General features: G+C 34.2%; 3 protein-coding genes and 1 long non-coding RNA gene across 6 annotated transcripts in view; 2 read left to right on the top strand and 2 right to left on the bottom strand.

Moving 5' to 3' along the window:
- The first annotated feature begins 34,391 nt into the window (after positions 1–34,391).
- Positions 34,392–38,824, top strand: LOC149933329 (uncharacterized). Its single transcript, XM_090157271.1, has 14 exons — positions 34,392–34,504; positions 34,569–34,774; positions 34,843–34,920; positions 34,996–35,076; positions 35,143–35,205; positions 35,268–35,510; positions 35,586–35,690; positions 36,140–36,211; positions 36,271–36,389; positions 36,457–36,589; positions 36,656–36,775; positions 36,870–37,964; positions 38,030–38,712; positions 38,783–38,824. Exons 1-14 carry the CDS (start codon positions 34,392–34,394, stop codon positions 38,822–38,824), a joined length of 3,153 nt encoding a protein of 1,050 aa, XP_090013397.1.
- Positions 38,825–39,563: 739 nt separating this feature from the next.
- Positions 39,564–40,109, top strand: LOC149933328 (mediator of RNA polymerase II transcription subunit 14-like). Its single transcript, XM_090157270.1, has 2 exons — positions 39,564–39,775; positions 39,841–40,109. The coding sequence occupies exons 1-2, from the start codon at positions 39,688–39,690 to the stop codon at positions 40,107–40,109; spliced, it is 357 nt and encodes a 118-aa protein (XP_090013396.1). The 5' UTR covers positions 39,564–39,687.
- A 4,597-nt stretch (positions 40,110–44,706) lies between these two features.
- Positions 44,707–52,453, bottom strand: LOC149933327 (uncharacterized). 3 transcript variants are annotated; one of them, XM_090155347.1, is made up of 3 exons: positions 51,364–52,453; positions 44,896–45,125; positions 44,710–44,832 (listed from the first exon to the last, which is right to left on the bottom strand). In XM_090155347.1, exons 1-3 carry the CDS (start codon positions 51,387–51,389, stop codon positions 44,762–44,764), a joined length of 327 nt encoding a protein of 108 aa, XP_090011473.1. In that variant the 5' UTR covers positions 51,390–52,453; the 3' UTR covers positions 44,710–44,761. The 3 variants fall into 3 exon arrangements, 2 of the variants coding, with proteins under 2 accessions (XP_090011472.1, XP_090011473.1); XR_016472780.1 differs by lacking the exon at positions 51,364–52,453 and adding an exon at positions 46,312–49,526 and having other exon boundaries at positions 44,707–45,125; XM_090155346.1 differs by having other exon boundaries at positions 44,708–45,125.
- Positions 52,454–71,588: 19,135 nt separating this feature from the next.
- LOC149933326 (uncharacterized) overlaps positions 71,589–72,089 on the bottom strand; it is a 4,795-nt gene continuing 4,294 nt past the window's right edge. The window contains exon 3 of the long non-coding RNA XR_016472820.1: positions 71,589–71,719. This is a non-coding gene — a long non-coding RNA (uncharacterized LOC149933326). The remainder of the gene's footprint in view (positions 71,720–72,089) is intronic.

The following is a 72,089-nucleotide window of genomic DNA, read 5'->3' as shown; positions in this document are numbered from 1 at the left end:
TTCTGTCTGAGAGAATTAAATGTTCCAATAAACTTTTTTGCCATGGTCTAAGTTCTATATCTTTGTTTATTCGTTTAGGGGTTTTCATTTGTTCCACCCAAGCACTTGTCAAATTTCCAAAGAGATGCGATGGTAGTCCAGATCGAGCAACGGCTTCTGCGCGGACTCGTTGTTTATCAATTTCCGCTTCTACTTTGCCTAAGTTTACTTTGTGTGGGCTTATACTGCAACGTCTAATATGTCGACTCAGTTGTGATTTAAACGATTTATTGCACGTTGTACACGATGTACGTTTACATTTATGGGTTCTTAATCTATAGCTACGTATTCGTTTCTCGCAACTTGGACACTGAATATATTTGTTTCGACCCATTTTGAATATATTCAAAGGAGACAAACACGTACGTTTTACTCGAACCGAGTTTATTCATAAACTGTTATCGATTTTTGTGGGATCTCCGTATATAAAGTATAAAATGTGGGTTCTGAGGGTAGAAATAATATCAGCCCTATTTTGATTTTCTTCCAAATTAAGTGTTTCAGATAACGTTTACTTATTCAACACCTTCATTCCATTTTTTTTTACATTAATTTGATTTAACCTTGTATCTTCCAACAATTCAGTTTTATGCTATGTACAATTCCCTTATTCATTACATCATTCCAAATTTAGCCTAATTCATACACTGGCGTTGATCTTCTGAAATGGATATTCCAATAAAAACCTTTTCTTATATCATCGCTTCTAATTAATCTGAATGTTGTCAATATAAAAAACATCATATGCTTTATTTAAATATAAAGAATAAACACTGGTTAGGTTAAGGTTAGAGTGAAATGGAATAATTAAGTAAATAAGCATAAATTTTAGATCGCCTTTCCTCCAAAATATCTAATAGCTCTAGTACATTCTCGATAAATATACAAGTTCTTGTGAATAAGAGACGTTTTTTATCAAATCATCATAGACTAAAAACTTTGCTCAACGAAAAACTAAATAACGATAAATAATGTACAATTAATTTATTAAATAACGAGAAAATGTCTTATGGTAATAAAAAAAATAAAACAAGCGATTAATTAAAAGTAAATTATTATCAATTTGATGATTGTTTAAGGATATCGATTATGATCAATGTTTGTACTACAGTGTTCATATCCGAAATGAAGTTAAATGAAATAATTTCGTAAACAAGCATAAATGTTAGATCGCCCTTCCTCCAAAATGTCCAATAGAGCTAGTACATTCTCGATAAATATACATGTTCTTGGAGGAATAAGAGACGTTTTTTTTCAAAGTAAGCCAAGTTTAAAGCTTATTGTCATTGGTTCCATAACAAAAACCACATTATAACGTAATAATGGTTACCTCTATCTGTAAACTTATCAAGATAAGAAATGGCATATAACTAGATAATTATGTATTAATTTTTTAATTAGTTAAGAATCATTAATTTTAGTTGGTCTATATTTATTATGCAATAATAAAATATATTTATTTATTTTTCAAATTATTAAGGATATATTTAATCATAGACTAATGTTGACTTATAACCCTAACTTAATAATTTAAGCAATTCTTTCTCTCTCTCTCTCTCTCTCTTAAAGAAATCTTATTGTAATAAGCTTAAAAATTTAGGAATAAACTTATATTATAGGATGAAGAAAAGTCAATAGACATTTATTTGTAAATTATTCGCAATTTTATTTATTTATTTATTTATTTATAAAACGAACTACAGTTTGGTCTCTGGGAGGCTTAGGGTAATGACAGCATCCCATGAAATCGAACTCCACGCACTCCTCCTGTCGTCGGCTGCTCTTTAACCCTCTTCTTCCACAGTACGTACAACGAAGATGGGGCGGGAAATCCGTTATCAGATGCACGGGGATGTGTTTGGAATAGACATTACCATGACGAAAAATTACACTCCTTTGATAATGCTAGCACTCTCTGCCCCAGCAAAGGAAGAGTCCTCCGCCTCTTACAGTCAATTCTTCTGTACATTCGTCACAATGAAAGCAAATCATAGATTCAGTTGTCGTACCGACGTACTCTTCTCCGGATGCCAATTTTATGGAAATATGGTCCATTTACTATACAAATAGAAAAAATAAAATATAGAAAAAAGGCAAATTTTACATATATGGAAATATGGTCCATTTACTATACAAATAGAAAAAAGGCAAATTTTACATAAATTAATTCAAATTTAAATTCATGGTATTAATTTTTAATTCTACCATAAATTATACTGCCAAGAAAAAAGAGAGAGAGAAAAGTATATTTACCAAGTTTTGGGAAGCTTGGTGTACTTGATATGGAAGGATTTCCTAAGTTGTTAAATATGGAGTGGAGATGTTTTTGTGAATGTTTTTATTTATAAAATTGGTATTGAGATGATTGGAAACTTTTTTTAAATATATTTCTCAAGTTATGAAATGTGTTTATGAATTAGTATAAAAACCGATACTGCTCTCCAAATTTATTCATTCTTCTAGTCTCTCTAGAAACGTAGAAACAAAACTTGGTAAATATACTTTTCTCTCTCTCTTTTTTCTTGGCAGTATAATTTATGGTAGAATTAAAAATTAATACCATGAATTTAAATTTGAATTAATTTATGTAAAATTTGCCTTTTTTCTATTTGTATAGTAAATGGACCATATTTCCATATATGTAAAATTTGCCTTTTTTCTATATTTTATTTTTTCTATTTGTATAGTAAATGGACCATATTTCCATAAAATTGGCATCCGGAGAAGAGTACGTCGGTACGACAACTGAATCTATGATTTGCTTTCATTGTGACGAATGTACAGAAGAATTGACTGTAAGAGGCGGAGGACTCTTCCTTTGCTGGGGCAGAGAGTGCTAGCATTATCAAAGGAGTGTAATTTTTCGTCATGGTAATGTCTATTCCAAACACATCCCCGGGCATCTGATAACGGATTTCCCGCCCCATCTTCGTTGTACGTACTGTGGAAGAAGAGGGTTAAAGAGCAGCCGACGACAGGAGGAGTGCGTGGAGTTCGATTTCATGGGATGCTGTCATTACCCTAAGCCTCCCAGAGACCAAACTGTAGTTCGTTTTATAAATAAATAAATAAATAAATAAATAAAATTGCGAATAATTTACAAATAAATGTCTATTGACTTTTCTTCATCCTATAATATAAGTTTATTCCTAAATTTTTAAGCTTATTACAATAAGATTTCTTTAAGAGAGAGAGAGAGAGAGAGAAAGAATTGCTTAAATTATTAAGTTAGGGTTATAAGTCAACATTAGTCTATGATTAAATATATCCTTAATAATTTGAAAAATAAATAAATATATTTTATTATTGCATAATAAATATAGACCAACTAAAATTAATGATTCTTAACTAATTAAAAAATTAATACATAATTATCTAGTTATATGCCATTTCTTATCTTGATAAGTTTACAGATAGAGGTAACCATTATTACGTTATAATGTGGTTTTTGTTATGGAACCAATGACAATAAGCTTTAAACTTGGCTTACTTTGAAAAAAAACGTCTCTTATTCCTCCAAGAACATGTATATTTATCGAGAATGTACTAGCTCTATTGGACATTTTGGAGGAAGGGCGATCTAACATTTATGCTTGTTTACGAAATTATTTCATTTAACTTCATTTCGGATATGAACACTGTAGTACAAACATTGATCATAATCGATATCCTTAAACAATCATCAAATTGATAATAATTTACTTTTAATTAATCGCTTGTTTTATTTTTTTTATTACCATAAGACATTTTCTCGTTATTTAATAAATTAATTGTACATTATTTATCGTTATTTAGTTTTTCGTTGAGCAAAGTTTTTAGTCTATGATGATTTGATAAAAAACGTCTCTTATTCACAAGAACTTGTATATTTATCGAGAATGTACTAGAGCTATTAGATATTTTGGAGGAAAGGCGATCTAAAATTTATGCTTATTTACTTAATTATTCCATTTCACTCTAACCTTAACCTAACCAGTGTTTATTCTTTATATTTAAATAAAGCATATGATGTTTTTTATATTGACAACATTCAGATTAATTAGAAGCGATGATATAAGAAAAGGTTTTTATTGGAATATCCATTTCAGAAGATCAACGCCAGTGTATGAATTAGGCTAAATTTGGAATGATGTAATGAATAAGGGAATTGTACATAGCATAAAACTGAATTGTTGGAAGATACAAGGTTAAATCAAATTAATGTAAAAAAAAATGGAATGAAGGTGTTGAATAAGTAAACGTTATCTGAAACACTTAATTTGGAAGAAAATCAAAATAGGGCTGATATTATTTCTACCCTCAGAACCCACATTTTATACTTTATATACGGAGATCCCACAAAAATCGATAACAGTTTATGAATAAACTCGGTTCGAGTAAAACGTACGTGTTTGTCTCCTTTGAATATATTCAAAATGGGTCGAAACAAATATATTCAGTGTCCAAGTTGCGAGAAACGAATACGTAGCTATAGATTAAGAACCCATAAATGTAAACGTACATCGTGTACAACGTGCAATAAATCGTTTAAATCACAACTGAGTCGACATATTAGACGTTGCAGTATAAGCCCACACAAAGTAAACTTAGGCAAAGTAGAAGCGGAAATTGATAAACAACGAGTCCGCGCAGAAGCCGTTGCTCGATCTGGACTACCATCGCATCTCTTTGGAAATTTGACAAGTGCTTGGGTGGAACAAATGAAAACCCCTAAACGAATAAACAAAGATATAGAACTTAGACCATGGCAAAAAAGTTTATTGGAACATTTAATTCTCTCAGACAGAAAAATAATATTTGTAATAGGAAAAGATGGAAATGAATGAAAATCGTGGATGTTAAATTACTTGAAATCCCGTAAGCCCAATTTTGTACATTGTCAGCAAGTGACAGTTTCGGGGAGTGAAATGCTTTTTCAATTGAAAAAAGTTTGCTCTGGTGTGAACCACTTTTTCTTTAACACCTTGAGAAGTACAAAAATATGCGACGAACACTTGGCAGTATTTGAAAGTTTAAAAGATGGTGAAATTGTTAGTACGAAATATAATTGTGTGAGTATAAATATTAGTACTCCAAATGTAGTTTGTGTTTTTGGAAATTATATGCCTGAATCTTCCGGTTTAAGTTCTGATAGAATTGTACGATTTTATATAAAAAATAATTATTTATGTAAATATTAATTATGAAATATGTATAGTAGAAATGTTTATATAAAATTTGCATAATTGAGGACGTGTGAATATATAAAAATAGTAAACTTAAGGTTGTTTTTGTTTAATTCCCGATTTTTTTTTAGGTATATGTTCATATTATAGCCGTCCTCAGGTTATCTATATAAAAACAAATGGTTGTATAAAAAAATGATAAGAAAGAATAATAAAATTGTTGATTTAAAACAGAATGTTTGAGTTTTCTTAAATTTATAACATATACATTTCTACATGGTTTTATTTCATTGTAATAAAGTCTCTAACACTTATGAATAGATAATTGTATAATTGATTTACACATTATTAGAGTTAGAAATTTAGTCTTAGCAATTTACACTTTGCCTGTTTCTTAGGCCCGAGGTTTGCTTTTAAAACATCAATGCAATTAAGTTAAAAATATAAACACAATACAACTAATTTAATTATTTTTAACTGAATTGAAAACCTTGATATATTTTTTTTTAAAACTGTGTTTTTATGTTATACAATTTCAAATGCAGGTATTGTGTACAGTACAGTACAAATGCATAATTTAATGAAGCAATTCTAATTTTAATACTTATATTTAATGAAATAGGAAAAATCTATTTCTAAAACCCTATTTTGTAACTCAAAAGGAACTTAAAGAAACTGGAAGAGTTTCACATGGAATTGGGATTAGTGAGCAGCCATTATCACGTTACAATGTGGTTTTTGTTATGGAACCAATGACAATAAGCTTTAAACTTGGCTTACTTTGATAAAAAACGTCTCTTATTCCCCAAGAACATGTATATTTATCGAGAATGTACTAGCTCTATTGGACATTTTGGAGGAAGGGCTAACTAAAATCTATGCTTGTTTTACGAAATTAATTAGCGTATTTTTTTTTTAAAAAAAAAACCATGTATTCTTAACAAATGCATTCATGTTAGGATATGATTTATGGAAAATGTACTTTCATGGGTTAGGGTTAGAAATTTAGCCTTAACTATTCACACTTTACAGGTTTTTAGGTCTAGCTTTAATTTTTTACGCATTGGAAAATGTATTTCAGCGTATTCTTATAAAAAAAAACAGTAAGCATCGAATATATTTCCGAATTAATTAATATTTTCATACAATAAACTATAAATTGGCTTATCTTTGATAAAAAAAACCGTCTCTTATTCCCAAGAAGTGGTTTATTTTTCGAGAATGTGCTAGTGCGATTAGATCTAATGGTAGTAAGACGCCCTAACATTTATGCATAGGGGCTCGTGACGTACCGATTCTCACGTGACTCGTTCATTTTTCCGAGCGAGCGCGCGCGTACCATTGATAAGATAGCTGAACTTTGTTTTATTTGACGATACAATCGGAAAGGTTTGGGTAGAAATTCTGTCTTGTCCCATGTTACATTTTCAGCCTTTTGGAGCGTTCATTGTACATACAAAGTAAGAATTTTTCATGAATATTTATTGTATTAGACAGTATTTGAACTTTAAGGCATATTATACTTAGTATATCAAATTTAGGCTTACCAGGTAGGAATCTGAATTAGAGTTAAAAATTAAATTTAGTATTTTGCTTTTTTTTTAGGCCAAGATTAGCGTAGAAAGTAATTTACTATTTTGTTTTTGTTGTAGAGTATATATTTTAGACAATTAAGTTATTGAAAAAGCGTTTAAAATGAGAATGGTATTTTGAAAACGTTTCTACCGTAAAATTGTAACTTTTTTCACTGTAGTTCGCAAAATGGTATTAATAGTATACTAAAAGTTTTCGTTATCTCAATAAAGAGTCTTAGCATTGGGAATAGTCATTGAAGGTCACGCTGAAAAGTAAGTTATAATAATAATAATAATAATAATCAGCTAGGCTATTTTATTATATTTAAAATGAAATTTTTAGGCATTCTTTTATATATATATATTGGAAATGTATTAGACAGAAATTAGGCCTAGTAGGGGTAAGATTAGCGTAGAAATTAAGTTACTATCACGTGACTCGTTCATTTTTCTGTGCACGCGCACGTTTAATAAGATAACTGAACTTTGAGCAATGGATTTTTTTCCACCGGCACTTAAGATATGCCGTCAGTGTAGTCATAGGATTTTTCACTCTTAATAAATACTTTAAAATGTAAAAAAATAAGACTCATTATTGAAAAAAAACATAACACTTAGCCATTTTTTAGCAATCTTCTACGTAACTCAATTTTCCAAGAGGATTGTTTTCCGTAAACATTTTGAAGTGAGAGCTCGATTTTGATATCGTCAACGTGGTATTTCCAAAACTCTCCTTCGAGTAGCAAAGGGTTTTTTCCAAATACTCAAGTGGGTTAATATGTGCCGTCAATCATTAGAGGCAGTTTAAACTGTCAGAGAGAGACAGCCAATAGAAGTTGAGGGTTATTTGAAGTTTAGATCACGTGATGAATTATTCTCAACAAGATAGGAATAAATTAATCTTCCGTGCGTCATTTCTCTACGGCGCATTGACGAGTAAAGACCTGCTGACGGATCGCTCAGTCTTTTCTACAGCTCGACAAAGGATTTCTACCCGTAAAGTAAGTAAGTAACTATTTTTTCTTGGTAATAGACTATATTTTTTAGACATATTTAAAACAATTTGCATATTGAAAAAAGCGTTTATATTGATAATTTTAGCGTAGAAATTTAACCATATTGATAAAATTAGGTTTAGTAGACTTAGGGGTAAATGTAGGCTTAGAGAATGTATCATTTGAAACTATAGAACGTATTTGGTCTAGATCAGCTATGGACATTGAAGTGTATCGACTTGAAACGTTTCGTCACTGGAAAAATCCGCACGTCACTAAGGAGCAACTAGCGAAGGCTGGATTCTACTATATTCAGCAGGGCGATGAAGTACGATGTTACAAATGCCATGGCGTATTAGAAGGATGGAAATCAGGAGACGTACCAGAACTTGAACATGCTAGATTCTTTCCAAACTGTCCGGCTAGGGATAATTCACCATCGGAAAAAAAGTACCTTTCGCTAGAATGGGACATTCCCCCGACGCCAAAAGCAACTACGGTCTCTGACAAAAGCTTCTCACCTGTACCAGAAGAAGACGTTTGTGACTGTCCCTTGGATGTCAGACGATACTGTTGCTAAACACTACAAATACGTGAGTTAGAACTTTTAATTAAATTAAGTTGCAGGAGATCGTTTCACCCCATTTAAATGCCTGTAAACTTAACTACTTTAATTTGTTTTAATGGTGTAATGTACAAGATAACCATCTAATGGAATATCTGATAGTACCTACTAACATGTAAAACAAAGTTCTAAAATAAAAAATTAAATGTAAATAACTTGTTTTTATTGCCTAGAGATTAGAAATTAAGGGGTTCGAAAGCGATAAGCAAACGGGTAAAAATCTAATCTCCAGATATCTGCGCGAGGAAAACTAATTTTGGAGAATGGGGATGGGGGAAAGCAGGGATGTACCCAAAAATGGACCAAAATGGACCAAATGTACCCCAAAAACGACCAAAGTCACCATTTTCGGCCCTATGTACCCCATTTCGGACCAAATGTACCCCAAACTAGACCTTTTAGCTTTATTGTAATGTTAAACTCCCGTAGAGATTCCCCTAAAAAGAATAATAAACTGGCGGTCCAATTTTGGGTACATTAATTATTTCGGAGAGATAAAACTAATTCTGGCAAACTGCTGCGATTTATAGCGAATGGGGAAAAAGCCAATTTCTAGCGATTGGGATCGATAGTATGAGAGATAACAATTATGGTTGTTTTTATTGCCTAGAGATGGGGGAAAGCAACTGGTGATTAGAAGGGGTGAAAGCAATGGGGGGAAAGGAGCTGGTGAACGAGAGATAAAGTATCCAGTGAATGGGGGGTTGGGGGAAAGCAACCCGTGAACGGGAGAATCTGGTGATTAGAAATTCTGGTGATTGAGATGGGGGAAAGCAACCCGTGAACGAGAATCTGGTGATTAGAAATTCTGGTGATTGGAAATTCTGGTGATTAGAAATTCTGGTGATTGGAAATTCTGGTGATTGAGATGGGGGCGCGGGTGGGGGAGGAACGGGAGAGGCGCGGGTGAACGGCGGGAGCCAAGCTCTTTGTGTCCTTCCGGTGATTGAGAATGAAATTCTCAATCACCGGCGGGACACCCTTCTCTCTTTTTAAACGTAACTTAGTACACTAATTAAGTATTTTTAATTTACCGTAATTAAAATATAGGTAAGTGGTTTTTATCTTATTTTATACCTACGGAAGCGATAAATAAATTAAAGCAATAAATTTTTGGAGTTTGGAGATGGGTGGAAAAAAAATAAGGCTCTTCGTTTTTCCAACTGCTTTTCTGATGTACCCAAAAATGGACCAAAATAGACCAAAAGTACCCTTAAAACGACCAAAGTCACCATTTTCGGCCCTATGTACCCCATTTCGAACCAAAAGTACCCCAAACTGGACCTATTAGCTTTATTGTAATGTTAAACTCCCATAGAGATTCCCCTAAAAGAAAAAAACTTGCGGTCCAATTTTGGGTACATGAATTATTTCGGAGAGGGAATCCATGTTTTAAATTCAAATTAACCGCGCGCCCGGGCAATTCGCGCCTCCCAGGTAATCCACGCACGCGCGCGCTATCTTCCTGTCTAGGTTATTAATCATACAACTTACATAATTTCCACTTATTTCGTACGATAAAACGCGATCGAGATATTCGTTTTAAGAAATACTCGTGAGATTGGTTCAAGTGTCAAGCATATTTAAGTACTACAATGATATTAAAATGAAGTTTAAAAATATTTCCATTCTACTTTAACAACGAATATTCCATGACGTCAAAACAATCTTAAATTCAAATTAACCGCGTCCCCCGGGGTAATCTGCGCACGCGTCGCCTAGGTTATCAATTTTTACATCATTTCAACTTATTCCGTACGATAAAACTTGATAAGATATACGTTCAAGTGTCTTTCGAGATAAGCGTAGATAAATGAACAAGTTGGCCTGGACATAATATGTTGATATACGGGAAAACAAATCGTCGCGAGAAATACCATAAATACATTGACTTTTTGACGATTTTACCCTCATTTCACCCCTTAAATCCCGGACCCCGATCCCGAACCTGACCCCGACCCCGGGATCGGAGTCTCGCCATCACTTTCCTTCTACTCGACTATATAAAATATAAGCCTTACCTAGTACAGTTGTCAAAGGCTAATAAGCCCTTCTATTTTCTATGGCTTAACTATCAGGTAACATTGATTTGACTTCAAATAGTCGACCTTGTGAGCAGTCGATCTTATGAACATCAACAGTCGATCTTATGGTTAGGGTAGGAGAGTCGACCTTATGGACTGCCCATAGTGTCCATAAGGTTGACAGTCGACCTTATGAGCAAGTTCAGTCGACCTTATGAACAACATGGTGGTTTATTAGATCGACAGTCGATCTTATGGCATGTTCATAAGATCGACTATGTGAAATATAAGCCTTACCTAGTACAGTTGTCAAAGGCTAATTAGCCCTTCTACTTTCTATGGCTTAACTATCAGGTGACATTGATTTGACTTCAAAAAGTCGACCATGTGAGCAGTCGATCTTTTGAGACTTTCCCCTCTATACTATACACTCTCTGATTGAAGTGTCAACTCTTTTTACCTCTCCGAGGGGACTATGTCCTCTAGGAGGGGTTATACAATCACCGTATCTGTGTGTGTGTCTGTCCTGCGAACGCGTTCGCAATTTTGTAAAATACCCAGGTATTTAAAACGCAGGGTAAATACCTTAGGTACTTACCCGGGTAAATACCCAAAATACATAAATACCCAGGTGTTTATAAACACCATTAATTTCTTTGTTATTTTTTTAATTTATTCAATTAAGAGTACGGTAATTGAAAAACCCACAAACACATCAAGTTATTATCATATTAAATTTTAATTATTGTTTCTTACTTTTTTTTGCAAGTTTTACATAGTAACAATAACATATGAGATAACTATTAAATATCATTTATTCCTTTTCTGGACGATCACTTGAAAGTTCAGTCTCTGCTGCCCCTGGCTCTCCTCCGACTCCTCATCATGACTATTTTATTAGGAGGCCTAACACTAACATTAACGTGAGCAAATAAGGATTTTATTCATTTCATTTGGGCCATTAAAACATTTCCTGATATGTTTTGTCATTTTGTTGACATTAAAATGTTTGTACTCCTAACAGTAATATTTGAATACAACACCTTAATTTTATCTTTGAATAACTCCCAGGCTAGAAATAAAATAGACTAAAATAAAACTGCATTTAAAAATGTAGTTTGCCCAAATTGCCCTACCTAATAAGCCCAAACAAAGCAAAAGATGTAGACAAGGAGGATAGCAGATAGTACCACTCGACCCTATACTAACTGACGCCCCAATCATAAAAACCCTAGTTTTGGGTATTAACCCGGGCATGGGGTAAATACCCGGGTAAATACCTATTTAACAAGTTGGCAAAGCCAAAATATACCTCTCCTCGGAAGTATGGTCCCTAGCGGTATTAATTTCTCGACACGACCCCCAAAGATATCTCCGCAATTCAGAGTTATTTACGAAAAACGTATTCTCGGTTCAAACCCTGCCCGGTATAAAATTTTAATTTTAATTTAAATAATTGAGACGAAACAATCGAGTTTAATTTATTCAGAATATTATAAATTAAGTAGTTACAACAGCGAGTTAGACTCACTAAAACAATGCACAATTGAATTTAACCCTTTTTACAGTACATGTTTATCAGTTGAATATAATACTAAGCAAATTTTAATGAAAGAAACATCTACAGATGGTATTTGTATTTTTCTCGCTTACGAAATACTTGCCGCATCTTTAACGCTCATTTTATTTCAACACTCGTAGACTTCCAGTTGACGTTGTGACACATACCGCATGAAAAAGACCAATGCCGTCCAATTTCCAATATCATATAATGACTCGCACACCCAGGAAATCATTGACTGCGTTAGAAATCGTAGATATCCAAATATCCACACCAAATATATTTACAAGAAGCAAAAACCTTACCATCAACAAAGCACAGAGAGCCACTTGACTAACCGCCAGCTCTTAAAGCAATAAACGGTAAATTATCGCCTTTGAATTAACACAACTATATATAGGTCGTTAAGAATACCCGTAAATAAATAACAAAAAAACTAACAAAGTGGACCACCCACAGGGTCTACCCTTTAACCCTCTTATCTCGGCGCCTGCGCTAAAACAAGATTTAACCTTTAAAATTCCATTCGTAAAAAAACCAGATTAGGCCTTCATAAATTCAATTATAAAAAAAGACTTTATTACCTATTATGCTTACGATGCGAGTCTTAATTTCAGTGAACCTAAGCAGCTATCGGTGGTTCTGTGGTGGAGCGCTCGACTGCCAAGCCGAATGGTCTGGGTTCGAAACCTGGGTGGCGCATTTGTTTTTAATCAATAGAGAAACGCTAAATTAGAATGTTTTCGATGCAATAATTTCAATTTCAATTCTATTTCAATTAAACCAAAATTTCGTACTCTATTAAATACGCTTCCGATAAAGCTGAAGGTCTAATTTTCAATAAGGCATAACAAGTGTCGGTGGTTCTGTGGTAGAACGTCCGCCTGTCAAGCAGTAGGTCTCGGGTTCAAATCCCGCCCGATGCGACCGCAAATTGATACTAAGACGAATACCGTGTACAACTGGTGGAATCCCTGGCATTGTACGTTGAGAGGTAGCATTACACTCAGCACTCGGTCCGTCCCAAAGTCATTAAGAAGAAATTGGAGAGAAAACGCCCATCTAAACACAACAGACTCAACATGCACAACCATCAGAACACAAACACAACAAATTCAACACTCACAACCTACGCATAAACATTACAAAAACGTAATACACCAAACCGTCACGACGGTGAGCGAAAAAACACCATCCAAACCAAACCGCAAATGAATCCGTTAACGCTCACCGTCACACGGTGGTTTTGCCAACCCTTCGAGAAACTGCGTACGCAGTGATTACACTTTGCACCGAAAATGCGAACGCGTTCGCAGGCCTGACAGACAGACCCACAGACCCACAGGGTGGTTGTATAACCCCTCCTAGGGGACTTTGTCCCCTCGGAGAGGTAAAAACAACGTTTAGAATCTAAACATTTTCCTAAACGCTCTAAAATGCTCGAGGCGACCGAGAAATAATATCTTATTGTTGAGGGAAAAACAACTTTCGTCGTTTCATTGCGGGTAACACAATAAGTATATATATATTGATTTAACGAGTTGTTGGAACGGTGTTGTTATATTCCGGATTAATAATATTGATTAATTAGGCATTTTAGAATTTTTCGAATGAGACCCGAATGTTCGATAGGCCATATCTTAGCAGCCGTTCGACGTAGCCGGATAACAATGACACTTTCTAAATATGAATCGACCCTTGTGAATCCAAAAATGCAGGTTTCAGGGGCGTAACATCATTATTAAAAAAGTTGTCAAAAACGATATTTGGCGTTTCCGGCGGATATGGAAATGCTACACGTGAATCAAGAATAGGTATAAAAGATATTAGTAAAATATTAAAAATAAAATTGGTTTCAACTTGCTATCTTTCATAGTTTTTGAGATAATCGCAAATAAGTGCCAAAATCCCAACGGCCGAAGACTTATTTAACAGAGTGTACATGTTGAATCTATTGAAGCTTGAAACCCAGTCTTGTCAATTCGAATTGTAATAAATCTTTCCAAACGTTCTTTGACATTTGTCATGTGAGCTAGTAGTTTAAAGCTAGTATCAAATACCTCATTTGATCCTGTAATAAACCTTAAAAAATTGTCAGTAGGTACTATAAGGCTACCAATAGAAGAGTTCTTTGTTGTTTTGAAAGACTTGAAGAAGGAGAGCATGTTTATAGGATCAATAATTTGATCGTTCTTTTTGAGTTGGCTGATGCAAGAGGAGCATTGGTGGTTTGAAAAACAGCGATGGATTAAATATCCTGATATATAGCTAAGGACATTTTGTTTAAGTAGATTTGGACTCTCAATTGAATTGCATATTTCCCAGTCCTCATCAGTCCGTCAGTATATCATCATCTGGCCCAGGGGCTGGTAATTTAAAGGAATCAATATTCAAAATGAACTCGTCTAATAGCGTTTTCCATTTGATTGCTCAAGATTAGCTCTGAATCTGTCTCTGACGTCATAGATCTCACCCCAATCGACTAGAGTAAAACCGCAAATGGAACATTCCATGAACATATTCCCGGACTTTGTTGTTTTTCGTCTGCTAGTAGTTTGAATATTCGCGTCTTGGTCTGCCATTTTGCCAAAAAATCTAAAAGGAACACGCGAAAATTTGCTCCGATCTCGATCTCGATCCGTTGATCTATCAAAATCGGCAGATTGGTTTTGGGCGATCTTGGAGTACCCGAGAGTGCGAAGTGGAACACGCGAAACTTGATCGGAGCAGATCCGAGCACGCTAATGGAACATAAAATGTTGATCAGAGCGTTCTAGAGTGCTCGAGAGCAGACAAATGGAAAACGCTATTAGTCATCAATGCAATTAGAATCAGATGGTTTTAAAAGGTGGCTTACAGATGCAACTCTGTATGCAGCCGAAATTGTTGAGGGTTTGGGTGATCCCTGTTACCTCCTTTCTGTCTTATGGAACCAGAGTAATTTTCAACAAAATCTTGGCTTATTCTTCCAGTTAATAAAAACGTAAAACCATAATTTTCTTTTAAATCTTTCCAAAGTGTTATATATTTATGTAAACCTAGTAATAAGTTTGGTTGTCAAAAGGTGGCGCCATGTATCAAACATAAACGATGTATAAAATTATACTAGGGAAATACCTGGAAGAAAACCGGTAGACCGACGAACACGAGAAAATAGATATGTATTACCAATGTAGACCATAATAAACTATATTAAATATAATTATATTATATAATAATTATTATTCAACAACAAAACATAATAATTGGCGACGGAGATGGGATTTATGATTAGTCAATAAGTTAGTAAAGATCTTAGACAAAGAAGAACTTATCAGCGAAAATACAGTGTAAATCAATGTGAGTTATTAATTAAGCTGTTCGAACGAAACGGGTAGTGATGGGAACCAGGGCTAGAGGCAAGATATTTTTAAACTTAAAAGTACGAAAAATTGACTTATATTATCTAAAATTATTAAACGATGATAGTTATAAGACTCCCACATCGGAATCTCTCGGTCAGTATGGTCGCTCTAGTAAAAAAAAAGGGGTTTACAACCAACTCTCTGCAACATAAATTACTTTTGGAATTTCAGGTATAATTTTTTTTTGGAATTTTAGGTATTCATGTTTTAGAAGCGTAACTTTCGGCATATTTGTATTAGGGTAAAAAACATTTTCCACCATTTGTTGTTTCGTGGGTGTGGGGGTAAGGGTTTTCAACGATTTTGGCGCACCTAATCATTAGAATGACTTCGAATTTTGCACTAATCAAGAACGACAGTACTAGTTACCAGTATGAACCGTATTTATTTGAATTATATACTTTAAAACATTTAAATTTTTTTCAGATCGCACAGTTTAACGAACAATTTTGGAATATAGTTTGCTCAGAATTAAGTATTGATGTACCACTTTACTTGAAAAATCTACTACAAATAAATGGATTCGACAAGCCACTGTCTTTGAAAGATTTGGAACAGCAAGATATATTAGAAATGGAGGCATTCGCTAGAGAAGATATGAAAGCATTTTTGAAAAAAGGGGTGAATCTGAAATATTTTTATGGTCTTTATACTGATAAAGTTGATAGATTTAAAATTGTACCCGGCCACAAAAAACTTTTGTATGGTATTAAAGAATATATCAAAAGCAAACCAGATAACTATTTTTCAAAGTTTGAACAGTTTAGTGTGTCATAAACGCTTTTCAGTAAGAAGATTGAGCAATGTCAGCGACTGTCTACCACGTCTTCAATCGCGGGAAAAGAAATAAAGGAAAAAGTAACACGTATAGTCAAAGTGGCAATCAAATCATTTGCCATGGATTCTGAAGTACAAAAGCAGTGCTCGGATTTTCAAGTAACGATAAGCGAAATATCGGTAAATAACTTGGTAGCTCTCGTTCGATGTCCGATCTGCGAGTCAAAAGTGCAATTAGGCATTGCAAAATCAAACGCCGGAAATTCCCGATTTTTAGCATCTAACTACACTAGACACTCAGGATTTCATTTTAAGCCTCGAAAATTAGAACCAAAGAATCAACAGATCAAGGGTCAATCAACTATACAACAAAATACTCTACGAAAACATTTTGGTACAATTAACTGGAACAACCTCGATGGCGCTATCGACAGTGACCTCCGCGAAATCTTCAATGTCAAGTATTACGGAAGCAACGCTACAGGAAGTGTCGGGGGAAGAGGACAATGGCATTGTAAAGGGACCAACCATGCCATTGAAACACTAACTGAATTTAACGTTGAGGTACCATTCACCAGTAAATGGAAAAATGTACAAAATAGTAGATCGGAGCGCAACAAGCGAAAACTTCAACATTTTATTGCAAACCAGACTTTGATAACCAATTACCTCCCAATATTAAATTAAGTTCAGCGTTTAGTAAAACAAAATCAAGATCTTAACCAGTGCGTCATCAGGTTCATCAGCAATCGGATTTACCCGTCAACATTGGGAACTCTAACAATGTTGACTCATTTCCAGTGGTGTAGTCCTAAAATAAAAAGAGCCGGGGTGCTACCTGGGTACAGCCAACTTCGATTACGCGCGAAATCGAAGTTGGCTGTACCGGCAAAGGATTGTATTTAGTTTCTGTTTAACGAAATTATGCATCAAGATGATATTCCGGATAGCTGGAAAGAGTCACGTGTTACTATGGTTTTCAAAGGAGAGGGAAAGGCTGAGGAAGAACTCAGTTCCTATCGTCCTATAGCAGTAACGTCGGTCTTCTACAAAGTGTATGCCATACTTTGGAAAGAACGTAATTAGCGGGTATATGGAAATAAACGGCTTGCTCGATGAAGCTCAGTATGGTTTTCGAAGAGGTAGAAGGATTTCGGACAATATTTTTGTGCTTTCTCAGCTGGTTGAACTCTATCAGAAACAGGGGCTCTCTATTTTCTGCGTTTCTTGACCTTCACAAGGCGTACGACAGTGTCAATCATGATAAGTTGTGGAAAACGTTGCGTGACTTCGGCTTTGTCCCGAGTGTCGTTCGCCAAATTCAAAAACTGTACGCTGATAGCTCGTATATATACACAGCCCAAGGTGTTACTACTGAGGCGTTGAGGTGTGGTGTAGGTTTGCGTCAGGGGTGTCCATTGTCCCCCGTACTGTTTATTTCTTATATCAATGGCCTTGCGGTGAGTTTGTCCGAGTCGGGAGTTGGCGCTAAGATCGAAAAGTTGGAGAAGGATAAAGGAGCCTCTGTTGGCAAAGTGTCGATCCCTTGCTTACGGTTTGCATATGACATTCTTCTCTTGGCACATTCTGCGGCGGATTTACAGGAGCTGTTGGATAGATGTTCTGCTTATGCTGATTCCAAGGCGTTAAGGTTTAGCCCAGAGAAATCAAAAGTTTTGATGTTTGGAAGCTAGCCCGGTCCCCTTTACGTTGCAAAACGCCTCTTTGGAAGTGGTGGAAGAGTAAAGCTATCTTGGTGTCCTGTTCTGTTCTAACTATATGGAAAATCATGAGCGCAACCTTGTAGCTAAAGCTACTCGTCTACGGTGGGTGGTCAAGAATATGGCGGATGGATCATATAACAAATATAGTGTATCTAGGACTTTGTGGAAAGCTGTGGCGGTACCCACCATCACGTATGCAAACGATGTTCTACCATATTCCCGGGTCTCAATCACAGCCTTTGAATATGCTCAGAGAGAAGTTGGCCGTGCTGCACTTTCGGCGGGCCCTTTCGCAGCTAAGGCTGCAATTAAAGGTGAAATGGGTTGGAGCAGCATGGAGGAACGTGAAGCTACGAATAAGCTGAAATACCTAGGGCGGCTGTTACTTATGCCGGCGTCCATGCTTCCTGGCATAGTTTTTAGATCGCTGAGGCTTCAAGGAGTTGAGACCAGGCTACTTAAGCGTATGACACAGCTTGATCGTGTCTATGGCAATGGCACGACCCGGAATACAGCGACGAACGACAGAGAATGGGCTGCTGTAGTAGTGCGAGTTGTTCATGAAGCGGCGGAGAGGCGTTGGCGTAATGATGTCAAAAGCAAGAAAAGTCTGAAGCTCTACCTAGTGAAACAGAAGCCACAAACCGAATCGTGTTATGATGGTTCTTGGTGCAGTGGCCTCCTGTTTGACGCTAGAACGGGCTGCCTTCTGACGGGAGAGAGGCAACATCGTTTGTTTGGTTTTGAACCGGCCTGCAAGCTGTGTGGGAATGCCTATGAAGACATCGCCCATGTACTCTTTCATTGTCCGGTTGGTGAAAGCGATGAAGATATCTTTGAATGGCGCGTGCGGAACCCGGAAATCTCCTTAGAGGAAGCCCTTGGATTGTCGAGAAATTTCCATCACTTGTATATAGTTAAACACATTCTGGTTACCTGGAGGGCTAATAAAGATACGTGGCGTCGTGAAAATATTTAGGAATTTAAATGTTTATTCGTTATATATATAATTTTATTGTTGCATACTGTAACTTATATTTGATACTTTTTAGTACTATATATTATATATTTGGTTTAATGTTGTGTATTCTTTTAAACCGTGCTCCCTTTAATTTGGTGAGCCGCCCCGATTTCAAGGGGTTGTACTTTGTATGGGTTTACCAATAAATCTTAAATCTATAAATGTACGTCCAACTTCAATTTTTAACGTGATCGAAGCTGGCCGTACCTAGGTAACGATTTGAAATTGTTATGGTATTTTCCTGCGACCAAAATTTATAATAAATTCACACACCCTTTATTCGAGAAAAAATGATTTACGAAATAGAAGCAAGGCGCGCCCTGGCAAGTTGAAAAAAGAGGCAGGGCGCGCCCTGGCAAAATGGAAAAACCAAGGCGGGGCGGCGCCCTGCCCCGCCCTGGCCCGACTACACCACTGCTCATTTCTAACTGGACTTTTGTCCACCGCCAAACAGAACGCCGGGAAGAAGTTACGCGGAAAACGATACGAACATACAATTAAACTCTTTTCTACATACCTTTTTTTTTAATTGGCGGTAGATTAATGTACGAAACTTTACAGACTAACTTACCTCTACCTTCTACTTCATCAATTTAAAGGTCTTTACGTGACCAAGGTCCAACTATTGTTGAAGGAAAAATCAGAATGGCAGAGTTAAAATCTTTCCTTATTGAAAAAAACCTCCCTCTTCAAATATGGATAAGTGAAGACGCCAGTATGATAATAATTCCGACCAAATTGTAGGTTTCCCATTACCAACTGACCCTAACACTGGGTTGCCCGTATTAGCTTCGTATCCAGCAGAATCGGCTAATGAAATTGAAAAACACATTCGAAATAACGTACCAGCGTCTTTAGCGTACGTTATAATGGCCCAATCTTTGAGTGAAAATGCGCCTTCTTTTTGTTTGTCAATTTACGCAACTAATAATCGTTTTACTGCAAACGAAGTAATATTAAGATGGAAAAGCATTATCCAAATGGCAAAAGAAAACGGAATATAAGTCTGAGGGGTATCTTCGGATGGTGATAGCCGTTTACTAAAAAGTATAAGGCATACGATGAAACTCGCTACGAATACAAGTAACAAAAACCTGAGTAATAACCGTAAGTAGTTCCAAACAGAACAAGAACCTGAAATTGTTTGTGTTCCAAGACACGGTTCGTATTGGAACTAAGTTCCGCACAAAACTTTTAAAATGTTCGAGTATTCTACCATGTGGAAAACAAATATCAAAAGTCAAAATTTTAGCCAGAGATTCCAACAGTAGACCAGTTTCGCCCTTTTGGCTCGCCCTCCCCTAAGCACGGCCCTGACTCTGGCTATACTCGGAAATCTGCCGATATCAGTAAAACTAATAAGCATTCAGAGTGCCCTATATATGAGCAGTTCATTGCAATTTATAGTGAAATTCTTCACCAATTATTGGAATTCAACGGTCGCCCGAGCGTAAAAGATGTAAAAGGGCGAAACCGGTCTACTGTTGGAATCTCTGGCTAAAATTTTGACTTTTGATATAATAATCTTAACGTTGGAATTCAACGGTCGCCCGAGCGTAAAAGATGTCTGCTGAATAGCGACCGCCATGCAATAATTGGTGAAGAATTTCACTATAAATTGCAATGGACTGCTCATATACAGGGTGTCCACTAAAAACAATCCAGGGCCAATATCTCAGAAACCATTTTCTCTAGGAATTCCAATTAGAAAATTGTTCTTCGTCACATTTTATGTATTAATAACTTAAAATTATAATTTCTAATTGGAATTTTTGATCTAAACCTAATGGTTCTCGAGATAATTTTAGTATGACCTTGAAGGCAATGGTTCAAGGTCATACAATTTTCCAAATATTAAAATATCCTACCATGATGCGATTGTCTAGCAAATTTCGATAATGTAGCACGACTTGTTTTGGAGTTATTAGCGCTGTCTTGCAATTTTCCCTTTTCCGACCTTTATGATTTTGGTAAAAGTTTTCTCAACTTACTATTGGTCGAATCCGATCATGTTCACGCTATGTAGGCATAAAACGTGACGGGGAACACTTTTCTAATTAAAACCAACTTTCTAACACTTACGGTTCTCGAGATAGTTTTTGGATGACCTTGAAGACATGGTTCAAGGTCATCGAGGTTATCATTCTTCTTTGGCCCCCTGCACGAGCTACGTAACATAAAAACGGTTTCTGAGATATTGGCCCTGGATCGTTTTTTAGTGGACACCCTGTATAGGGCACTCTGAATGCAGTGGCGTATCCAGGATTTTTTTCGAGGTAGGCTAGAATATTAAAAGTGGGCCCCAACCACATATTATTCTAAAAACTAAATGTTAAATTTAAAAATTGTTGAATGTGCTAAGTGAGACAAATTAAGTTATTTATTTAAAAAAAATCAAAAAGAAAAAGCGGTTCTTCTGTTCTGCTTAGAAAACTCATCAACAACTTTCATGGGATTATCTTTCAAAATATTGGTTAGATCTCTATTAAGAGATAACAAAGATAAGTCGTTCGTGTGTTTGTTTTTATTCTGTTAAGGGTGCTAAAACTCCTCTCGCATTACAATCTCTGGAAAGCCATCCTTGATGTCCAAAATACTCTTGTGGCAGTCTTGAGTTGATACAACCAAAGAATATAAAGCCCCAGGAATGGAAGTTGTAGCTCCGTCTAGTGGAACTTTTGCGCCTCTCGTTTTTAAATAGAGACCGGGTTGCGTTAACCGTTTCAGGTTACTCTGATTTGCTTTGCCGGAAGTTTCTAGCTCGGCCAAAACACGCGGCCAAAAATATCAATCCTTCCATTCCTGGGGCTTTATATTCTTTGATACAACGTTTTCGGTTGTCATAAGGCGTTTAACAACTTTTATTCCATCTTTAATGTCTCTAGTATTGAACTGAAATCTCTCAAAAATATTACAAAAATGTATAACATCAGCCTCGTTTAGAAATTGAACACTCTGAGGATCAGACGCCAATAAATAATTTAATACAGAAGAGTTATCGGTCAACCTTCTATTCATTTCTGCACTAAATTTATCCAAAATCTCGAAATATGTACTTTTTAATTTCTGGCTCACGTTCATGTTTTAATTTTCCCTGTTTCCTAAGCTATCGTAAACTATGAACTCTTTCAATTTCTTACTAACTACCCTTTTACTTGGACAATAAAACAGTAAATGCTAATCGACTGTCAAGCATTGAATTCGCCAAGTTAATCTCACCAATAGTATTTGCCCTTTTATTAATTATTTCTTCATGTTTTAGTTCGAAGTCGTTTGAAATACATTGATCCTCAACAAATTCTCCGTGCCCACTTGGTTCTGTAGCTTTTTCTTGGGCTTCAATAATTTCATTGGTTTTAATTTTGAAAAACTTTCGAAGTGTATCCTTTTGAGAATCAATTTGTTTTTGTTCTAATTTTCTCTTCTTTCGCTTTTCAGCTCCTGAAGCGTGAGTGTTATTAAATCTTTTCACATTTAGGGCCCGTTCCCGAGACGAAAAAGTATCGTTAAACTAACGAAAAAGGGGGCGTGTCTTGTTAATTAACGAAACTTTTTCAAAAACGCGTTCCAGAGACATTTTAACAAGACAAAAAGTCTTGTTTTTCAACGAGAGCTAGACGAGAGCTCCGGAGCTCTCGTTAACGCGTTCGGAGGCGAAAATATTGAAAAAATGGCGGCGGAGTTTCTTCGAGCTAACATGATAAAACAAGGTGTATACAATATCGAAACAGATGTCCCGCTGAAAATAATGTATCGCGAGTGACCCAGTACTATGAATTGAATATAAAAAAAAGGATTTTTGGCACTACCAATCAAACCTGAAACCGCGTTTATTGAGCTACAAATGGGAATGGCCCAGGCCCGAATTGAAGACACCCCATAGATTTGATTTTGCTACGCAGGTAAGAATTCGTTTATCATTACTTTTATTTAATATCAAAACGAAAAGAAGAAAGAAAGATCTTTTCGTTTTGATATATTTAAAATGTGACTCTGGGAGCAATTGTATTATAAAATAATCTTATTATAGGTCATCATAATCATCTGCTGTATTTGTTTTGGAAAGACGGAAAATTGTTATCGACACAAAACTGTCAAGTTGAGTGTTTGTCGAATCATTCACAACATCAGTCAAATTTTTTTGTACACATTATATAAATTAAAATTATTTCAATTCTTAAAATAGAAGTATTTATTTATTATTGTAGCTATCATTTAAAGAGAATGGGGAACACATCTCCCTTTTGACCTGATACCCAATGATAAAAACTGCCTAATATACTGAATGAAATGTTTATTGAGCCCCTAACTACTCTTATGGGTAAAAAATTACCGGAAGGTGATAACCACCTTTGAAAAATATCCAAATGAAATTCAAATCTACCGCCAAACTGACAACAATAAAGAAATAAGTTTCATTGTCGTGGGAAGTGTTACATCAGAAAGCTAGAGAAAAGGTAATAAGTCATATTCATTAAATTAATTTAAAAGTAGTAGACATACTGCTGGTAAATGTAATTATGCTTCGGGGTTATTAATTATTCGTTCATAAGGCGAGGTCACTGAAATAAAATTTTCAATTTCCTTTTCAGCCCGAACAAAAGAGTTGAGTATGGTAACCAGAATTTTATTGGTATTGTACAAATGACTGGAAAAGGAGAGAGAAAATTGCGCATTTCGTTTAGAATAATTTCCTAAAACCCATTCAATCGTTCTTGATTATTTACTACAGACAGAGCAACATGGTCTAATGTTTCAGCACTGCTAGCAGCAATAGGTTCGGAGGGCACAGGTATGATGTTTTTTATAGCTTCTTTTGTAACCTTTAACAGGTATACCAAATTATTACTTATATCTTAATTAAAGTCAATCTATTTTTCAGAGAATGTAGGAAAAGAGCAACGTTAACAATACATAAAACACTTCGATTTTTCCTTTACCGTTGGCCTAGGCGGATTTGGAAGTGTTTTCAGCCCTTGCGTCTATTTAAAAAATGTAACTGAGCTATATCTGCTAGTAAGTAATACATCTAAACTGAGCGTTTCTAAATATACCCATTTTATTGACAATATCTTGCATTGTCAATCTTTGTTGCCGTTGTTTTGTCATCAATATTGAAATCCTAATTAATTTTCTTAATAGAAATATTTTACCACGTCTCTTTGCAGCCAAATTAAGGGGAGCATTACCGACCTCGCTCGGTGGAGTACTCATAGGAGTAATGTGAAAACGCCCCGTACTTGGCGTACCAATAAAAAAACCACTCGTTCTCGCTGGTGGTATGTGAAACTGCTAGCGCTTGTAGCAGGTACAGGGCTTTATTTATATTGTTTCAAATTGTAATGTATATTTAACAATTCAAATTTTATATTTAAAGTAAATAAAGTAGAGTTTAATGTACTTGTTTCTTCATTGCTGTACTACCAATGCGATTTTCAACACCTGCTATACCACGAATTATAGTTTCGCCAATTAGTTTCACCACTCTATTCTCAAGTGGTGTCAGCTAATCTCCAGTTGATTTTCTGATCATTATGATATCTTGGGCCAGTGTCTTTACGATGTTTTTTAAGAAAGACCATTTTGTTCTAATTTGTAGGAGTTTTTTTTTGTCCCCTTACGAACGGCTGACACTTCTTTTGCCATCTCTTTCCACGCTTTTACTATGTTTTTGTAGGCTTTCTCTACTCCCATAACTCCGTTGACCAAACCCATTCTAGCTATAAGCCCAGCAACAATTGCTTCCCTTTGCCTTTCATTCAACCTGAGTTAAACTTCGCCCTTAGCTCTGCTTCTTTGCTAACCCCATTTTTAAATAAATAAATAAATGCAAATATTATATAAAAACAAATGTAAATAACCACCAAAAATTGTAAATTTATAAATAAAATTTAATAAATATGATAAAATAACTGATAAATAGCCGAGATTACGTAGTCGAAACTCGAAAGTGGAAAATTGCCACTGTTTACAAGAAAGAAATCACAGACAACACTAAGGCTTAACTGAGCGATTGAAGTGACCCGCTTACCGCCGATATTTTCGGGCGTTTTTATTGGCTCCGGACGGGGGCGGAGCTTATTAAAAAAAAGGCGAAATAACGAGAGCGGGAGTTTACGAAGTCTCATTAAAATGTGACTGGAACGCGTTTTTATAACTCTAGTCTAGGTCTCGTTAAATCGCGAGTCTTGTTTTTTAACGAGACTTTTGAAAACGTCTCTGGAACGGGCCCTTAATCTCCACACTAAAACTAACCATACAAATGAACTTTATCAGTAGCGGCGCTAAGGGTGGGCTGAAGTGGGCTTTAGCCCCCCTGCATTTCTAAGAGGGGCCACATATTTATATTAAAAGGGCCACATATTTATATTAAAAGGGCCACATATTTATATTAAAAGGGCCACATATTTACAATTAAGAGGCCACATATTTGAATTTATGAATTTTCTTTATCTCTAGAAATTTGTTTTATTGCCAAGAAAAAATTTCTGGAAAAAAACTTGAAAAGGCTGTTTGAAAAAAGTGCAAATAGCCTTAAAAAGGCTGTTTCAAAATGTAACTGGTCGCTATTAATAGCCTTGAAAAAATCTTAGGTTGTTTCAAAAAGTAGCTACTAATAGTCTTCAAAAAGACTGTTTAAAATAATAAGTAATTAGCCTTTAAAAAGGCTTTTGGTTTGAGATACATTATCTAAGTGTTTAAATTTTAGATAAACGCATTAAGGCTTCTTTAAACCTAGAGGAGGTAGAAGTCCGCTCTTGCCAAAATTTTAACCTCGACTGGAGAGACAAAAAATTGGACTACTAACTCGTTCTGTAACACAAAAGGAAATGGAATGAAAAATGGCCATGCAGTGATGCCAGATCGCGGAAATGGAATTTCCCTTTCCGACCCTTGAAATTTCCCTTTTTGAACTAAAATTTTCAAATGATATTTGCGTAAACTAATTACAGGGGAGTTGGTAAAAAAAAATAAGAAATGTCCTGAAGAAAATAATACTGTTATTATCATCTCGCAAAGAATAAAAACTAGGAACAATTTTACAAGCATACAGTTTGTGCTAGAGACTAGGAATATGAAAATCTGATCCTCCTATAGGGGAAAAGTCGTTCGGACGGGTTCCTGTGGGCCAGTCATTTAGCAGACAACTTTCCAAATTGCCAAAATAAAATTGCAGGGGTGCCAGCTAAAGCGAATCCGAAAAAATACTTATGATCGTATTATTTGACATAATAAGTCAATTTAATCATGGACGAATCAACTACGGGGACAGCCTGGTCCACGAAAAACTTAAAAAAAACCTATATCGTCGCCCCCTAACGGCTTTTCCGAACATAAGCGGAAATGCCGATTCAAGCAGATCGATTGGGGGGGGGGGGAGGAAATACTTTCCTATATGCTCACGTGGGATGAACGCGTGCTGAATTTTAATTCTTTTACGTAGTTTTTAAATAATTTAAAGATGTCAAGATTAATAGATCACACGTATGCTAGAAGTTTTAGGAAACCATGTGGTAGTAAAGAGAGTATGTATAATAAGATAAATGTTATTTACTTTTTGGTTCAAGGCTTAACTGCTTTGTTTGTTATCCATAATGGAATTTTTTTAGGTGGTAATTCTCCCATCAAAAAGAAATTTAAAGTGCATCAAAAAAAGGCATTAACAGCAATCACAAATTCTAGTCAATTGTTTGAAGACAACACCAAGAATGTTGAAGCACCGATTTGTTATGGTAAATTCCATTTTAAAAGCAAAATAATGTTTAAATACTAATAATACTTTTTTGTGGTTTAGATAATTTAAGTTCTGATTCAGAATCAGAGAATGTTGGTACTCCGCCAAGAAATATAACAAAACTGAAAAAGAAAAGTTCAATTGGTCATTTCAATAACGTAAGCCGTTCCCTATTGGTCGACAACTACGATAAGCATTTTGCCGCAATGTTTGAAGAGGGTAAAGATTCATTAAAGAAACTTATAGAAATTGCTGGAAGTGAGGAAAAACAGAAGATAGTAAAGTGGGCATCGGAAATTGAATCTAGCAGCTTGTGTTATCTGGAAGTGCGCGAATTATTCCGCCAAATTGTTAACCCTGGCCAAAGTGATGAAACATACAGAAAGTACAAATCTCTTTTTCACAGTGAATTAAAAACGCTACTTGATGCTTGTAAAAACTACAATAATCATGGATTAAGTGAAAAGGAAAAAAAAGTGGGATTGAAAATGTTTCTTCAAGAAATTTTTAATAGTGGAATGTGTGCAGTAAAAACCATTGAAGAAGATGTCGTCCCAACCGTAGAAGAAGAATGTACATTGTATTATGTGGCAGGATTCATCATCAATAAATTGAAGAGAAAAAATAAAACAGAAGCAAGCCATAGAGTAGCTGAAGTATTGAAAGCAAAAGATGTTGAATCGATACCTCAAGAGTATAAAAAATGGGTGGAGCTACAAAGTCGTGGTGGGTTACAATACCCAACAGTTGAAACTCTTACACTCTTTAAAAAAATGGACTGTCATATTGTGAAATATTTGAATGACCCCACCTGTGATCAGAGTGTTCAAAAAGCGAGCATAGCAATAAAGAATGATACGGAAATTGTTGAGATATGGAACAGAATATTAAGTAACGCTAATGTCAGTATTAAAGCAGGCTGCGATATTTTTAAGGATGTGATTCGCACTTTTATTAACACCAAAGGAAGCGGTTTAACTAAGAAAATACGAAATGAGAAAAAAAATGAAACTAGAAGTAAAAGATTAAAAACCAAATTTGAAAGTAAAGACAAACTAAAGAAAAAAATTGAGGAGGATTTAAAGAAAGAAATATTAGTGAAACATAACATTGTTGTTTAATAATTAGCGCTCTTAATGGTATGAAATGAATTGACCATTTGTTCCTAACAAAAAGTGAGATTTTAATAAAACATTGCATTATTACTCGGTGTTTGCACCTTTCACTTTTTTCAATTCTACTCTTCCTTCCCGAAGATTTTGTAATACCTTTCCCGTCCTCGAATATTGATACAGCCTGGGCTGTGACCCTGCTTTACACGCCTGCCTTTGCTTACTAAAGTATTGTTCAAGCAGGTCCTGATTGAAGTGAGTGGTGAGAACAAAATTTGCACCTTTTTCTAGTAAATAAGGAATCATTTCCAAAATTGCATTTGCTATAATGATAAATTATAATGAAATTTGAACTTGTGTATCGAAAGTAATTTTAAAGCTTACTTGTTTGTCTCAGTCCAGACAGAGTTTCTCTGGACAGCAACATTTTATTTTTTGTTGATCTTGATTCGGGCAATCTTTCCACATAATTTTCCCATTCATCCAAGTAAGACAAAAATTCATTTTTAAGCCACTAGAAAAACGATTAATAATCCGTTAGACCCAGGTCATAGACATTAGAATCAAAAGTAATATATTTACCCCAAGTCTCGAATCATCAATGTCTCGGTAAGGCTGAAGGTTCAGATTTTTTGAATGTATTCCTTCTAGCAAATGACCTACATTCATCACATCGAACCATTTGTTGAAAACTTCCAAAAATCTCACTGTCTCTGGGTGCTCATTCGGGAAATCTTGCTTCAAACAATTCGCAACACTTTGGCTTATAACTTGGGTAGCAAGCTTAACTTTCATTTTATTTTCCACACTTATGTGGTCTTCTGTTAATTTGTGTAGCTTCCTTAACGCTCCACTTTTCTCCATATCGTTACGGTATACAGATTTTATTGTGTTCCAAGTAAGATTTTCTCCATTAATGTTCATAAGCCTGTATTTGCATCCTTCCAGGCTGTGAAACAGACAATTTCTAACAGTCTTCAACAAATGTGGTACGTCAAATACAAAATATAAATTTCTATCTTCTGTCGCGAATGGATTTGCGCACTTGTAATATTTTTCGCCAGCATTTATTCCGAAGCATTTCCGATTCGTTGTCGCCCCATCTCCGACAACGCACAATATTTTCATCCCGCACAATTCCAGTTTGCATATTGCTTCAAATATGAGCGAGTCGAGGCTTTCTGCTGTTATGGATTTCGTTGCAAAGTGTGCAAACGGATATTGGTAAGATGAGGTGATACCTCGGACCATAAATTGTAGAACATGGGTCGCAAGAGGCTTTTCTTTATATGTTTCCGACTGTAAAGCCATCATTTTATTTTGCACTTCATTTAAAGAAGTGAATCCGACCATCTCTCCACTCTCGACTCTGTAGACAATGTCTTCGTAAATTTTCATCTCATCAATTACCAAACTGAAATATTCATGGTGGGGCTCAATACGGATCTTCTTCAAGTCATCCCGAATTTTTTTAAATACATTTGCATGGAACCCAGGCTTTCCTCCTAAATCTGGCAAATGTCTCATTAATGTTGTTTTTGAGGGTAATTGTAAAATGCCTGCTTCGTCTAGAACCTTGTAAAGGCTGGGTGATTTTTGATACATAAATATGCACCATTGTATCACCAATGGGTGCCACCGCCTTCCATATTTATTAGACTGCAGCATCTGTAGTTGAGTTTTTAGGAAAACTGTCTTGAAATCTGTGTTTTCCAGGTTTGGTCCATCCACATTCTTTTTCAATATGTTAAGTAAAAAGTCGTGATTTCCATCGTCAACATGTTCAGAATTTTTTATTTTTTTTACAAATGTAGCCTTTAATCGTTTTAATTTGCCATTGAGTTTGACCACAGTCACTTTAGATTTCCTTAATTCCGTAACTAATTCTGTCTTGCTCAAGTTGAGAAAACGTTTCGCAGGTGTTTTTTTCTTTTTGCATATCGCAACTCTAAGACCAACCCTTTGCTTCGTGCAATAAAAGCATCTTCTATTGGTATTTTTCACGATCAGACAACACCGATCACGGTGAATGGCACCAGTGAACGGGTCTTTGAATCCAGATTTATGGTTACGATTGTTAAACAAATCCACAAATTTCGGCTCGGGACTACCTTCGCAACGCTTCCAAATGGACAGTGAAATTATAGCTTTTCGCAGTTGTTCAAGAGAATTAATTTTGGCTGGTAAATCTTTCACGATTTCATTGCTGGTTAGTCTTTTTCCCGCAACTTCATACTGGGCTATGAAATCATCTACAATGTTTATTGTGTAGATTGGAAGACCCGTTGTTTCATTTATTTTGATGACCTTTACATGGTTGAGAAAGTAAGTTGCACTCCAACCAAACGGGAAGGTTATTTTTTGAAACGCGAATTGTAGATCTTGTCCTTCCTATGATAAAAAAATAGATATAATAACAATTCTTAAAGGTTCATAGATAACATTAGTTACTTCAAAAATATTTCCTTCATTTGACACATTGATAGTTTCAACATTAGCTACCTCTTCCGAAACTAGAATTGATTGATCCTTCAACGAAAATAATTTTAAAATGAGTTAAAAAATACCAATGGAATGTTCGAAATATAGTAAATGCACCTTCAGAATTCCTGATGTATTTATTTCCTTTATCTTTTTCGTATTACATGGCCTCAGAGGAGTACTACAAATAGGTCTGATCAGGTTTAATTTGTCTGAAGGATTACTATCCAATGGTTTTTTCGGTGTAGAAGCATTATCAATTTCCATCACATCAATCTACAATAATTTACATCATGTAAAGAACTGAACTGTGTTATTGATTAATTAAACTGCTCTTACCAACGACGTTGAAGATTCTGTAGATATTTCATTTTCTAGGGTGGTATTAATTAGACTGTCATCGCTTGAAACAATTGGATGTGAAGTAGATTTATTTATGGGCTTGAGAATAGACACATATCCCTAGAATATTATTATGAAAGATAGTTAGTTTTAAATTAGAAAACCTATCATGCGAGATTCGACTTACAGACTGCTCATGAATAGGATCCAGAAAGTGTTCCGTTGGGCCATTTCCTCCTACGAAGTGCTTTGAGCATACATATGTATTTACATTTACGCGTTCAATGGGATAATCCGTTCTTCCCAACAATTCAATCCATTTCTTACACTTTTCGAAGTTGGTTTTTGGTTTTGGGAAGGGTAAAAAGAATACTCCCAGCATATGGTTTTTATCTAGATACCGAGAATCACTATTGCATTTTTTAAACACGCAAATTTTGGTTCTCATTTTAAGCAGATTTTGTTTTACAACCAGTTAATTCTATCAATAACTAAATTAATCAAAAACTTTCATAATTCCGCATACTTAACTCATAATACATTTAATGCTTCGTGACTAACAAAAAGAGATTTCAGATCTGTTGGATTCTACCCGCCAAAAGAATTCCATTTCCTGTTGGTGACGTTTGAATCGGTAGCATAGCACGCATTTGCCTGGCAGACCTGCTAAAAGCGTTACCTCTTTTTTATGAATCGTTTTTAGGGAAATCTGTAGGACCAGGCTGTCCCCGTAGTTGATTCGTCCATGATTTAATGAAGGTGTGCCATTTTGTATGTTAGCTTTGAGTAAAATAATTTTTACCCTCAAATTTCCCTTGATTTAGCTTATTTTTGGTCGGATTTCCTTTTTCCCTTTTTGCCGTTTTTAGGGTCCAAATTTCCCTTGATGTGGGAACTTTCCCTCAATCTGGCATCACTGTGGCCATGGCCCGTATCGTCGACTCGTCGAGATAAAGAGTCACGAAATATCGCAAAAGTGTTGAAAACTGGGTAAAACCCCAAAATTATAAAGACACAAACCGTTCCCCCCTCTCCAGGCTCTCCCCCTCTTCTAGTTGGACAGGTTGGGCCCGGGCAGTTGCGATAAGCGCTTCTACAAACCTTGGGGCAGTTGCACTATTGTATACGGCGCTATGCGCCTTTTGATCCTTATCTTCCCTTCTTCTATTCTATATCGGGGGAAACATTTCCACGAATATTTCTCTTTCTTGGGCAAGCCGACCAAAAATATTTGGTCCCTTCCGCGTGTTCTGCGCACCTGGCAGCGAAAGCCAAAGGCGAGAAAGGGGGTTAACACAAATAGTCCCGGCCCGTCGCGTTACACTCTGCCCCGCCCCCTTCCCCACACTTTACGTTAAAAAACGTTCCGATACATTGAATTTTATGTTTTTTTATAAGCTAAAATTTTGATTTCCATTTTACAAAATTTTCATAAAACACTTAACCAGCCTTGGAAATAACGGTGGTCAGGTGGTCAAAGACCAGTAAATTAATTGATCAGACCAGTTTATTTATTCAAAATTTGGGGGGTCACTGGTCACCGTGTCCAGTTTATTAATTCGAAATAATAACAAAAAACAGAAGGTGACCAGTTTAATAATTCCAAATAATAGGATATGACCTATTAATTCAAGGTTTATATCAATTTGGATTTCCCTTTTCACTGGATTTCTATGTACAGCGACTCCTCTTACTACCGCCGGGGCCGCCCGTCGAGGTTTTATGTAGAGTCCCTTCGCTCGCATCCCTCGAACGAGTCGAACTATCTAACACCCCTCTGGCCTCAAACCCTCAATCCTCTAGTCTCGCTTTCCCCCGAGTACGGTAGGCTACCTGGCTACGCGGTAACGGACCGGGGACGCTGGAGTTACGGGGCCTAGAGAAAGAGAGATAATACGGTAAATTACGAGCGTCTTCTAGGCTCTGGTAGTAGTCTTAGGTGAGACAGTACTATATTGTACTATTCTGGTCGTACTCGTAAAATAAAGTTAACTATTTTAAATACGTGTAAAGTTAATGTTACCAACATAATCTAACTTCTAAACATGTAGTATATGTTTTTTTAGGCATATAAATGACATCAGAACATTTTATATAAGACCAGTTTAATAATTCATAAGCAAGGGGGTCACTGGTCATAAGGACCAGTTTAATAATTCATATGCTAGGGGGTCAGTGGTCATAAGGACCAGTTTAAAAAAAACCTTATTTCCAAGGCTGCACTTAACCGTATTGTAGATGGAAATAATTTTGGGCGGTGGGGCCCCCTAGAAAATTACGGGTAGGCTGTAGCCTACCTTGTTAAGTTAAAAGGAACCACCTATAGACTGCATTGTAAAGGATGATAAAATTGGCGAATAAGTAGATAAGTCCATAATGAAAAGGGATAATAAAGCTAAACCCTAAATAAATTTGAAGAAATTTAAAAACTTACTAATAGCTCGTACCGATAGGTCTTCGAGCAAACAAAAAACGTGAAACTCGGACCAAAAATAAATAGACATAAACAGAAAGTTTCGCATTTGCGGTATTCTGTACCTTTCCCTTTGGTTTCCATGAAATCTAAGGTGCAAACCCCCAATGCTTCCCACCCTTTGAGTGCCACCCAATCAGATCGCCTGTAAAGCATTGGAAAATTTTGGTCGGAAATTTGTAAAAGTAGTGTTTCGCGATGCTAAACACCCTGGCGGGATTTCCTATAAGCTCTTTCGATCGTCCGCTTAATTTTCAGTTCTAAATGGCTCGGAAAAAAACCCCAGCATTAATGCCAGAAAACTCTAAAAACCAATCAAGTCAATGTAATTTATACATAAAAGAGTTGCATACGACTGGAGTTCGAACTGAACTCGTTGAAATTGAAAACAATGAAGATATTTTAAAAAAAAAGCAAAGCGTTAGAAGACGTAGATAAGGTAGACCTAGGCTTAGTAACTGAATATCCAAAATCTGTGGAAGAGAAAGAAACGAACACTGAAATATTCGGATTTATAATTCCTTTAAGTAAATGGGATGAAATAAATACGTTTACGTCTTCAGCATAATTCTTAATAATAACATCCATAACTCTCCGAGAATTTTCCATCATTATAACACAAAACTAAAACATTAAGTTTTGATTTCGGTACACACGTGCGCGCGGAGACTACGAACTTAGCTGCTAGCTATTTCGCGGAGAGCGACGTTTTTAAAACCAGTTTTCGCATGTACCTCGTGCAATGCCCTAAATTTGTAACGGTCCGCGAAGGGGGTTGGCACCGCCGAAAGGGGTTAAAGTAGTTTCTCAGATTACATGGCGCAAACTTTGCCTCCAATGCGAGACTTTCTGTTTATGTCTATTTATTTTTGCTCGGACCAAATAGATCTTCGAGATCATAGACTCTGAACAGTATTCAAAAGTTTGAAATTTATTTAGTCTTTGCTGTTTTCCCCATTATTTCCCAAAATGCCTCGTGCTGGAGCTGTTGCCGTTATAGATGTTGTTGCGGAATTAGGCTTAGCGGATAGCGAAATATATAGGAGGCAGCGACGAGATCCGTTCGAACAAGAAGCATATATAAAGCAAAGACTATATAAATTCTTACCTAGACTGGTTTGTTCTATGGGGAATAAGTTCATGGGCTTTTTTCAAGCATCAGCGCCATCTAGACGTGGTGGCGGGTACTTATCATAAAAAACGGCACAGCCGCACAGCGCGGGTGGTGTGATTCGATCAATTTAACGTGTGGAATTTTTCTGTTGCGCTCCTTCGTGTGTTTAGAATTCAAAACTTTTCAAATTTATTTGTATTAAGTTTACGCGTCTTTTAAGTTTTAATGGATCGTGAAGGCTTTGACTCTAGTTTTTATTGCGCTTTTGTTAATTGCAGAAATGCTAGAAAAAAAACGAAAGCTTTTTCGTTTTTTAGGTTCCCCAAAGATGAACAAAGGTAAGCTTGAAAAAAAACCTTTTCACACACGCCAAAAAGTTAAAATAATATAGTTACTTTACAGATGCAAGCTTTGGGTTTCTAATGCTGGTCGCAATGATCTAAGTGAGAAGACTGTGGACATGCTAAATAAGTCTTATACAGTTTGTGCACTACATTTTACATCAAATTGTTTCATGAATGCGACTAAAAATCAGCTAGTTCGGAATGCAATTCCTACATTAAAAACTGATGAATTGGAAGGAGTTTCCAATTCAATTTGTTCTGATGGTGAAATTTAAAATTAATTTATTGTTATTATTAAAGCTACGAAACTTAATAAAAATTTCATTTCACAGCTAGAAAAATTCAACCTACATCAAATGAACAAATCAACTTGGAAAATATCTTATCTTCATCACATGACAATTTGACAGGTATATTTCTTGAAAATGCAGAAAAAAATTGTTCAAAACTAATTAAATTTCTATTATAACTTTGAACTGACTTAGATAATTCCATAGAAACCTCTAATAGAAGAATTTCCGTTACTTCTATTCCAAATAAAGTTTCAGACTTCAAATATCTGATAGGTATTTTTAATACATACAAAAATAACTGAGTATTTAAAACTTAAGTAAATCTGTATCACAAATTAGATATTTCATCTGAAACTTCTGCAGGAGCCATGATTTCCTCAACTCCTTTCATTGATTTAACAGGTATAAGAATAAAAAAAAAATATATACACTGATTATTGACTGGATTTTATATTCTACTTTAGGATTAGTGAATCGGATATTTGACAATAGTTCACCAACGTATGAATCATACGATACCCATAGCAATAAGGGTAAAAGGAAGTCGAATACACAAGCATTTTTGCAACCCTGCAGAACCAAACTTGAGGATCCTAATTGTCATGTAGACTCTCGTGAATTGTTTGGAAAGCATCTGCAAGATATTGGTGTTACTTCTACTCCAATTGAAGTTTTAAACAAATATCCATCACATTACAGTTCAACAGGTATTTTTCATTGAAACTGCGTAACCAATTCTGTGTTCAGTTCTAACTAAAATTATTATTATTATTACTATTTAGATAATTCAATGGAAACTTCTAATGGAAGAATTTTAGATAGATCTGTTCCAAGTAAAGTTTCAGACTTGAAAAGTCAAATGCTTACCCCAGATAGGAATTTGACAGGTATTTTTAATAAATATGAAAATAACTTGTGATACATTATTAATTATTACTTTAGTATTAAATACTAATTTAGATACAGTGGCGGCGTAAGGGGGACGAGGTGAGCGGTCTGCCCGGGGGGTGTCACATTGCCGCCCCGGGGACCCAGCCTTCTTAAGCCGCCACTGTTTAGATAACTCATTGGAAACTTCCATGACGGGAGACGGAATTTCCTCAACCCAACTTATTGCTTTAAAGGGACTCCAAAGTTCCGTGGCAAAAAAAAAAGAAAATTGAGCATGCTTTTCATTCCCCCCAACCCCTCACTAGGCCTTGGCAGAGGCGGGCAGAGTCAACCGTAAATTTCGCATTTTACTGACTTTACACATATTTTGCCACCAAACTTTGGAGCCCCTTTAACAGCATAAATAAAACCCCGATTACTGACTGATTTCTATATTCTACTTTAGATTTCTACCAAACGAAACTCGAGCATATGAATTGTCATGCAAGCTCTCGTATAGGGCTTTCTCAACTAAAAGGTAATATCAACTATATATAAAAAATATTCTATTGTTACTAAATTAATTTCGTGAGTTAGAAAACATAAGTGAATGTGATGTCAAATTTCTAAGTCACTTATCCAAAAGTTTGGTGAAGGAATATTTATTGGAAAATGGGCTACCCACAACAGCTAATCTGTTCATGGATGAAGATCAAGTAAAAACTAAAAATATTATAATTCATGATAATTTCAAAACTAATAATTTGTATTTCAATGTTTTAGGACTTCAAGTTTTGGATAAATCTTGGAAATATGGAGTTTCGCCCACCTCCACTTACGACTATTATTGAATATTATTTGAAAAATATTCATAGTCTAACACGACATAAAAAACCTGAGCAAGACAATGATAACTGTAATAATACCAATATTTACATGTAAACTAATTTCTATAACTTCATAATTAAATTATATAATCTAGTCTTGAGAAAACCCAAAAATCCAGTTGGCAGAGGTCATGAAACCCGTAATATTTCATTTCTTATTGGAAACTTGAATTGTCCTTCAACTCCAATTAATGGAAGTACCAACACTGACACATGTAAGACAATATATTTCATTTTAGTGAAGATTTTTATACTATTAAGATATAATTTGAAATTACAAGTTATTAAAACATCTTTTGCTTAAAATAGGTGTAAGATCTTCAAAAACACCATTAGACACCCCACGAAAAGTTAAATTGAAAAAAAAACTCCAAGTTAAGTCCACATTACTGTGCAGAAGCCGGAAAAGGATATCAAATTTGAAATCCCAATTACCAAAAACTCAGTCTGCAAAAATGAGAAGAATAATATCAGTAGCACGAGAACTTTTTACAAAAGAGCAGGGACAATTCTTTGAATCGCAACTAATAAACAATAACCGTGCGAAGAAAGGTCGAAGATATACGGAGGCTGACAAGCAAATGGCTTTATCTATTTTTTTTCAAAGCCCAAAGGCTTATCGTCTCCTGGGAAAAGTATTTGCCCTTCCTACTCCAAGAACCTTGAGGAAATGGTTGGAAGAAGTCAAGATAGAACCTGGTTTGAATGATAATATTTTCGAAGCATTGCGTAAGGTAACTGAGAAGATGACAGCAAGAAACAAAAATTGCGTATTACTTCTTGACGAAGTTTCTTTAATGGCTGGTCTCTCGTATGATCCTTCGAAAGATCAAATCGACGGGTTCGTTGATAATGGTATTGGTGACAGGGAAAAAGTATTGGCTAATGAGGCTTTAGTTATAATGATTCAAGGAATTTTCAAACCCTGGAAACAAGTCTTGAGTTTTTCTTTCGCCCGAGGAACAACAAACTCAGGCCAAATGGAAAAATTTGTCAAGGAATCCATAAGCAGACTACAGGAAATTGGCCTAAATATTCGTGCTGTCATAGCTGATCAAGGTCCAACGAATAGAAGTCTATTCAATAGACTGAAGATTAATGAAAAACAGCCATATTTTACTCATGGTAATAAGAAGGTGTATGGCATATTTGATCCACCCCATCTCCTCAAAAGTCTAAGGAACAACTTCCGCACCTACATAATGGAAATAGATGGGAAACCAGTTAGGTTCCATTATGTAGATAAATTTTATCAATATGATAAAACTAGGCCACTGCGCTTGGCCCCAAAACTTAAAAGGCGGCACATTCATCCAACCTCATTTTCAAAAATGAGAGTAAAAGATGCTGCGCAGATCTTTTCTCACACAGTGTCAACAGGAATGGCAACGTGCATTGCATTTGGTACTGCAATTTAAAGTTGTGTAAAGTTTCACATCATGTATAACTTCTTGTTTCTCTTACTATAGGAAAACTGGAGCCAGAAGCTACGTTCACCGCAGACTTTATCTCTAAAGTTGATAGTTTGTTCGATGCCCTAAATTCTTCTAAATATGATGCCACCAAAGCTCTTAGAAGAATGATGACAAAAAACTCTGCACACCACAAAACTTTAGATGATTCGGTTGATATGTTAAAATCTCTAAAGTTTATATTGCCTAAACAAAATATCAGAATTCATTGCGTAGATGGTTTTCTGCTGACCATAGCATCAGTCAAAGGCTTGTGGAAAGATTTACATGATGAAGGAGCCAACTTTATTTTCACAAGACGGTTAAATCAAGATCCACTTGAAAATTTCTTCTGTACAGTTCGCCAAAAAGGAGGAAATAGACATAATCCCAATGCTATGCAGTTCAGAGATGCCTTTAAACAATTGCTAACGCAATCATTCCTTCTTAGCAGTGAGGGTCAAAACTGCGAATCAGATTTCAGCGAAATATTATTGAGCCTGAAATCACTCAACAACAAATCTGCAGTTGATGGGTGTGAAACCTTAAATGATTTGGAGGACTCGGGCCTCTCAACAGCAAATCCAAAGTTGGAGAAGAAAAAAAGGGTTTCAGGAATGAAAGATATTGATGGGAAGGCTGTGGCTGAAGCTTTTGGCAATACGGTTGATATGAATGCTCTGTCATATATAACTGGGAGTGTAATTCGGAAAGTTCGCGATTGCCATAATTGTGAAAGTGAAAAAACCATTTGCCGGTTTTTCACTGAAGCAGAATTTCTTGAAGACCAAAATCAGACCTTCACGCATTTAAAGGCCTATTCATATGTAAAGGGAGATTTCGGTGGCTTAATTTCTCCATCAGATATGGTTACTGCTTTCATGTTACAAATTGAAAAAATATTCATTAAGAACTTCAATGAAAACATGCATGAAGAAAACATTTTAAAAAAAATAATAACAGCCACTGAAAACATTTCTGCTGAAAATATTTGTCCCGGTTTTAAAAAAAAAATAATCCAAGTATACTTAAAAATGCGAATATATTACGCAGTTATATTTATTAACTGGGATATTGCGGAAGAAAGGTTGAAAAATAAACTTAAGAAAAGAAAGGGGAAGAATGGTGATAAGAAATTATTAAAAGTCTCCCATCTAGGCTGCTAACTCTGAGACTACATTTTATCAAATTCTTTGAACCTATCCACGAAATATTGGAGTAGAACAAGACCTAAATCACCACACGTCAATGCTACCTCAGGTACCTTGTATTTTTCTTTAATTTGCCACATTTAACTAACAATTTATAATAAACTTTTAGCAACCTGATTATGGAATATCACCGAACCCCTAATTTTCACTCACATCGACTCGTCCATTGGGTTACCAGTCTCATGTCAGTCCTCCTTCAGTGTTACATATGCAGGCTCATTCTCCAGGCAATCTCTTTGCTGCGAATTCCTCAGTTAATCCTTTACATGTACCTTCACCTTCATTTTTACCAACTCCATCACCATCATCTTTCACGACAGCCCAAGTTGCGATTCAATCCCCGGTCGCATCCACTTTTATGGGTTTGCAACCTCACACCGAAGCTAGTTCTCCATTCGTAACACCCACTGGAGGGTCAACTGCAAATCTTTCAATGTCTTCTCCAGCCCCTGTTAACGGGTGTCTATGCCACACCCATCTGCAAAGGCCATTGGAACAGTTCAGTTTCCTGGAAGTCATGCTATTATGGACAGTCCTCAAGCTGTGGCTTCTGGTAACCGAGATTAATTACAATTTTGAGTAATTTTTATATTTTTAATTCAACCATTATCTTAAAAGGTATGATGAGTATGTTTCCTCCATCAAGAGTGTTACTTCAACGAACCTGGGTGGCTGCTACGCCAACAGTACTTTCTGGCAAAGCATTTGATATTTTATGCAGTCCTGGTTCAGCAGTTTTAATGGCACCAGGAGAGATCATTCCGCTTCATTATTCTCCTTTGGAACGTTTCTTGCGTTGTGTATTTTTAAGACTATCATTGTGTCGAACTATTCAGTCTAATGATACGGTAATTAGTAGTAATCACCTCAATTATAAACCGATATGATATTAGTTACTGATATGGTGTTTGTTATGCTTAATGTTAGCGTACCTAAATTACCAATTTTGCCAAATTAAGATTTTTTTGGACAATTATTAGAAAAATATGGAACAGGGTTACTTATGCAATGTAATCATGAATTTTTGGAAGAAGGTGCAGCCACTAAAGCTAATGTACTCTGAAACCTAAGGGGTGAAAAAGGGTATACTCCAAAGCTCAAATTGATGAATACACAAACAACGTTACTGTCAAGAAAATCCATGTAACATCTCAAAAGTGCGTTGAGGGAAGCAGCTGTTCAACAAACTAAAAGAAATTTCAAATTCAGAAAAACCAAACGCACTTCTTTTGGAATCGAGAAACAGGTGATCTTTAGAACTCGCTACAGTGAAGAACAATGTTATGACCAATCGCATAAATTGGTTGGTGCAGTGCTATTTCTTACATTTTATGGTAGTTTGTATCAAGTGGCTGTGCGTATCACACAATATTAAAGAAAGATTCTCAGTCTCTATTCATGATGAATCAAGATATATGGTTGTAAGCAAAGACAAATACCTGACAGCTTTAGCATTACAAATAATCAACATGTTAACGAGAAGCCACTTTGCCTACAAATTGAACATACATTATTTATCCCAATTGAAAAAAAGTTATGTTAGATTATAAATCACCATAAAAACCCCTTAGTTTAGTAAAGGGTTATAGAATTCCCAAAGGGATAATTTGTACATTCATCAAGCGTTAAAGATAACTAAAGATACTTTACATTATATCATAAGTCTTAACGTTAACTAGACCTGACAAATACCTACTATTAATAAATGTTCTAAACAAATTAGAACAATTGGTATCTTTTTTTGCTTTAACTTTTAGCTAACAATTAAATTTATTTTCAACTGAGCAAAGACTATAAGCTATAACCTTGGAACTAACTAAGCGAGTGACATGTATTTGTAATAAGTTTCAAAATTTATATAATTAATAAATTTTAAGTTGTCTTACTTATTGAAATGAATTTTTAACTATATTTTACTATAAAACTAAGTTATATTGCTTAAAAATCAGTTAAAATGCATTTCCAGCTATATATAAGAAAATGCATATATTCCATATATCTATGTTTTCAGCTCAGAAAATTCAAATTTTACCGCACTTTTTCAGTTCCCAATGTAAAAGATAGATGGCACAAAAGGATTTGTTTTAGTTCCCGCCACGAGACCTACGTGGCGCGACAGGTAAAGTAATAAACCCCTTTGGAACACTAAGACGCCAGTCTATGTAGCGATAGCTTATATAGTCTTTGATATAAAGGGAGGTATAATGGCCGGCTTTCGGGGTGTCGGAAAATTGTCCCTCGTTGGGGAGGTGGGGGGAGTCAGATGAGGGAATTTCGCTATTCAAATTCGATACGTGCGCCATCTCGTAGAAGAAATAGGAAACCTAACCCGCAATTTTCGATGGCGCTCATTTTGAAGAATGAAGTTTTGTGAACATTCGTATGCAAACATTGGTGTAAGACGTAAGAAGCCAAAACTGAGCAAAAATGATAAGTGTATAGTTAAATAATTTTTAATTTAGTCAAAACTTTTAACGCTAAGTCTCCTATTTATTTTATAGATTGTATTTTCAATGAAGAAGCATTATTTAAAAAACTACCTCAGCTATTGCAAAATGCGTCAAGTTTAAATTCGCTCTCTTATATTGGACTCAGTGGCGTACCTAGGGGGGGGGCGGGAGGGGCGGTCCGCCCCGGGCGGTATTTTTCACTCAAGAAAAAAATTCGTATTTTTAGTAATGGTTAACGTTTAGTCTTTTCTCGTAGTGAGCAGGCCCGGATTTAAGGGTAGGCATCCTAGGCACGTGCCTAGGGGCCCCCACAAAAATTAAAAAACAATTCCAAAGGATTGAAAAAATCCAAAAATTTGTTGAGACTTAGCTACGGCCCTGGGGAGTTCCAAAGGGCCCCTTTTTAGTTCATTGAGAAATGAAATGTTCCGAAAATCAGACCCTAACCATGATTACAATTTTGTATTGTGGAAGCTGTGGAGGGGTAAAGGATTTCGAATGGATTTTGTTTGTCTGCAGAGTTCGTCGTAAGTGTCGTCTGCTATTTTATTTTAAAGCGGCCTACGACGTTTTCTTAGCATTGTAGGATTTTATAACCTATTTTCAAGCGTAATATTTAATCTAATTAATCTTAGAAAGGGAATGTTATTATAAATCATGTATTTTTATAATAATTGACCATATTTAAGTGATAAATTCGTTTAATTTTGGTAATATTTCGTCGCTTAAGTCAGCGCCATGTGTAAAAGGCCAAGGCCCAAAATAATATTTGCCTACTGTTATCTTGGATAAATTATTTGAGCGTTTTATTTAAATATTAGTTTGAATTAACAAATTTAGATTGTATAATTTCTTACTAAAAAGGTAACATGGCTCACCTGAATATTTTAAGAACACTTCCAGAAAATACCGACCCAACCCTTCTTTCAGTGGCTATAGACCCATTTTGGTGTTTTTGCAAACACTGTTCATATTTTAAATTAATCATGATTTTCTGTTTGCGTAAACATAAAACAAGGGAAATGCCTGTAGGTTAAATATTAGGTTACACCTATTATCCACGTATGTGTATTTTTTGGGGTTATCATTTTTGACTGCGTGTACCTCCTAAGCTCAGATTTGTATTGTATTCCTTTCTCAGGAGAGTTCTAAAGGTAAATTTTGTTTACTAGCCCGATGTTAACACCAAACCCTTCATTTTCATGGAAGCAGCCTTAGTGAGCAGTTTTAAAGAGGGTCTTTTTAAATAATTTTTCATTGACATTTCTGTCAAATATATGTAAATGCATTTATAGGTACTTGGCAGCAGGACATCATGCAACGTCACCTATGCTTTTTGCTATAGATATAAATTTTCACTCAAAATGATGGCCATCGCCAAACTTACTTAGTTAAATAACTAAATTCATATTAACACGTTAATAGGAATTTGATTCTTAATATACGTAATATTGGTTTCAAATTTTGCAAATGTGATAGAGACCGCTATTATTTGTTGAACTCTACCTGACAAGGTTTATGATTGAAAATCGTTAATAGATTTTCAATCCTATTTATACACACATAAACATATAGTAGGAATATCCAATAAAGCTTATTTTATTATTATTACTATTATTACTAATATTATTATTATTACTATACAAACATACACGCATCTATGCGGCTTAAAGGTTTGAGCATGTTGGTATGCATCGGCTGGAGACGCATGACTTCTTCAAACAGATTCTTACCTTTGTGTCGAAAATAGGAAAAGCCGCATTCACATGCACCTACCCTCTGAAAAGATGCGAGCGCTCCCGCAATGTTTGGATGCTGTTGCGCGTCCCAATGTTTCAGATCGCTTCGGCTGAACCACTTCTTCAACCAGTTTGGCAGCGATTCATGACATCATGTTTTTTAATCTTTAAGAAAATCAACAATCGTGGATTTTTTGCGCCTAATAAAATATTAATATTTTACAAGAAAATAATCTTCCAGCTTTTGGCATAATTAAATTAAAAAAAATTTTCTTTGTGCATTCGTCTTTAATTAGATGGTTTTAAAACGTGACAGAACTGCATGAGCATACGTACTCCTAATTACATGGCTATACTACACATGCCCAATTTTCTTCAAAACTCACTGGAAATTAACGTGTGAACAAACAGATTTCCAAACTCTATTAACCGCAGATAAATCAAAACGAGGGTATGTGTGAACGTGGCTAATGTGAATATATGTTCATACGTATATACACTTATTCATGTAAACATACACATTTATACATACACGTGTGTGTATGTTTGTATGTATATACATAAATATATACATGTGTAATAAACTCCTTTCAAATACTGAAACTACAGAGAGATTACACGTCTTATATTTATTTTTGAGGAAAGACGCCAATATAATGATTTAATAATACTTTTATTTGTTCATACCTCCACCTTAGCTCACTGTTCTTCGGTTCCGGCAACGGGCACGTCTAGCTACACTTACAAGGAGACATCCCGAAGTGTAACCCACCGATTTTGTTCAAACTCGGGGGATTGGTAGACCTTCATGTAACTTGAAAAATCCTAAAGGGAATATATTCAATGGGCAACCGTTTTGCCATGGCAACGAAAAATGTTTTTGACAACAACAAATTTAAATTTTCCCATTGAAAATAACATGGGATTTTGACCTCAAATTGATCAAAAGTTGATCAGTTTTGATGTTTTTTTTATCAATTTATATCTATTTTTTCTATTTTAACCAATTTCAAAATTTCGAAAATACTGGGGAGTATGGGAAAAATTGGTGGACGGTTTGGACGCACAGCTTTCCCCCCCAAAAGGGGGAAAATTCAAATTTCACAAACCTTTGAAAGCTTATAGCTCTGCTACCGCTCATCCTAGTTACTTGTGTAATAGTGCATTCGAAAGCGTGACTCAAGCCCAATAACTAATGTCTAGTACAGGTATAGGCTATCTCGCTTAGTTCCGAAGATATAGCTCAGCGACTATTGGAAAAACCTCAATATGTTCAATGAGAAAAATATGCTTTGAAAATCAATTTTATTTTATTATACAACATTTACACATTACGCTTATTTTTAAGCGTTATTCTTCGTCATCAGAGTCGATAATCACCATGTGCTCTATCATATTGGCACAATCTTCAAGAATACATGCTGAAGAATAGCGAATGTTATTTACCATACACTTGCATGTAGGCAACTTGCATTCTTTCTTACATTTACAAGCCATTAGTTCCAAAACTGAATTAGGCGCAGACTGTGCTTTCATCCAATTTACTTTTATTTCGTTGTCATCAATTATCTGGCCATCTGGACTAGGTATAGCTGGTTGTTTTTCCAAACTTCTTCGCCAAATAGCCGCTTGATAGTTTGCGCGCCTCGAATGTCGGTAAAGTGCATCCTTGCTCGGAGGTAGCTGACTAGAATCTACTTGACCTCTCTTCAGCCTAAAAAGGTCATAGTGAAGATTGTTTACTGAACTTGATTTTGAGGTGGTTAATTGCGTACATTTTGCAAGTAAACTCTAAGTTTATCGAAAAGATCGTCTTCTATAGTCCAAGATTTCCCTAATTCTGACATCGCTTTCTGCACGGCGCCATCTATCACTTTAAACTAGACATTTTCCAAAGGCCACTGAAAGCGCTGGTCGTATCACAAACGGTGAAAGCATGCATTCCTAGTAAAGCCTCACACGCTTCTTTCCAAGGGATTCTGCGACACGTTTAACTGGTAAATCGGCTTTGTCATGGCATATCATACACACAATTGGAAGAAATCAATACGGCTCTTTGTCTTGAAAAAATTGAGGCCTGTGACGAATCGGATCTACTATTACTTAAGACGTTTTACCCAAATGTTCCGACAACTTTAGCCTACGACATAGATGAAACTCTTAGCGGCTTGGGCACGTCTCACCGAGATAATGGAATAATTGTTCAGCATAAAGTTTATATCGTTGAACTACCTGATCAACGCTTGATGAGGTCTCGAGATAACCGAAGAAGCAATGGTTGTGATACGACCAGCGCTTTCAGTGGCCTTTGGAAAATGTCTAGTTAAAAGTGATAGATGGCGCCATGAAACCAACCACTCGCTTGGCTCACGGACTAGTGACCTAGCCCTTACCAAAAAATAAGTGGTCTTGTAACTTTTTAAGTTGGTTTTAAGTTCGTATTTGGAACAAATGCCAACTAAATACCAACTAAAAACCTACTTAAAAACCACTTTACACCAACTTAAAACCAACTAAAAGCTTTCTTAATAAAGACCACTTAAAACCAACTTAAAACTTACTTAAAAAGACCTCTTAATAAAGACCACTTAAAGCCAACTTATAACCTACTTAAAAATTATAAGTAATTATCTGACCACTAAAAACCAACTTCAAAAAATGAGTATTTTCCAGCCAACTTAAAAACAACTTAAAAACAACTTATTACCTCTTTAAATAGTTTATTAAAATATGCTGGCAACTTGAACCTACTTAAAACCAACTTAAATGTGAAAACCAACTAAATACCAACTAAAAACCAACTTAAATGTGAAAACCAACTAAATACCAACTAAAAACCAACTTATTTTTTGGTAAGGGAGGTCCTGGTGTTGATAACATAAAAAAATTTAATGTATTACTTTTTAAGAAACTACTAGGTTATAGATATGGACCAGTGTGTGTAAACTGATTAGACCCCTGATGACAGATCAATCGTGTATCTGAAACTAGTCGGGTTCATTTTAATTAATTAATTTATCTTGTGCACTTTTAAATATATAATTGTTGGCCTTTTTTATCTCGTATTATTTGCACTTGTCGCTACTTTTAATTTATGCTATAGAATATTTCAATTTTGAAATGCAAAAGTAATTAATAATCTCGTTACCTTTGTTTTTATCAGAAACAAAGTTTTTAAAGAACTGTGCAAAACTGAGTAAAATTTGTCACGCCAGAGCCAACATTTAAGCCCGGGTCCTCCAACTGATAAACCCATACATTACCAATAGAAAAAACCGGGCAACATTACTGTATGAGAACTAGACTGTACTCATCCAACACGGCTATATAGTTTCATGGTGAATATTCTAAGCTTTTTCCACTCCCCCCCAGGTGGTTAATTATAGATTTGTTCTAATTCATTTGTGAGAAAATGGCACTGCAATGGATTTTCCCGTCATTTAACATTGGCTTAAGAAGCTTGTCTACATGTACATCTAGATAGCTGTAAAAAGTGGTTTAAGTTATATTTCATTGTCTAAGCTAACCAGTAAGAAGATTCAAATACTTTGCACTTATATCGTTATTATGAATGAGGTCGTTGAAGGTTCCATACGAATCTCTTTCTTTTTTCATAACTGAAAATGTATATTGTCATAAAATTACTCTAAATATTTATAATACTCTTATGTAAAGTTTATTATTATTTTCATAGTTCATTTTACATTTTGTTTTTTCTTTGTTAACCACATATATAACTTTGCATGTGAAATAAAATTTGTCTCAGTCATGTAGGAAATTGAGTTTTAAATTTTTTTGTGAACTTGAATTCATTTGCTTATATTGTGGATATTTTTCCAAGAAATATCTAGTGGGACAACCTGTGATAAAAAAATTGAGTTAACAATATTAGTTTAAAGTAATTAATTAGATTTGTTTTACTTTCTGTAAATGGAAAGAGCAAAATATCAGTTTATAGGTAGGGTGGCAGAGTGGTTAGGAGCTGGGTTTGATCCCAACTTATGGCACTGGGTGAAAACTGGGAACTACTCCTGCGTTGAGTTCGCAAGTTCTCTCCCCACTGGTTAAAGAGGTTTTCCCCCGAGTTCTTCGTTTTGCCTTCCCATACACACTTGTCAAGGTTAACGGTAATAGTTAGTGTAGGGAGCTGTTGGCTCGCGTGGCATGAAGGGCTTGCCACCACCCTCCTACGCGTCGTAACCCGGCCACCTGTTTAAAGGCATTATAAGTCGCTAGATGACTTGGGCCTAAGGTGGTGCCTTGGGTATTAGACTGAGTATTATTCTTAAGAGGATCAAGCCGGGTTTTTTCTCAGCTTGTGGCACTGCTTTAAAAATTCAAGATCACTCTTGTGTTGATTTTGCAAGTTCTCATGTGGCATAAAGGGCTTGCCACTACCCTTATAAACAATTTAAACCAGCCCACTGAAATAATGGCAACACTATTGTCGATGACTTAGCTGAGCTAATAATTATTATTACTTTTGATTGAATTGAACATGAAAAAAGCTTGCAGAATAGAAGCATTGAAATAACTTCGAAGTGTATTATTTTCATTCTTTCATTATTATGACAAATGTTTTGGTTTTTTCTAACAACTAGGTCCCACTGTCAGTAAAGTTCACTTTATCACTTTGGTGAAGAATACACTGAATTATTAGTGCAAAAGCCACCGAGAGCACTCCCGGGCCCCAATAAAGCTATTGCTATTAAAGATAGTGTTCGTACAGGGTTGGGCTATCCACGGAAAAACAAAATTGGGGTTGTTGATGGGAAACTATTTGTATGTATTAGTGACCCAGTTTTAGATACCTGTGAAAGTTAGGTTTTTCTTCAATATTCCAAGTTAGTAAAGGATTTTTCTTGTAAAGGCTGCTCAAAATGTTCCCATTGTTTTTCACCTTACAAGTTACAAAAAAAAATACCACTGCACTAGCTCTGCAGCCGAGACCACAATTCTAAAACAAACTAAAAAAAACCAAACCCCTTGAGTGATGCATTTCGAAGGTCACAAGCGTCATTCCATTATCACCCACGAAAAAAGGGAGGGAAGGATCTTTTATTTTTAGTAGGGTGCAACTGTCCTTAACCAAAAACCTTAACGCCGACTTAATTTTTGATCATCAGGATTGGAGTTGGGGTCGAGGACAAAAGTTGGGGATTCCAGACTTTCGGGGGAAGGGGTCCCCGTACAAACACTAATTGAAGATAACAATACATTTTATTGGAGGAACTTTTTAGAAGGGTTTAAACCTAGTCACCTGGTAAGTGCTTTGTGAAGCCTAACCTAAAGCAAGTATAAATTTTTCTTAACAAATGCACCACACGCGAGGGGAGACTAATCATATATAACTCTGAAGAATTCTAAGTTTTTTTTGCCTAGAGCCTATTTGAAGCCAGCTTATTTTTAAAATAAGCCGGCACTTTCCCCAAGTAAAAAATATGCATGAACAGCCAATGAAAATTTTTCTCTCCTCATGTTTGTTGATTCTACATGTAGCTTCGACTAACAAATAAGAATTAAAGATTGACCTAGGCTTTACAGGTCTAAAATTTCAAGGTAACTCAGACACTTTACACCAAGGCTTTTGATTTAAGTATTTATTTTTATAAACTTCCAATAAAACTAAATTCCATGTTCTCTCTCGTTTTCATTATCGTAAAAGAGTCAAGTAAAATAATGGTTTTTTGGAAATCCAACAATGGCAATCTAGTGAACACTATTTGCTAGTCAGTGTGAAGAGGACATTTTTAATGTAGTACACTCCATTACCTAATTTTTTCTAAATGCCATTATAATAGGCGTTTAGTTTTAAAATAAATCTGCTATCAAACTGAAATTATGAAATTAGAAGTATTGCAGATCCTGCTAACAATTGTGTAGTCGTAAAAGTTTAGCATGAGTTTTGCACTTTTAAAAGCCCCAATTATTTTTACAAATAATTGATTACATGTACTACTTTGTAGCCAGATATTTTTCTAAGTAACAATGAACTTTAATCATTATGCGAATTAATTTATGATCCAGGTTGTGACCCTTTTCATTGCAATGTAACATTTCCAGAATAAGCCTATAGCTATTTTCTTGGAAATTGTACATAGTCAATAACATATTATAAAAATTTACCAGTATGATTTTTCCAGTGAAGTCTGTCAACAAGGAACCTTGTGTTGTTAAAAAGTTGTGGCTCTGTTCAGGCAATGTTTGAAGAGCACAAGCATTATTATACATAAACAATGCAGTTTGGAAATATATAAAATCTATTTAGTACAGATAGCCAACCATGCAACATGGCTGTATGCATACAATTATAATATAAAACTATAATAGCTATATAAAGTCACAAAATGATTTCAAGCCAAAACTATTTTTCTTCTAATTTTTTATTGGAAAAATGCAGTGGTAGCCTGTGCAGGTACATATTTGAAGCTTATAACATTTGTAGTAAATAAAGGGTTACCACAAAATTTTCAGATTCAATTTACGCAAGTAAATTCAAAGTACCAGCCTTTTTTAAATCGTGTTGTCAAAATTGATTAATGAAATTAAAAACGACTTCGTTATATTTGCATATTTAATAAAATATTTATGATATTTACAATGAAAGTCCGACTAGTTTCGTCGTGCCTAGCATGACATCTTCAGGGAAGATGTCATGCTAGGCACGACGAAACTAGTCGGACTTTCATTGTAAATATCATAAATATTTTATTAAATATGCAAATATAACGAAGTCGTTTTTAATTTCATTAATCATCAACTACGCATATTGAACTTGCAAACCTCCTAAGCCTGTTGTCAAAATTGTAAAGGTTATATTTAGATTCACAACATAACATATATCTTAAGTAAATAGAACTTTACATCGTATGTTTTGTTGTATAACATAGTTGCTTCCATACTATTAAATAACATTGCAAAAGAAACCCATAAAAACCCCTTTCCCTGATCTAACCTTAATGATTAGTGGTAAATTTTTTACACTCATATCAATTCTATGTAGCTAATAAGACTTAAAACCAGAAATATATAATATACCTCTTAGAGAGAAGTATTAATCTCCTTATACTGCTAATGTTATTCTTTTTAAACATGTATCTTCGCAGAGGCTTACTGATTTTATTAAAAATATGGCTTATAAATAAATATTCCTAATTAAGAGTAAATTTTTGCGTTTTAAATCATTAGCCAGCAAAGGTACATGTTTCATTTATACTTCAGATGGATACTTCCCTTGTAAGACATACTAATTTTTATCTTGGTAAATATTTTGAGAAGATAATTGTAACTGAGGTTTTAATGTAGCTAGTAATTGATGCACATGTTGAAAGACGCTGAATCAGATAAAAGGGTCCACCAGCCCCATATTAGGATGAACAAGTGGCCCCTCAAAAATATTTGTTGCTTTTAATTTTGATAACTCCCAACTTATGGAAAATTGCTACTAACAAATGATTCTATAATCCTTTACCATGTTCACAATAGAGAGTAAACACTCCTGGTAGTAGAACTGGGTGGCTGTTGAAAGATTTCCTACAAGCCGAACTTGCTCGTTTTTTAGTCAGATTTATTTTTGCCAGATAATTTCATCCCCCTGTGTCGAAAAAGGGTTCAAACATCTTTTTGCTTTTCCCTTCGCTGTCGCTCTATTGATAGCGACGGTCCCCTCGTAATTCGGACTTCGCGGTTCTCAAGGGCATTGTAACTGCTGACAATTTTGACAGCGCTAACAATGCCGGACTTAATCCTTCCACATGGAGAGGTCGGGAGAGCGAGCTGACCCGTCGCTATCAATGGTAGGGTTTCAAACCCTAAATTTCGAAATGACGGGGAGTCGAACAACAAAAAACGGGAGGTTGCGCGGCGTAAAAACTCCTAAAGAGGGGAGACACGTGCGAGGGGGCGATTTTTTTTCTCATTCACGTCACTGAAAACGGTCCCCGAGATCTTACCATAGGGAATACGGCCGGATAACCATTCCAAGTTCGAGGTATGAATTCCTGGTGAAACCTGTAGTGTACCCTACATACAATAAAGATAAAAAATGTATTATCTTTGGTAAGATAACAAAGGGCCCACTTTGGCAAAACCAAATTTTACTTTATGAAAGAAACAAAACAATTAAATTATCTTATGAAGAACTGGTAATACCTTAGATGAAAACAAATAAGCACTCTTTCCATTACAAAAGTAGACCGATAAATTTGGTTTCAAACAATTAAAATTTTTGATCATTTTTGAATTTTCAAGCGAAGGTGTCAAGAATATTTTTCTCAGGCATACAGTTCAGGTAATTATTGTACACCTAATTCAAAAAAAGGTTTAATTTACGTACTAGCAGAAGTATATAATATATTTCTTACGAGAGAAGTACCTATATACCTAAGCAGTTATTCATTGGAAACATTAATAATGTGTGATGTTTTATGTATCAAAAAAGGGTCTCTTTTACTAAATATTAGAATATAAGCAAAGACCTAAGACTTACTAAGTTAAAAAAAAGTAAATATTGGGTAAATTTTTAATAAAAAAGGTTCTGTCATCCCAATTAAATACTATATGTTTCATAAAAAAAATTAATAGCACTCTGATAAAACTGACGTAATAAGTTTTTAGTAATTGTGTTAAGGTTGCTCCTGGTATAAAGGGTGTCATATTTCTAGAGTTTAATGCTGAATATTGCCACAACAGTATTCCTATTTTCATTTCTTTGTCTATATATTTGGGTAGAGAGAGTGTAACCTAAACTTTCAGAAATTAAAAACAATTTTAGAGTTACGTTAGAAACCAGTAATGTTTCTATGGCAGTATAGTGTTAAACATTTCGTCAATTTTCAAACGTTGCGCCCATTGGAAGAGAGACTTGAAGCAAAAAATTGCCTCGCCGACAATGTTGAAAATCCTTAGTATATTTTCCGTGTACAAAATGGCTTAATATATTTTCTGTGTACAAAATGGCTTATGCAGAATGGTCCCATATTCAAAATGGCTAGTCCTCCATCATCAAACTTATTTGAATATCCACATTCACAAGTCAATACAAGTACTTTTTGAGGAAAAAAGTTAATATTAGAATAAATCAATATGTATATAGTAAGGTATGAGGAAGCTATGAAACAGTATAATTCAGATTAAAATGTAAACATAATAAAGAGTTTAAACCAGCATCGAGTGATTTTCATTAATTTTTGGCACAGTATTTTTAAATACTTTAAATGGTAGAAATATGTACTGTTATTTCATCCCCTTTCATCAAGGTGTCTGAAGATGGGTCTGGATCGAACTATGAGGAGTCAAATGAAGGGTGAAAATGTCCAAAAATAAGAGATACCTTCCAATTGACCCGAAACCAGGCCCTATGAACTACTCTCAAGCTTTCACATCTGTTATTTTGTAATTAAGTACAAATGTTTCAAAAAAATTTAATAAAAATATTTTCCAAATTAGTAAGGTTATTCCTATAGACAGAATGGGAGGTTTACAAGATAGTCTTGCTCTAGTTTGCACATTGGGAAAGTGTTATTACAACCACTCCCAAAAGTAGTGGTTTCCTGTCCAAAATAAATACTTTCCCTACACAAAAACTTCACTAAATCATTAATTGTTTTCCAAATTAATCAGTTTAATTTCCAAATGATTATAACTCGAGGACAGTTCAGCATTTTTATTTGCTAGAAATTTCTGTGTCCTAGTTCTGATCAAATTTGTGCTTAGTTATGCAACTTTAGATCGTCCATAAGTATGTATATATATACAGTAAGTTTCAATATATTTATTATTTTTAAAGCTCCACAAAACGAGAAAGCAGGGTCTGCGCATGGGCAAAAGCATGGTTGGTTTTCAAAAGAGGTACAATTACGCAAAATAAATAAGAAGTTCACAACGATTAAATATAAATAAATTATGCAATCTCATTGTATTAAAAGAAGACTTTCACAAAAACATTTTCATGCGTTTTACACAATTGTTTCTTACTTTATGCTACTTACTCGAACTTTGGGTGAGGTCCAAACCACAATCAAAAATTGCGGACGGTTTGGGGACGGAAATACCAATACTCCATCTTTTGAAGTTAAATCTTTACAGTAAAAGTTTTTCCCTTCCATGTATATTTGCTTATGATTATGACTATGGAATTCTTTTCACAAATATAGGTTTATGTGTGTATTTTATAGGTTATTGAATAGCTAACTCTACGACTTCAGCAAGATTCACACATATCATTGTCAAACTGCATTTGATTTTACAGAAGAAACATGAATGTTTGCCATGATGACAAACTAAACATGTTAATCTATTGTTTTTTAGAATTACTACTGAATACTTCTTATTTGGTGCTGTAATGCATACACCAAATGTTGCAAAACTACTGAGACAATAAATGGTTCAACTGTTTCTTCATAAATATCTAGTCATGCAAAATAAATAAGAAAGAACTATGAACATAAAAAACCATAGCCAATGAACTAAAGGGTTCCAACATCTCAATAATTTGGTATTAAATATTGCACAAAAATACATAATTACACAGGGCAAAGCAAAATGTTAAAACTTGTCTGGTTGAGGTGATATTTTGTCTCTCATATAGGATGATGGACAATACATATAATAATATAAATAGGAGTGAGGTCATGTATCAGCTTAATTTACTGTTAAGCTGCAAAAATTTTTAATCCCACTTTACGCATCTATTTTGTTTAAGATATACCAGAATGCTAGGTTACTCTAAAATTGACATTTTTAAGAGCTTGGATTTATCAAAAACAAAGTTGTTTTGTTTCTTTCATTGGATTAATTTATTTAGATAGAAACTGAATTCAGACTATAGTAATTAGTACTTCATTCTTTGGCTAGATCAAATATTTTACTTGCATGTCTTATCAAAACATTGGTTGAGCTCAACAAAGTTTTAAAAGATTTATCTTAATTTTTTTCATGTTATAATTGGCTGAATTGATATGAAAGTTAGGAAAATAACAAAATCATTTAAACACAGACTATTTAAATCTTAGTCATAGTCAAAAATAATAAGAATTAATACCAGCGGATCATTCAACTAGGGTGAAGATATGGTAAAATATTATAAGTTATCTATATATCTCACTAACTACAATTATTTCTGGTAGCAATACATCATAGTAGCACTGCTATTAAAATTGAAAACTGAAGTTCAATTGTAGATTCAGCTAAAATTAATGCTAGTCTTTTTGCACTGTTGAACATTATTGAGTGTTATTAGTCATAAATAATGCGTTGTGGAAGACCAATAACATAAACTACACTAATTCTCTGAATACAGTCACTACTTTTGAAGAACACTATGTTCTTATATCAACAGGCTACATGAAAAATAGACTAACTTTAAGCCATGAAACTAATGTTACAACTAATAGCGAATTTGGCCAAATACCGAATATTCGGGACTGGTATCGCGGATTTTTCGTTTCATGGTTCACACGACTCCTGCGAGACTCTTTTCCAATTCGAACCAGTGGTGTAGTCCTAAAATAAAAAGAACCGGGGCGCTACCTATATACGGCCAACTTCGATTTCGCGCGTAACCGAAGTTGGCTGTACCGGCTGCTATAATAGTAGGTCCAACTTCGATTTTTAGTGTGATCGAAGTTGGCCGTACCTAGGTAGCAATTTGAAATTGTTAATAGTATTTTTCTGCGGGCAAAATGTATCATACATTCACACACCCTCTATTCGAGAAAAATGATTTACGAAATACAAGCAAAATATTACTGAATATTCGTTGCAACACTAATTGAAAATAAATGAGACCACTGTTGTGTTGTGAATCAGTATTTTAATAAATATTCACAACGGAATTTGTTTTGAAATCGTTCAAATGGTTCTGTAGCTAGTTAATTATCATGTATTTTTATTAAAATATACTCTTGCTGTTTCACAACCAGAGTTGCCACATGTCAGGGAATTTAAAAATGGGTCAGGGAGAAGTCAGGAGATTCAATTTTATTTGGACACTGAATTTAATTTTACTCTAGATCTATGACAAATTATGTGATTATTATTTAGTTCCTTGAATGTTTTGCTAATTTTTTTAACGTTGCAATAACCTTTATACTGAAATAAGTTTATTTAAATTTACCAACTTCTGATAAAAGTAAAATATAAAGTTAAATCTAGTCTAATTTTGCCCTTAAAAAGTCAGGGAAAATCTCTTAAAATCTATGCCGAAAAAAACCGATGCGATTTTTCTGATGTCCATCGTGATGTTAGTGTCAATTGTACGGAATTTTGGTCTCCCACGATTTCACCTGTGAACTGTACATTCTTTTTTAAAATCAATGCCATCAAATGATAGCGACAAAATTTTAGTTATCGTATTTGCTTTAAAAAAAAAGATGCCATCGATGAGCATTACGAAGTATTGACATCTACATTTCCAACGTGCTTTCCAACTGCGTGCTCAGAGAAAACAACAAAAACGACTCCTCTAGTCTATGCGTCATCGATGGGCATGGTGATGTCGAAATCGGAAACGTGAAAAGTCATACAGTAGATTTTTTTCCCTGATGCACATTTGTCTTTTTTTAAGAGCCCTTATAATATCAGGGAAAAGTCTGGGAATTTGAATCTGGAAGTATTGTGGCAACCCTGACTAGTAAAGTTGTCTCTTTTTTTCAGTATTACGTTGAAAAAAATTAGATTCTTATTTTGGTTTTCTTGAAATATGTAGTTTTTCTGAAAATTACTTAAAGAGCATCAACATAGAAGGGCCAATAACAAAATAAAAAGATTAATGCGTACAAAATATCTGCTAAAGTTATTTCTATAATAGAAGTAATATTTTAATAGAAGCACAACAGTGGAGCTTAGTTACCAAATTTAATATTCAAAAGTGAGGATAGAAAATATTTGGCATTTTATATAATTTCTGAACTGGTTGAATAATAATAATAATTTCCTAGATTGTGGAATTTCACGGCCTTTAGTTTTAGTCTTTCTATCTGATCAACTGTTAGAATGATATATAAGTTCATAAAAAAATTGTAACATAAATAAACGGCTTCATTTTAAGTTTTTATTACACAATTTGAAAACTATTTGGTAAACAAGAATGAACACAAATTGCTGTGGTACGATTAGAAATTCAATATATCTTCTAACATTATTCGACCCTTTAAACATTCAATTTGGTATTTGACTTTTCTAATGTCTATAAAAAATTTTATTAGACAATAAAGACTTGTTTTCTGAAAAAATAATGAAAATTAAACAATAGGAAAAACAGATTAAAATTAAATCCGAGAAAACCAATTTCTTAAAGAATTAAACTGAAATTGTTACAGAACTATTTTAACAATTAATCTGTGTAATTTATGAATACTTAACTTCTTTTGGTATTGTAAAAAAAGCAAATGGAATAAATTATAAAAAACAATATTAAAACTATTTAGTTATACACTTCATGTTGTTGAGATCTTCAATTGTCACCTAAATTGTTTAAATCAATTTCAAGTAATGTAATACACGGTATTAAGAAAAGATTTTTGAATAATGAAAATGGAAAAGAACCAGTGCAACTATCCTTAGTTGCTATATCCTCGACTAGAAATTTAACAAAAGTATTTTTGCAAAATGCATCACGAATGTCCACAATCCAAGCGTGAACATAAAATAAACACTCACTCGCTCAATAACTTTAACAGTGCATCAAAAAACAGTGAAAACCACCAATATGTTTCGAAAGCTTATTACATCAAAGTTGGTTTTCGAAATAAGGTATTTATTTCTGATTATTGGTAATTAATTTCCTTATACGTAAAACAATTATAAATTAATTAAAGGTATAATTTTTATTCTGATGTCATATTAATGTTCACCATAAGAGTTAAAATGATTTTGGAAAATCCCAAAGTTAGGATTAAGGTCTTGAGAAATTTTTCTCTTACAATTTTCTCTCTGGTTTCCCTCTGAAACATTATCTCTCAGCTCGCTCTAGTAGCAACCAATATAAAAACCTGCCCGCAAATGACATCAATAACAGGCACCCAAGAAATTAAGTGAAGCCTACCCTTCCATTTAAAAACTTCAATTTGCTAGTGAATATTTATTTTTCAAGTAAAATCATCATTACCATTATTATTATCATTATATATTTATATACCTTATGCAAAAATCTAATAGATCAAAAACATTCTGACTCTTTAACGCGAAGCAAACTATTAGTAAAATGAAACAGAACAGTGATACAAAACTTTACTGCATAATATGCCATATGAGAGTTATTTCTCCAGTTTGATTTTTATATTTGCCTGATTAAAGTTTCCTCCAAGTTCATTTCAAATATCTTGTTTGGTTGTTGTATTTATTGAATATATAACGCATCATATCAATATAAATCCTTTGTTCATAAGGTGGATGACTTAATTGTGTATCAAAGTGAACTAACACGTTTAAAACCAATATAGTCTTGCTCCGCTCAGCATAATGTCTTTCTGCTCTTTGATTTTGAGCCAAATCTAACTGAATCCAGGTAGATGAGGCTCAAATTATTTTTACACTAATAGTAATTACTAATTTTAAATAATGAATAGTAATCTATGCGATTTTAAAAGTATTATTCAATGGCGCAAATATTGCCCTTTCAAATTCTGGAAAACGAGTTTAGTATACATTTGGATTACACTAACCTTGATGCTACCTTGATCATCATTCTAAGTTGGTTTTATTTTACTATTCTTTTCATACGAAAAAAAACCGTGTTCATTCAATTGGTTTCCAAAATCATCTGGGGTAGGGTATTTCTAGTATTTACCTGCTTATGTCAGGATAAGATTGAATTAATCAGAAGCACATCTACAGTTATAGATAGCAAATTCAAAGGTAGTTTTAATTAAAATTTGTCATTTTCATAATATTATTTTTACAGTAAACGAACACATTGAATGTATTCATTTTGTACCACAAACATCAGCCCCTTTTCTATTATGAGGGTCCAAATGGAACAAGCCTTTCTGCATTTCACATAATTTTGAAACTTGCATGCATTTTTTTAATTACTTACCTATTTTGATTTCGCTTACCAATGTTGAGCAAAGGCTGCCCCTATATGTTCAATATATGGTTTTTTGTGTTTCAAATTGTCTTTGTTTATAATTGACTAGGCATAAAGGAATATTAAATATTCAAAATGGAATTGTGAGCTTCCAAAATAGTGTGTCTAGTGATGTTCGGGCATTCTTATTTAACTAAAAAATATGAAATCATTACAATCTTTTATTATCAGGTTTCATTCCTTATATTTTAAACGGTAGAAGGGCAAATGACTGGGCATAGTAAAATGTTTGGAGAGCAAATTTGTTTGCTTTTTACACCATTCAGCTCGCAAATCATATTATGGATAGTCTCCCCATAATTATAACATGTGGTATGATGACTTAACAAATAATTTACGGCTGATAATAGTGATGTCTTGGCTCAGCTTATGAAGACAACCAACATTAAAAAAGAGACAAATACCCTAAAGCTTTTTTTGGAATTTAAGTGTTCACATCCATAAAGAGTATAAACTCTCACGGCGTCAGTAACAAAACTCAATTAAGTGCTCCATAAGTTTATAATACGTTTTTTTAGTTTTGTGATACATTGAAGAATACTACAAAACTTCTATGATTTTTGTGCGATAAACTTCCGGTTAATAAGTTTTCAATAGGCAAGGCTTAGTAATAACTTTATTTTACCAAGTCCGAAAGGGAGTAGGCCTAACCATAGGCCAAATAATGATAAATCTAGAACATTACTTTAAGTAACTTTATTCGAAAAACCCGTCCAATAGCGCTAACACCCGATCGCAGACCTACGTCATTTTGGTAGTAAATTTTTTAAGGGACAGTTTAAAAAAATAATTCACGTGGTCGTCGTTGTAAATATCCGGTATTTATCATTACTTGGCCCATGGCCTAACATATCCACGTATCCCCATTTTTCTGTTAACTTTGAATAATTCCGCATTATGATTTTACTATACCTAAGAAAATCCCAGGCCCGACTCATTCACTAAAGGAATCAACCCGGTCAGACTTGACATTTATTCATAAAAATTATTAATCGTTTAAATTGTATGGTGGCTAATAAAACTAAAATGTAAGTAACTCACCGTTTTGTTTAGAAGTGGCACAAAAATGTTTCTAAGCTAGACCACTTATAAAGTTACCACACGGAATAAAAAAAAGAAGCCTATAAATCCAATTAGTAGTAATTTTTACAGCATTAAATTAGAGTTACTTTGTACTAAGGGATCTATCATCTTTGTGGTGAAAAGTAGTTAACCTCAAATAGAAAATATGGTAAACAAAATCAAATCTAGAATCTATTACTTTGGTAGAAGACTGCTTACCTACCAATATTTGACTATAGGGTAATTACTTCTGAAATCATCAGACTTTGCTGCATGATAGTATCAGATTTTAACAAAACTTTTTATGTGCGTTCATCTACCTCTACAATGAAGATTTCCGAAGTTTACCGGAAGTATTTCAAAAAATTTATAAGTTATGATTTTCTGAAATTTGAGATTTTTGGCTTAATTTTGGTGTATGTTATTGACATTAATTTTAATATCGCGTTCCCTAAAGGTTGGGAAAACATAAAAAAGGGTATCCTAAGGTAAAACTGTACGCTGAAACAGACTTTGAAATCTATTTCATTGTATCTGCTATAAATTGTGATATACGAGCCAAAACGCGGGGTGAAACTTAATATTTTACTCACTAGGCGGCACACCTCCAACATCAAAAAGCCTTTTTTCAGTGCATCATCTTATACACAGAAACGCTCTTGTAAAATATCGTTTTGGTCTAAGCATTATTTCTATATAAAAATTATATTAAATTTTTCTAATTTTTGACCAATTATTTATTGCAATTTTAAAATATAAAAAAAACCACTAATGGCTATACTAAACAATTTCCATGCAATTTATTCCATTTTCAAGAACCGTGCTTTGGTCTTATTCAAACATTCGTTCGCAAAGTAGTAATGTGGGACTTTTAACTACACAAAGAATTTCAAATTCCGAAATCCAGTGTTCATCTTTTCTATTTGGCCAGTTGTAAGAGCTCAATATTCCGTGCGGGTCCAAAATTGTGGCAACGTATTGGTCAGGCAAGAAGTCGGACCGTGGATGCAACGTTTCATCGCAGATGATTCTTCACCCGAGAGTCTGTTTAATATTATCACAATGTAAATCTATGTAATTTACATCGTGATAATATTAAAAAACAGACTCGAAAAGACTAAAACCGAACAAGGAACACGCAGTCACCAATCTTTTATCACAATTACGCATTTTTGAAAGTTTAAATCTGCGATGAAACGTTGCATCCACGGTCCGACTTCTTGCCTGGCCAAGTTATATTTCCGAGTAGTTAGAGAAACAAATGAAGAATGCAGAGAATCACTTATTAGTTTACTCACCCGCACGGAATATTGAGCTCTTACAACTGGCCAAATAGAAAAGATGAACACTGGATTTCGGAATTTGAAATTCTTTGTGTAGTTAAAAGTTCCACATCACCAAGGTGAAGACATTACTACTTTGCGAACGAATGTTTGAAAAAGACCAAAGCACGGTTCTTAAAAATGGAATAAATTGCATTGAAATTGTTTAGCATAACCATTAGTGGTTTTTTTATATTACTTCAAAAAAATTGCAATAAATAATTGGTCAAAATAAGAAAAATTTAATATTATTTTTATATAGAAATAATGCTAAGACCAAAACGATATTTTACAAGAACGTTTCTGTGTATAAGATGATGCAATGAATACAGGCTTCTTGATATTGGAGGTGTGCCGCCTAGTGAGTAAAATATTAAGTGTCACCCCACGTTTTGGCTCGTATATCAAAATATATAGCAGATATAATTAAATAGATTTCAAATTCGGTTTCAGCGTACAGTTTTACCTTAGGATACCCTTTTTTATGTTTTCCCAACCTTTAGCGAACGCGATATTAAAATTAATGTCAATAACATACACCAAAATTAAGCCAAAAAACTCCAATTTCAGAAAATCATAACTTATAAATTTTTTGAAATATTTCCGGTAAACTTCGGAAATCTTCATTGTAGAGGTAGATGAACGCACCAAAAAAGTTTTCTTAAAATCTGTTACTATCATGCAGCAAAGTCTGATGATTTCAGAAATAATTACCCTATAGTCAAATATTGGTAGGTAAGCAGTCTTGTACCAAAGTAATAGAATATTTGTTGTAGTGAAGTAAACAGATTCTAGATTTGATTTTGTTTACCATATTTTCTATTTGAGGTTAACTACTTTTCACTACAAAGACGATAGATCCCTTAGTACAAAGTAACTCTAATTTAATGCTGTAAAAATTACTACTAATTGGATTTATAGGCTTCTGGTTTTATTCCGTATGGTAACTTTATAAGTGGTCTAGCTTAGAAACATTTTTGTGCCACTTCTAAACAAAACGGTGAGTTACTTACATTTTAGTTTTATTAGCCACCATACAATTTTAACAATTAATAATTTTTATGAATAAATGTCAAGTCTGACCGGGTTGATTCCTTTAGTGAATGAGTCAGGCCTGGGATTTTCTTAGGTATAGTAAAATCATAATGCGGAATTATTCAAAGTTAACAGAAAAATGGGGATACGTGGATACGTTAGGCCATGGGCCAAGTAATGATAAATACCGGATATTTACTACGACGACCCCGTGAATAATTTTTTTAAACTGTCCCTTAAAAATTTACTCCCAAAATGACGTAGGTCTGCGATCGGGTGTTAGCGCTATTGGAGCGGTTTTTCGAATAAAGTTACTAAAAGTAATGTTCTAGATTTATCATTATTTGGCCAATGGTTAGGCCTACTCACTTTCGGACTTCGGTAAAATAAAGTTATTACTAAGCCTTGCCTATTGAAAACTTATTAACCGGAAGTTTATCGCACAAAAATCATAGCTTTAAATCTTCAAGATAATTTTAACCCTAAACTATTCCTCTCTTATATTTCCTTTGGATTATTTCCACGCATTAAAACAATATGTTAAAGACAGACCGGATTAGTAAGTACCTCAGCTACTGTCAGTCCGCCCGACTGGACTATTGGAAAGAAAAAGAAAAAAAAAACCAAAGACTATATAACGCTTTGATTTGGTAGCAATGATGCTAGGGATAAACAAATTAAATAATTTAAGTGTTTGAAAATGTAATTTATCTGAAGCTAGTCTAAAGTATTTGACCACAATTAAACTGCTAAAAATAATGAATTTGCATTTTTGAAGCCATATATAGGAAAAATCGAAACATGAAAGTCTTATTATTTTTACTATTTCCCTTTACCGCTCTCAGAGCGCTACGAACCCTCTGAACTACACTATTTATAAAAAGGAAAATTAGTGGATAACAAAGAGTGGACCTCAGAGCGCTCTGAGATAATAAAAAGGAATTACCCATTTTTAAGAAAAGGTATTTAATTAAAGAAAACCGACGGGCGCTTACTTAAAAAGTAGTTAAATATTAATTCAATAATCTAATCTTAAATTTAAGGCATTCAAACTAAATTTTAATTGTCTACTTGGCGTTTTCTTAAAACTAATCTTTCAGAGCGCCAAATTAGACTTATAATCATTAAATATCCGCATATATTATTTATTATGAAATACTTGGTATGATAGCATTATAATATCATAAAATTACAATATAAAACTATAAAAAAAATAAAAATTAATAGTTATTAAATTTATTTTGTTTCAAAATAATTGAAATTTATTTAATTTTGATAAAAATTTAAGTTTTGATAAAAAAATTTGGAATTCAGTCACTAATTTTGAGAAATAAACAATATTTATATTAATTACTCTAATTAAGTAACCTGACATTAAAAGCCTACTTTTTGTGTATACTCGCAGCGTTTAACAGCATTGTTAGGTGATAGCATCATCAAAACATATTTGGACAATCGTTTTCCAAGATTTTCAAGTCGTACACATTTTCTATAAGTTTCAAAGCTTTTGCGATGAAAGTTTAGTTATACTATGAAGACTTGTGATCTGGAAATCAGAGGCATGGGTAGTACACCGTACTCATGGCCTTGGCTATAATAGCAGATGAGTTTGTCAAAATAGATAAATATCGTATTTAGCGTTTAAACAATAGTTAACCAATATATGTACAATTTTATTGTTTTATACGTCTAAGTACTGTTTAATTTTCGAGTACGCAACTTTTTTACTTGAAAAGATGCTTAATTATTAAAGTTTTTGATGTTTAAACATTTTTCCAATTTAAAAGTTTGTTCGCACTGGGAAGCTTCGCGAACCTATTAGGAAATTGTAGGTTTCTAAGGCTTTGAAGCGCAAAGTGTGAACTTGGATAAATAGGCCTAAACAACCGCGGGAAAGCTAACAAATTGGATTCGTCTAAAGTAAATAGACATGTAGTTCATGTTTAAGTTGATACAAATTGTGAAATTTAATAAGTAATTATACAATTAATGAACTATTATCTTAAGAATATTTTTTTTTATTTGGAGTTATTTGTTTTTTGTCTTTCCCTATATGGTCAAAGCAATAGTAATATCTTGGTTTAATTATAGTAGGAACTTGGATTAATTTTAGTCCTAGTTCTATATTGCAAGGTATATATATTTTTATATCTAAGATATTACCATATTACGACTTTTGATATTAATAATTAGTTAGTCCAAGGTACTACAATTAATCCCATGTAAATTTAAACTGATCAAATTATGCAATATGTTATGATGTGATGTGATAAATCAGTTAATTTTCTAATTTTAATACCACTACAGGTCTTGTATAACAATATTCTGATACTGCCAACCAAAATATGTTCAATATTTAGAAAGTTTTAAAATATACTGTAATAATCTGCAAAGCTAATTAATGGGGTAAGCTTTGGTCACATATCATACTGTACGTTGCCTCCGCTATACAATGTTGGCCATTTATCTGTTAATATTTGTTTTTGGGAACCGAAACCCATAAGTGACATGAATTTTAGCTTGCGTTCCTTATTATTCTATTTTAATGTAAGCAGTAACTCGGCGCTGGAGAAACAATCATTGTTTGTGGTTGAGATTTTCTTACTTAAGCGGATAAACTTGGTGTCTTAAACTACTTTGAAATTAGGTGTAACAGGACCATTTTAGTGAAATTAAAATAAATTCTACCAAGAGAACGAATCAGAGTTTCTAAAATCCATTTACGGGTAAGATTTTTTTGAGTTAGTGACTTCCATTTTTTGAGCGCAGTGGACATTTGAAACGTGCAAGAAGACTTTTTACCAGCTGAAGCAGCAGGGTGGGGGGGGATTTGGACCAGTGTCTGCTATTGTGTGCCAATTGGGCAATTGAACATGCCTGTCTAGTAAGCGTATGTATTGTCTTTGTTTTGAAATACTCCCAACGGTTCAAGAGTATAGATCAACACATGTGGTTAAGAAGGTATTATCTTAGTTTCTAAGAAAAATGCAAAGCAATATAGCTGAACCACGTACCGTGATTTAACTTCTAGGAGATTTAATTAAGGCGCAACTGAAAAGAGTGTGATATCATTGTGTCATGCACTATTTATTTAAAAACCTACCTTTTGAAGGTTGCCGCTGCCATTTTCATTCTATGAATTTGAAAATTTGTGTAACAAACTTAAGTGAAAGTGCCTGTGATGACTGGTGTCAGGTATTACATACTTACTTCCTTATGAAGATGTCAAACTATGGTAAACTACTAACGTTAATTTAAAAGAGTACTGTAAAATGGCCTTTTTCGTTCAAGTTCTTTCATTTCAAAATTTCACCTACAAGCTATTCTTCTATGTAAAAATCAAACATTCCTCTAGTACAAGGATGGCCAACACATGGCTGGTCAAGATTTATATTGCGGCCCGCGAACCTAAATTCTAGTAGCTAGTGCTACTCATTTAAATTTTCTACACATGCACCTATTTTAAAGAGATATTTCAGATACGTCCGGTATTTTGTGCAATTGAATTGAATTAAAAGGGTAGCTTTGTTCCTAATTTCATTAATGTCAAACTTTGAATTTTAGAATTTGGCCCTCGACTGGAAAAGGTTGCCCCCCCCCCCTTCTCTAGTACTTGAAATATCTTTGGTGACTTATTTATTCTTTAATTAGATATAATATTAAGTTGTGAGGCTAGTTTTGTGCTAATCCAGCATCTTTCGCTTTATTATGTTATAACTAATAAACAATGCAGTCAAAAATATCCCAATTTATTTCAAGTACTAGAGGAGAGACTCTAGTTGAACTTAAACGAAATAAGGCAAAGGCAACAGTACTCTTTCCCCTATAACTATATCCCTTTTAATCAGGATAAAACATTAATCATTTCATAAATTTCTTATTTTAAGTTTTATTACTCAAGAGAAAGTATACATGTAAAGTTTTGGTAGAATTTTTATAGACATCAGTTTTTAATGTTTACGAACAAATTTTTCATTTGTTGTATAATCAGTTTAATAATAAACGTAGTATTATATAATCTTGCTTCAATTAATTTAAATCATGATTTCTTTGAGAGTATGGATTAACTAACTAACATGATTCCTCCATATATAAGAAAAAACATGAATATCTATCAACTAAATCACCTGCTATAAAACTATATTAATAGTTAATTATGAATAATTTTGTTTAGGATTGTAGAAAGTTAAAACAATAGGGGATATTGTTAATATAGAAAGCCCAATTGAAACTTCTAAATTTTTTGTAGTCCTCACAAGATCAATAGATAACATTACTTAAGTTAAACTATGGCTTCCTAATTTATTAATATAAGCAGTATCACGTTTCTTGTAATACTACAAATATAATACGCAGTGTTTCATAAATTTTTCTTGAGGCATGTAAGAGGGGAAGTGCCAATTTTTTTTAAGATTGGCGTTTACTTGCGTATTTAATGATGCTAATTCAGATAATTTATAACCAACAGAGCAGTTAATGGAATAATCAATATAGAAAGACAAATTGAGTTGCTACCACTTTTCTGTTGCCTTGAGTGAGAGAAGGGAACAGATAAGAAAGGAAAAAGTTTATTTGGAGGTGTCTTTGCTGTAATAAAGGTCAGGTTGGTCTCCATGCAAAATCCATGGTAGCAACCCTGCGTGTAGCCCAAGGGCATTGCCCTATTTCCCCCATACAAAACGACAGCTCTGAGTTTCATCTCACCTCTACTTTTGTGAATTATAATGGGAGATACTCTAATTTAATCCACCCTATTAATCCCTCTAGTAAAGAAGTAAAAACTTTTCCAATCTAAAATCTTGTGTTTTTAAACTGATTTGGGCTTCTGTTTAAACAGAATTGATGCAGCTTGGAAGTGTGGTCATAACCAACAATATCTGGCACAATAATTAAATCTATAATTGAAAACTAAAGAAAACGCAAGCATTTATTTAGGGTCTATTCATAGGACAAGAATGACTGAACTACTGCCTTAAAGTTGCATCAATAATATGTAATTATACTTAGGAATAATAATTATGTGGAGACAAACTGCAGGCACCATAGTCATATTATTATGCTCAGATGGGGAAGGAAAAAAGTAACCTAAGTCTGTTTCAATAATTTTAGGGTACGTAAAATATACCAAACCAATGATAAACAGGGGAGTTAATTCATCCTAAGGGATGGAGACTAGCTTGGGGAACTTGGTGGATTGAGAGAAACGCTAAAAATTGTCTGAACTATACATTCTTTGTTGCATATAATATTAAAATTATTAACTGAACCAACTGACCAACCAAGAAAAAATTCAATCGATCTTAAAATACCTAGGAAGTTTTCCGTAAAATTATCTCCAGGCACATTGCTAATCACATTATATAGCAGAGGGCTCTTCGATCTCATTAAGTAAGACATTATAACTGAATGGTACTATTTTTCCGTGGCTGGCCTCCACTGTGATTTTGCGCTGAGCATTTCATTTAACCTCAATTGTTTTATTAGATAATTTTAATACCTGTTCAGTAGTTTAGTTTGAATATACCTTCATATAAAATTAGACTTCGAGACTTGTTTGGGGAATGTGTATTAGTTATTTTAGAACAGGCTATGAGCAGTCAGTCTTAAGTAATAGTTGAGGCTTTGGTTTTTCAACATTATTTTCCATTGTATCTCCCTCTCAATGTAGCATATGGTTTTTCACAGAAGTTTTTCTAAACAATGGATTGTGTAAGAAACTAAATATACGATCTGACTTCAGAACGATGAAAAAAAAATCAGTATTATATAGGATCATAGTATATAGGCAATTATCGTAAGCATATTCATGGGCAGTACTTTTCTCCATACATGAATATTAGCAGTATAAATATTGAATAATAGGGACCCTAACACACTGCCTTGCGGCACCTCATTTTTTATATTTAATGGTGGTGATATAAAGACATCAAGGGCCACACATTGAGTTAAATTACCCATTTTAAATAAAATACAGTTGGTTTAGCAAAGCCATGTTCATTTCTCTTGCACTTAAAGGGCAATGCAAATTGTGATGCAGATGAAATAATATCTTATAGATAAAAATAACACCTGCCCAATACCGTGTTCATTCCACTTCCAAAAAATTTTAGGGTTCCGCTCTCTCCTCCAGGGCTGTAGCTAGCGAAAATTAAGCCCGGGGCGAGTTTAAATTTGGCGCCCCTTAAGATAATAATGTTATAGAAAAATGATATTTTGGCGCCCCAGACCCTGCTCTCCTCACTCCATCATGATTTCTGTTCCCACCGAGTCATTTATGTTTCTGCCACTGAAAGGTTTTTGGTTTTTATTAATTACTTTTTACAATTTAGAATTAGTTTCCCTTTCAAAAAACATTTTCTTAACACTTCTACTGACTCGCATCAAACATGGACTAATTATAGTACTTCACACGAAGTACTATAATTAGTCCATGCATCAAATAACCACTATGCTATGATGGGAAGTATGGCTAGTTTATGTCCTCAAATTTTTTCCAAAAATTAATTGTGAGTATGCAAAATCTTTATTTAATTAACATTGTTGTACACTATCTTTCGAATTTTTTAGATAAAGGTACAAGCATTTCAGAAACTGCAAAGGAAGCATTTGCCAAAGAATTTATGGTTGGTGTCTGCACCAGGGTTCAATCCGCATAAGTCATTTAATTTTTTTTAACTTTCCAACAGTATTAAGAAATATCAATTAATTACTAAGTTATGCAAAGTCTTATATAATCCTAATATTTTCCACTTATTCAATATAATAATTGTGAAAAATTTTCACACTTCTTTAATAATTCAAAATTAAATCTAATATTATTGGCTATGTTTGAGAATCATTAAGCTAAACTAAAATAATGCTAAAGGACATTGAAACGAAACTGGCTGGTCACCTTTGGTGAAATTAAAATAAATAACATTGAGATATTTTTTATTTTTGTTCAAAAGCATGTAAATGATTCAAACACCCAAACATGGTTTGGCCAAATTTAATATGAAATATGTCTGTAGAATGAGCAGTGGCATAGCTAGGGGGTGGGGGCGGCCTGCCCTGGGTACCACCCGTCTGGGCGTGATTTGGGGGTGACACTGCAGGCCGTGAAAAAAATAAAAACTTCCACAAACTAGAGACTAGTAGCCTCACCATGATATCCACCCCGGGTGTCACCCATGCTAGTTATGCCACTGAGAATGAGGTTAATATACTTCCATGGATATACATGGGAATAGGAACTTTTCTTCAAAATTTTTTTGAGAGGCAGAGCTACATTGTCTGCTTGTTTCTCACAAAACCATTATGTATGAATAGCGTGTACGCCAATGCACAGGAATAATTTGTAAACAATTAATGCTATCATGAACAATATTTATTAAATAACTTTCAAGTAAATAGGTGTGTATTAATTTAGACCTCAAATATGAATTGGAAACTATAGACTATGTATATTACTTGAAAAATCCAAATTGAAATTTAATTCTACTAGAACACTCAAAGGGGGTGAGAAATTAAGTTAAGAGGCTTACTGGATTAAAGACATTTAAAAAATTTATACATCATTGGGCTGAATATGTAGCTATAGGGTATATGTTTATAGATTCTTGGTATTGTGTAAAAACAGTAAACTTTTAGAAAAAAACAACAAAGTTGTGCGGATTCGTTAAAAGTGGAGCAAATTAAAGAAATTGTAACTTTAATTATCAAACCTTATAGTAAGTTTTTGAAATCTTAATTCTTTGTTTTCAAACTTTATCTTCATTTAATGTTATCATAAGTAACAGAATTTCAATAAGTATGACACTTCCTATTGCTTTAATGCTAATTTTCTAAACGAACCTTTTTTCGCCACTGAAACGTACTCTCTTCAAGCTGTGATCGCTACTTACAGTTTTGGATGACTACTTTATGATAAAAATTTAAGCCTAATATCGGAGAGCACAGTCTGGAGTTGCAAGGGGCTTTGGCTTTGAAGCCCGGGTGTGAATCACACGTGATAAAAAAATGAGCTCGTGGCACCGAGAAACACTATTGGAAACCAGATATTTCGACTTAGCGGAAGTCTCGCATATTTTAGACACTAGAGGGCTCTGTGCTGAGAAAACATCTTGATTACGCAATAAATATGAAAATCACTTCGGTTGTAAATCTTGTTAATTGTAATACTTATTGTTATTATGTTACGGATGATGTTATTCCTAGGTAATTCTGTACTTGCTTATTTCTTTTGCCATGCAAATGTTTTGGATAAAAATCTTAAATATTAGTTTATTATTTTCGGAATACCTAGTTCTTTTTTTTCAACTTAAATTCAGACATTGAAATTATTTTTTAGTTTTAAAAAATTTATTTGAAATTTCATTATTTTATTTGGCAAATTTTTGTCTAGGTTAAATTCACATTTAACTACCTTCTTTTTTCAAAATATTTTCCATTGATGAGCTCAAGTTCCTGTATTAATGAGTTAATTTCTTGATTGATTACTTCTCATAGAAATATGGCAGCCAGTTACTTCTATAAGGAAGTTTCCACCCCTGACTGGGGCCTGAAGACTTACCTTTTTAGCTCAGTGAATAACCAATGTAAGTGGATTTTTAGGCATATGGCTTAACCTTGAAGAATCCAATTTCAATTGCGGTTTATATTTTTTTGCATTTAAAAACATAGGCCTAAATGTTGGTCTCTTCTTACTTTTTCGCGTTTAACTCAAAATATTTGTTTTTTTGCAAGATTAATTTCTGGTTAAATCAAAAAGCCCACTTTTCTTTGGATAAACTGTAAAATCCTCCTCATGATGATATTTGTTAAGGTGAATTAGTCTTTTTAGCACCTTTTGCTCTGCAATTATAGAAAAGCCGAAGTTGGATCCACAAATTGGGTTAGCCCCAACCTCACCATGCAGATATAGCTATCAAATGTCGCAGCATGTCATAAACAAGTAGTATATAATACCTCAATTAATAGTGACAATTATTCTCTAGGTCAGGATTTTTCCGTAAAAGAACTAAATAGGAATAGAGTGGAATTTGAAAAAGTTTATGAATCAGAAGGTTTTTCAAAGAAACTAAATGTCAAGTAAAATACATTTAGATCGAGGAACGTAACTTATTACTAACACACATTTCTTTAGCACCATTTAGGTTAAAGTTGGCGCTAACATTTCAAATTATAATTTTTTTTATCAAAAGTCAAAATTTAGGCCAGAGATTCCATGGGGCTCATCAGTACTGTGTAGGAACTCTGGCTATCCTCGGAAATCTGCCAATATCAGTAAAACTAATAAACATTCAAGAGTGCAATATATGTGTGCAATGGACTGCTCACATATAGGGCACACTGAATGTTTATTATAACAATTTTGCATTTCAATAAATTTTCCAGCTAATATTAAAAAATCCTGATAGCAAAAAAAGAAAATAAAAAATTTAACTTATTTCTATAATTTTGTATCTATTGTACAATGTATGAGAAATTGAAAATAAAACCGTATCCAAAGATATGAAATCTACATTTTATTTCGAAAGACAGTTTGTATCAATAATTTTTACAAAAACCATGGATTTTGAATACAATTTCAACTGAGATTATTAGGTTCTTCCAAGGGCAAAAAACATTGCTTTAGGGAAGGGTCAAAATAACGATACAATTTAGTTTAAAAGGAGTGTACAGTCTCATTTGCATGTTAAGCCAAAATTATGCCTTATATATACAGAATTTAATTGTGGAAGCACAATTTGCTTTGGTTAAAAAAAACATTACTTCCAATTCATGATAGCATCATCTTTCTCATGAATTTTGTAAATCAACCTAAAAACAAAGGGAATTTTAGGAAATATAGCAAGTACAGTTGGAGAAAATGGGCAAGGCTTAAACTAAGTTGAATGAAAAACATTATGGTTCTTTTGTGTGACATGGGGATCATGTGTGGTGCCAAGTTTACATATTGATAAATAATCCATGCCTGTTTCTATTGTAATAATTTGAGCCACACTAGCTTCCTTTAGAGATTATAAGTGTGTACATATAATTTACTGCTATTGTAAATAGTGTACGCTATATACTGAGGGAAAAATGAGCCAGTCCATGCATAGCCGATTCACAATATTTAGGTGCAGTAGAACATTTGTAGTTACCAAAAGTAATTATATATAGTTTTTACTTTGCTTAGAGACTTGCT

Source organism: Leiobunum rupestre, chromosome 8 (assembly GCF_980474605.1).
Source record: "Leiobunum rupestre chromosome 8, qqLeiRupe1.1.hap1, whole genome shotgun sequence".
Taxonomy (NCBI): Eukaryota; Metazoa; Arthropoda; class Arachnida; order Opiliones; family Sclerosomatidae; genus Leiobunum; species Leiobunum rupestre.
The sequence above is the reverse complement of the archived record's forward strand: the minus strand, read 5'-3'. Positions and strand labels throughout refer to the sequence as shown.

What these genes read in the sequence shown, in the direction of transcription:
- LOC149933329 (XM_090157271.1), top strand. Translation starts at nt 34,392, where the DNA reads ATGGATCGTGAAGGCTTTGACTCTAGTTTTTATTGCGCTTTTGTTAAT. An exon ending in TCCTTTCATTGATTTAACAG is followed by an intron (nt 35,206 to 35,267) that starts GTATAAGAATAA and finishes ATTCTACTTTAG; the next exon opens with GATTAGTGAATCGGATATTT. An exon ending in TGAGCAAGACAATGATAACT is followed by an intron (nt 36,590 to 36,655) that starts GTAATAATACCA and finishes TATATAATCTAG; the next exon opens with TCTTGAGAAAACCCAAAAAT.
- LOC149933328 (XM_090157270.1), top strand. Translation starts at nt 39,688, where the DNA reads ATGCCACACCCATCTGCAAAGGCCATTGGAACAGTTCAGTTTCCTGGA. An exon ending in TCCTCAAGCTGTGGCTTCTG is followed by an intron (nt 39,776 to 39,840) that starts GTAACCGAGATT and finishes TTATCTTAAAAG; the next exon opens with GTATGATGAGTATGTTTCCT.
- LOC149933327 (XM_090155346.1), bottom strand. Translation starts at nt 51,389, where the DNA reads ATGGTTATCCGGCCGTATTCCCTATG. An exon ending in ATCCGGCCGTATTCCCTATG is followed by an intron (nt 45,126 to 51,363) that starts GTAAGATCTCGG and finishes TGACCTTTTTAG; the next exon opens with GCTGAAGAGAGGTCAAGTAG.